The following is a 71472-nucleotide window of genomic DNA, read 5'->3' as shown; positions in this document are numbered from 1 at the left end:
GACAATTTTCCACAACACCTTGTTTCTAAGAAAAATTAAGCAGCTCCTGGCATGTTGAACAGGCCTGGGTAATCAGCCCAAGCATTCAAGTGTGTGCAAGGGAGTCCGACCCCTTCAGCCCAAGCAGCGTGGGCCCCATTTGAAGCAGGGTGAGCCTCGCAGGCTCCAGTCAGCGCTGCCTTTGGCGGAGTGGAGGTTGAACTTCGGGGAACATCAGAATTACCTGGGAGCTTATTAAGAATGCAGATTCCCGGATGCCAACCCCAGAGATCCTGACTCAGTAGGTCTGGGGTGCAGCCCCAGAATCTTCTTTTTTACAGACTCAGAAAGTGAATCCAGGCCAGGTGCTCCTTGGCCCCACTTTGGGAACCTCAACTCCACTGAGGGGCCTTTTCACGGTGGTGAATAGTGGTTTCTCTGTGAGGCAGCAGGAGAGAGATTTTGTGTCTTCCCACCACTGCCCATCCTCCAGCAACGGCACCGCTTCGCCTTTAAATAGTACAAGCTGTCATCCTCCCAAGTGTCCATTCCCACACAGACAGGCAGCTGGATTTACTGCCCAATTGTCTTTCCACGTGTGATTTCCCTGTTTCTCTTCAGACAGTGTCATATCATCACTGGCAAAGACCAAGCCCCAGCATATGGTTACAGGTTAGTGAACTGCCAGCTACAAGTTATTTGTGGTTAATGATTCATGAGGCCACATTTGTCAGATGAAGGCTTTGTTATTTTTTGAACATCTCTAAATAGGAAAGTCTAACAGACTATAATCAAAAGTGCTTATAATTGATCATTATTAAATGACTTTGGGTTTTACATATAACCCACTGTCATTTAATAATCATCAATGTACAGATTATTATTAATTTGAACAAATATTCAAATGCTAATGTAAAAAAGGTTTGAATAGGATTTGAAATATAAATTTTTAAACAATTAGCGTACTTGCAGACAGTGTAGAAATTTTTAACAGGTTTAATGTGGGCATTGAAAGACCTTTTGAAAAGGCAACACATCCTCTTTTCCTAAAATGTATATTTCTTTGTGCTAAGGAGCTACCAGCCACCTCGATGGGCATAAATGTGAGGTTTTCATGCCCCTGATCTCTACACCTTTTAGGTAAACACTCATTTTGATTAGTGCAATGACTGGTACAAAGTTGGCATTTTATCTTACTGTAATTAATGAGTATGAATATGAGTGGAATAGATTTTCCCATCCTTTGTCAAAGGCCCATACACATTGCCTTTGATTCCCCATTCGCATTCTATCTCATAGTACAGTGTAGTTTCCTACAGCATAGTGCATTAAGTATACATAGTATAGTGTTTTCAATGACTAAAGACTAAGGTCCTATGTGCTGAATTTTCACTGAGCCAGCACACTGATAAATAGAGGAGCTTTTTAGCCTTATCTGGCCATAGGCTACGAAGGCATTTTCTCTAGACATGTTCAAGAATAATAGTAATACTTCTGTGTGTCTAGAACCCTACAATTTCAAAACTTTCGCATACATTGTTTTATGTTACCCTTACAACAACCCTGAAAGGAAGGTGGGGTGAGGATGCTGTTACACCTTTTTATAGATGGAAAAACTGAGGCCCAGCATAAATGGCAGAGTTAGGCTTAAGAACCCAAGTCTTCTGTTCCTAGTCTTTGTCCAAAGACTTCCTACTTTCTGGGATCCTTTATGGTAGACGCTAGAACCTATTCTAAAATGGATCACCCTCCTTTTGCATAAACATCTCCCTTTTCTACATGCAACCCCTTCCCCCCATTCTCAACCTCATGGGCTCAGACAAGGCAATGAAGGCAACTTCGCTCGCCTTCTCCCGCAGCTTCCGCTCCTTCCGCTCCTGCACGGTGGTCAGGTAGTTGACGGCCGCGTACTCCAGCACCGAGAGGAACACGAACACGAAGCTGACCCAGAGGTAGATGTCCACGGCCTTGATGTAGGAGACGCGGGGCATGGAGGCGTTCACGCCCGTGATGATGGTGGACATGGTCAGCACCGTGGTGATACCTGCAACATCCAGCTTTTAGTTCAGCCGCTGACGAGGGTGCAGAACGGCCCCCACCTTTCACTAAGTCACCGTGTGTACATTCGCCACCTCTTAAATCCAACGAGAAATTCCCCGGACACGTTTCCACCTCGCAGAGGTGCAAGGATCTGCTCCACCAGCGGCCAGGCTGTTCTCCTGGCCAACTGGCTGCTTATCCCCTTTCACTTTAAGCCCCTGGGACACTGGGTCTCTGGGATGGGGCTGACAAGGTCAGCAGTGCTTCAGAAAGGACCTGCTCAAGTGCGGACGCTTCTAGAGGAACCTTCCCAAACCTCAGGGAATGAACATTCTCCCTCACCTAACCCACACTGATTAAGTCTGGGAAGACTGTGGGGATTCCTGGAAGTCTATCATGCTAGTTTCTTCTTCACACTGCCTTGCTGGTCAAACCCTCACATTCCTCAGGGCCCAACCTGATTTTGTCCAAATTTATAATCATCAGTTGTAAACAACCACTCTGGAATTCGGGGTCTGGGAAGGACTGAAACCACAGGTTACCAGGGAGTACAGCCCTCTCCGTCCCCGAAATCACGTCATGTGGGCCCCACCTCCTCAAACTCTCCGTCTGTCTAAACAAGGTCACCAAACAACATGTTTGTACTTACAGAGTAAGTGTTTGGCATTTGTAGAATTATCTTATTGATCAAAGTACTGAGCTCTAATACTGCCGGCGGTGGAAGTCTACACCTCCAATAGGCTCTATCTTTCTGAAATGATCTGAGCAGAGCTGTTGCTATTTTAGGTCCCTGTGGTTTTCATAATGTAGCCCAGGAAACAGAGGGCAGCCTGGGAATGGTGAAGACCAGAAACAGGAGATCTGCTCCTTTGACTTGACAGCCCATCACTTAAGAACTCTGAGTAATGGTCTTAACTTCTGCTTTACAAAGTGATCAGTTGAAAAAATAAATAAATAACCACCCCCATCACACCTTAGCAAATGCCTTTACCCAGTGACACTCTGGCAGGCACAGCTCTGCGGTCGATCCAGAAGGACACCCAGGACAGCATGACCATCAGAGTGGCAGGGAAATAAGTTTGGAGCAAGAAGAAGAAGATGTGGCGACGCAACGTGAAGTTGATGTACAGACGGTTGTACCAGCCTGGGGGACACAGGAAGAAGCCAGTGAGTTCAATCTGAGAGGCAAAAACAAAGCCCTCCCCCATGGGCTAAACGTGAATGACCAAGTGGCTTAATGTAATACATTTCCTTTCCAAAATCTAAGCCCTCTCTCCTACAAATAAATGTCTTGCCAGTATTTGTGCATTCGCTGTTTTATTCAGTATTACCCAACTTCTCTTCGCAGCAGTTTGGGGAAATGCAGAACGATAGACGTCTAGGTTAAGTTGTTGGTTTTTGTAAACCACAACCACATTTCCTGAGTGACTGGTTCTATTTTGTTGAAGCCGATACCACTGAGGCAGGAGCCAGCTGAGCTGAGCTCTTGTCACTGTCCTTATTGTGAGCCTGGGCAGCTTGGTCAATCTCTACATTCATCACAAGAAGAAATAGGTCATTCACATGATTCTGAAGCCTGACATCAGTTCTACTTCTGACACTCCATCTGCCGTGTGGAAGTCAATCCATTCGTCTTGTGCAAGTCATTTACCGTTTGCTCATTCCTCAGGAGAAAATGAGGATATAGATATTATCTGTTTCATTCTGGCAACTTGAGAATCTCTGATTAATGGTTGTAAGAAAAGGATAGAAATTTTAAGGTTTCAAATGACCCACAACATCATTACCCAACCACAGGGAACAAAGGTGGTGTTAAGGACAGTGCAAATGTGTAAAGTGAACTGAAGCTGTGTGCACCCCATCCCTCCCCCGCTCAGCCCAGCCGTATCAGAAACCAATAGAACTCAGAGGTGGCCCAGCTCTGTGCCTCAAAGCACGGGGAACACACAATGGTGTACAACAAGGTGATTTCAGGAGTACAGAGGCAGGGGCTTTTCTGTTTGTGTTCATTACAATTATTATTAAAGTCATCTTCTATTTATGGCAAGTGATACCAGTTTCCCATTGATGACAGTGATGTAAAATTCCTTTTCAAAGTGAAGTACAGGAGGGGAGTTGACTTAAAAAAATTAAGTCGATGGCAGCATAAGTAGTAGGTAAAACAAGCTTCACAATGGTGTTATGTGAATAATTGAAACCCAGATTGGATCTAACCCTCTTATCTGGAACATGAGGCTTTTCTAAGACCTCATGTCTCCAATACCCAGGCCAGGGCTCCTCACACACAACATCCCTTCAGTTCAGCAGTGGCCACCAAGGGCCTCCGCATGTGCTGTGCGGGGCCTGAAGGGAATAGAGAGAGACCTAGATCTGGGTTCCTGCCCTCAAGGATTTTCAAGGAACTGCATGAAAGTCCCCCAGGATGGAAGTGCCTAAGATATAGAACATTGCATATCTAAGTGCTAAAATGTCCTGCTGTGGGAACAGTGAGTGCTTTCAGTTTGGGAAGAGAGGCCTCAATAACTATTGACTGGAATGATTAAGAAAGATCTCATGGAGGAGATGAGTGAAAGCTGGACAAGTGGATGGGGAGAGGAGAGGCTCAGAGATGGGAGTGAAGGGTGCAGGCTGAGGAGAGTGACTCAGCCTGGCCGCAGGAGAGGAGCCCCTGGGAGCTTTACTACTCTCCAAAGCCCTGCTCTACCCCAGGGAGGGTCTGATTTAATTGGTCTGGGATGAGGCCCTAGGCATGTTCTATAAGTTTCCAGGTTCATAGCAGCACTATTCACAATAGCCAAAAGGTAAAAACAACTCAATGTCCATCAACGGATGAATGGTTAAATATAATCCACACAATGGACTATTATTCAGCCTTTAAAAAAAGAGAATGGCCCTGACCGGTTTGGCTCAGTGGATAGAGCGTCAGCCTGCGGACTGAGGGGTCCCGGGTTCGATTCCGGTCAAGGGCATGTACCTTGGTTGTGACCACATCCCCGGTGGGGAGTGTGCAGGAGGCAGCAGAATCGATGTTTCTTTCTCATCGATGTTTCTAGCTCTCTATCCCTCTCCCTTCCTCTCTGTAAAAAATCAATAAAATATATTAAAAAAATAAAAAAAGAGAATGGAATTTTTGCACATGCTTCAACATGGATGAACTTTGAAACCATTATGGTAAGTGAAACAGGCAAGTACAAAAGGACAAATACATGATTTCACTTTTATGAGGTACCTAGAACAGTCAAATTCAGAGACAGAAATAGACTAGAGGTTTCCAGGGGTTGTAGGGGAGGGCGGGGAATGGTGCTCCTCGGCCAGCAGCAAGAGTGTCACTGGGAACTAGTTAGAAATGCTGATTCTTGGGGCCCACACAGGATCCGCTGGTAAGAAGCTGTGGGGATGGGGCCTGGCAATCTGTATATACCATCTCTGGAGGGCTTGTTCCAACAGATTGCTGGGCTCCCCAGTTCCCAGGCGATCCTGAAGCTGCTGATCTGAGCACCATAGTTTGAGAACATTTGGCTAAAAGTAATGATCTTTGAACTTCGATGTGCATAAGAATCACATGTTAAATATGCAGATTCCTGGGCTCCACCACCTGAGATTCTGACTTAGTAGCTGCAATGGTGCCCAGAATTTTATAGTCACACACCCCCCTGGTGGTTTGGATGCAGGTAGACCTCAGGGTGCATCTGAGAAATGCTGCTGAGGTGACAAAAGCCATCTGGCCGGATTGGAAACTTAGCACTGAGTCAGGGAAGGGAAGGGTTGGGTCAATAGGAAAGACTGGAACAGTCGTGTGGGTCTCAACAAGTTTGACATGTGATTGTGTAGGTTTGGGGACTGTTTGAATGAGGCAAGAGTTCCTAGTGCAGTGGAGAAATAGAAGGTGATCTTCAAATGTGACGAAGCTACTAATCATTTATTCATCCCACAGCCTTTGTCCAATTTCAACAGCTTAAACTGGCATCCAGGAAGCAAACCACATTTCTTCCTAGGTTTGCAGAGCATCTTTCTGGAAGGGCTGACAGCTGCTTTTATTCCATGAGGAACTTTTCCATTATCTTTTTCTTCTAAGAAAACCAGGGAGTTGCCCTGGAGACACAAGGAGTAAGCCAGAAGCTTTGAAAATGTACACTCCGTGTTCCAAACAGCACTCTTGGGTGAGATCACAGCCCCTGTGGGATGGGATGATAAACCTTCTTGTTGGCACACAGTAAACAATGGAAGAATAAAGAAAATGCATATAATCTGGACTCCAGAAGGGCTCTAACCCTGGACAAAACTAACAAACAAGCAAGCATGCTATTCCAATGCACAAAACATCTAAGAGGAGTACACATAGTGACTAAGGCAGTTCTCCTGGCCACTGACCAGCTGTGGTAATTAACCTTAATTCATCCTCGTCTCAGCTTTCTCATCTGTAAACAAGGGATAATAACATCTATACCATAGGTTTGTTGGGTGGAAATTAGTTAATTCATATAAAGTACTCGAAACAGTGGTACATTATAAAAGTTATATAAGAAACTCTTAATGATTTTAGAAAGTTGATGTGAACTTGACAAGAATAGATGAGAAAAGAAAATTGTGTGGCAATACATACCAGAATGAAAGAGAGGAGAGGAATGAGGATGAGCACTGTGGGCATAAAGTGAATCAGGCTTGGGCTGTCTCAACACCATTACAACCTTGGCTGGGCTTGCTTTTTCCCAGTGCTTGATGCTGTGAACAGAGGAGTGTGGGTGGGGGCAGGTGAACGGGGAGATGGTAGCCATGCGGGGGCAGACAGTAGCAAGAAATATTCCCATGGAAGGGCCTGGGTTTCTCAGCATCTATCCCATAGATTTGTGGGATGAAGGACAATGAAGAGACAAGTCCTCTAGGGTCCCATAGCTACTGCAGAGCTGTCGTAGGCTAAATTGTGTCCCCGGGAAGATACATTGAAGTCCTAGCTCTCAGTACCTGTGAAGGGGGACGTGATTTTGAAATAAGGTCTTTGCACCTGTAATCAAGGGGAGATGAGTCATATTGAATTAGCATGGACCATGATCCAATGACTGATGTCCTCAGAGAAGAGGGAAATTTGGACATAGATACAAAGACAACACCACGTGAAGACAAAGAGACCCAGGGAGAATGCCATGTGACCACGGAGGTACTAGTAGAGACCGGAGTGATGCTGCAGCCACTAGAAGCTAGTGAATGACTAGGAAGGAGTCCTCCCTAGAGCCTTCAGAAGCAGCAAGCACCCAGATTGTGGTAATTAGTTATGTCAGTCCTAAGAAATTAATAAAAGAACTAATAGTGAGATTAGAAAAGAGCTGACACATGATCCTCTCAAAACTTCAAACATGGCTCAGGGTCCAAGAAAAGGTTACACAAGCATTAAAAATGAATCTATAGATCTAAATATAGGTATAAAAGCATTGCCACAGAAAGCTATCCGCCCATATCAAGTTGAATGAATCAGATTACAGATCAGCATGTAAAATATAACCCCACTTTCGTGAAATTGCATAATTAAAGCAAGATGTCTGCAAGGGTGTTTGCTAAATTGTTAGGAATGCTTACCTCTGGCTGTGGGATTTCCAAAGACAGCAACATTTTTACTCTCTGCTTTTAAGTGTTATCTGTTTAGGGGGACTATGAATTTTTTAAATAAGAAGAATCTATTTTCTTTAGGAGGGGAAAGGTTAAAGCTGAAGAAGAATTCTACTGTGTTTTCTTTCACATTTGAATCAGACCATGCAAAACTTAGCTACTGGACCACTTTGTGAAGTGTCTGATTGCCTAACCACTGTGCTGTACACCTGACACTCATACAGACTGATATTGAATGTAGACTGTAATTGAAAAATAAGCCTGGCTGGTGTGGCTCAGTAGTTGAGTGTAGACCTATGAACCAGGAGGTCACAGTTCAATTCCTAGTCAGGGCACATGCCAAGTAGCAGGTGTGCAGGAGGCAACTATTCAATGATTCTCTCATCATTGATGTTTCTATCTCTCTCTTCCATTCCCTTACTCTCTGAAATCAATAAAAGTATCTTAACAACAACAACAAAATAATAATACGTTTTTAAAAAGAAACACCAAAAAAAAGAAGTTCGCTACCAGTGCTGCTGTAGAAGGCCAGCCTGGAGGTGGTGTGAAATTTCTGAATTAGAAACTGAGACAGGGAGATCTTCTCGTCTGTTTTCAGGGATTCGTCCCCATTCTTCCAATACAGCATCAGATCTTCATCTGTATATGCATCTTGGGGGACAGGAAATAAATCAATTTGACTCCTTTGCTTCTGATACAGGGTGAAGCAACAGGGAAATCCTTCTCCAGTCTATGAGTAAACAGTTCTTAATACTGGCAGCCAGCACTCAGTCTCATAGTTATCAAAATGGCACAAATATTGGAGAGAGAATAAGGCAAAGATTTGACATTAAGCATACTGATACTTACAACTCTCCAGCTCCAAGGAACAGGTCTGGGAGTCCAGGGGAAAATGGCTGAAGTCCATATTGCACATGGCAGTGACTGTAATCCTAGACAACCCAAACACACATGTTGGCTTGTGCAGTGAGTTATTGGTTCATATACCTGCTCAGAGTAAGGAGAACATGGACCTGATGAAGAGCAGCTGCCTCCTCATGTCTATTTCAGAAGTTTGGAAATCCAGGTATCTAAGTCACAGAACCTTAACTTTTGTCTTTCTGTAGGAGATAATATTGGTGCTCTGCCTGGAACCTGGCTACTGAGCCTGTTGGCTGCTAATAGCTCACATCTGCACCTTCTATTGTCATGGCTCTCAGCCAGCCTTCCCCAGAGATACCTGGAAGATTATGCCCCCTCCCACAACCCACCCGAAGGTATTGGCATCTAATTCTGGTGAACTGTACAAGAAGGCCAGGAAGATTCGACTAAGACTGTGCAATCACTCAAGTTAGCCCAGAAGCCAACCTGCCACAGCACTCAATGAATAGTAGATGTTTTTTAAAATTTTTTATTACCAATAAACTAGCATTTATAAGCTTTCAGGGATGGATAGTACATAGAAGGTCATTGCCTCCCTCAACTCATTCAGTCCCATCTAGTGTCCCAACCCAAGCTTAAGATCCCCAATGACAGGGAAGTCACCAGCTAAGAGGGTGGCCATTTCATCGGAGAGATTTCTAATTGGCATCCGAAGGCTGTATCATCCCATGTAGCCCCCAGACCCAACCACAGTGACAAACTCTTCAGGGCCAAAGAGGCTGACCCCACATACTAGAATGGCAGGTACCTCATGCTGTATAGCACGTGCCCATCCGGGAACACCCGCAGCATGATGTTCTCCGTGGTGGTGTCGTGGGTGAACGACCTTTTGGAGTGGACAAAGAAGACGTCAGGGACCCAGATCTTCTTCACCAGCCGGCCGTCAAAGGTCATGCTCTTGTTGCTGGTGCTGGGGAAGGACAGCCTCTCGTCCTTCCAGTAATGCCGCAGGTACAGGGTCATGGTGAAGTCCTGGCGGAGCCGGGAGAGACCAGACAGAAACGGCTCAGCAAGCTTCCTTCCTTATGGGATTTCCATCTGAAAATACTCACCTCCCATTCTCCTCCGAGTGCGGGTTATCTGACGCTCGCATCACTTGAAGGGTGTGTTTAAAGTGTGAAGTGCTGGGCCTCACTCCCAGAGACTCTGAATCAGAAAGCGTAGGCAGGGCCCAGGGATCTGCACTGAACCAAGTCCCCCAGTTACTTTTACCCATGAAGCTTGAGAGCCCCTGCTTTAGATTTCACTGCACCTGGACCTACTTCCAAGTCCCAGTGTTACTCCGCCAGCTCCGGCCTGGCCCAGCCAGGCACAGCCTGCACCAGTGCAGCCCCACCAGCCACGGGCTCTCCCAGAACCTTAGCCTCGAGAACCCACACTCTAGGCTGCCCCACCAAGGGCACTGCGTACCATGTCCACCTCCGAGATACTGTCCAAGCTCTCCACCTGCACGTCCACACCCACCGGGATGGCAGGGCCTGCAGAAGAGCAAAGATCGCTGGTTAAGGCACATTTCTCTCCACCGCGGGCCTGGAGGCAGCCCAGCCCCTCCCCAGGGGAGTGTGACCGGAGCAGGGGTGAGGCAGTGGCTTGAATTCTATAGGGTTTTCTTGCTGCTTCCTGAAGTGCTGGGTACCTGAGTTTTCTCCACGAGGGCAGGGACTGCATCTGCGTTACGTGCCTTTCCTGGGCCACGGTGGGTATTTAATCCATGCTTGTTGCATGAGTCAAAGAGCTAGAATTCTACCTTCTAATCCCAGGACTGTCTCTGTAGGGTAGAGCTACTAATGTTGCTCTAGTGCTTGAGTGGAGACCCGAGTCATTGGTTCTCTTGTGACACCTAAAAAGGACAGTATGAGGCCTAAGAATGAGGCCCAAGAGCCTCTGACAAGGGTTGGGACACCTGCATGCCCAGGGCTGTATTCATCCTGTCATTCAAACTCTCCAGACAGAGTACTTACCGGTAGCTGGGGCCCCGCCCTCTAGAAGCCTTTGACATGGTGGGAGATGAGATCTCTCTGCACAGTTAGATGGCAGTGGAAGATGACACCGTACGAGGTTTTGAAATCCTTTCGGGATGTGTCAGATGAGAAGCACATGTAGTGCAGAAGCTGGGCCTCCAGTTGCATCTGGTCGGGGACAGGATTTCCAAAGACCATGTGCATCTGCAGGTTCCTGTTCTATCTCTTGGTCTGGGTGATGGTTACATTGATAGGGTCCCTTTGCGATAACTTAGTGGGCTATACACTTGCAATCTGTGCACTTTTTTTTTGTATGTATAGTGTGCTTCTATAAAAATGTTTAGATTTTAGTAATTTTTAAAAACCTAGAATGGGGCAAACAAAAAACCTGTGTCTGTCATATGCCTGAGAGAGTCAGATGGCAACTGGACTGGGCACCCTGGGAGAGGCCATTGTCAGAGGCCAGCCTGCTGCCGTGGGTCCTCTGAGCCCTGGCAAGAGAGTGCAGGACCAGAACATTCTGGCCCAGGTGGTCTGAGTGGGGAAAACCTTGGGGTGTCAGGGGGAGTCTGGTTCTCAGAGAATTGAGATGGACAGGAGAGACCGAGCCTTCGGCTGTGGGCAGAGGAAGAGGAGCAGAGATCCTGACAGCATAAGAACTAGAAGGCTCAGTCCTGTTTTGGCTCAAATGCAGGCAGGAGGTCCTCCTGGAGGTAGCCCAGGGCATTGTATGGGCTCACCAGTGCTCCCTAACCTCCCCCATAGGCTTGCTAATACTTGCCATCCTACCATTAAAGATTTTGCTTTTTGGCTGAGCTCAACAGAATGGAAGCATTTTATTTATTATTAGTGGAATTTCATGGATATTTTCTGTGGTCTTAAGCATGAAGGCAAATGTATACAATACTTTATCTTTTCACTTTTACTTTTTCCCTCTCAGCTCTTTTTATTTTTCTCTGTTCCTCAACTGATGGCGTAGGTCCGGGCCCATGAGAAATCCTTGCTCTCACAGCCACGTTCTCTTCTTATTCCAGGCTCCTTTGAAGGCACCAGAAGTGCATGCTCAGTGTGGGGAGGAGGAGCCTCCCCACTGCCGCTTGCCCCAAGCCTCCCCACTGCCGCTTGCCCCAAGCCTCCCCACTGCCGCTGGCCCAACTCCCCGGGCCCAGCTTGGTTAAATACTGGCCTGGTTAGTGAATGATTGAGGACTCGCGGTGTGTGATTAAATCAGAAGCTGAGGAGGCGCTGGGAACCGCTAGGTGCCCACCCTCGGGCGCAGAAGCAGCTGGGCCAGAGCCTGTGCTGCCCAGGGATGAAGCTGGCAGCCTGGGCTCCTCGGAGGCACCCCATGGGCAAGCCGCCCCCCTGCCTCCAGGCTGCTGTGGAATGTGTCAGCCTGTGCTTTTATTTACATAAACAAACAAAAAATGCTCCAGCTGATGAGGGACCTGGGTGAGGCAGACATCTTCAAGCTAACACCTGGCCGGCTGGTGTGGCTCAGTGGATTGAGCATCGATCTGTGAACCAAGAGGCCCCATGTTTGATTCCCAGAGCACATGCCTGTGTTGTGGGCTTGATCCCCAGTAGGGGGCGTGCAGGAGGCAGCCGATCAATGAGTCGCTCTTATCATTGCTGTTTCTATCTCTCTCTCCCTTTCCTTTCCTCTCTGAAATCCATAAAATAAATACATATATATGGCTACCATCCGGCTCATCAAAAAGTTAAAGCCTCGGTAATAGCTTGAGATTCAGGTCAGTGTTTCGCTCATCTCTGTCTCCCCTCCCCCTTATCCATGGCTTCCTCCATCCGACCCCCCTTCACCCTCTCCCTTCCCTTCTCCATGGCACCCTCCCCCTCCCTCTTCTCCATGGTACCCTCCCCCTTCTCTGTGGCACCCCCTCTCCCTCCTCCTCCGTGGCATCCTTTGAAGGCCCGTTCTGATGCCTGCTCCTCCGGAAGCCCCAGCTGTCATCACTCTCCCTGCGTCTCCAAAACGCACGTCTATACGTTTATGAAAGCATTTATTTCGCTCAGCCTTCCACAATAGTAATTAACCTGCCTGTCTCCCCCAAATGACAGATTCCCGAGGGACAGAGTTCATCACAGCGTGGCGGCGGGGACACTGGCTGAGGAGGGAGTAATTAGGGGACCCCTGAGAGTGCTCCGTCCAGGAGGTGACTGGGGTTCTCTCTGGACTGAGCTGGGAGCGGGACCTGCGGGAACAGGTGCCCGTCTCTGGGTTGACCGTGGGATGCCGTGGGCGGGCCAGGCTCCCTCTTCCTGCTTCGGGCTGTGGGGCGGCATAAGGCAGAGTGGGGCGGCTGGCTATCTGGTGGCCTGTGTTCCGGGTCCAGGTGAGGCCCAGGTGGTCGCACAGCGGGGGAGGACACCGGCAGGGCTGCCCCCCGACCAGCCCCCAAAGGGACCTGGGAACTCCGCCCCCCCCCGCAGGCCACGCCCACCTCTTTGTGACTGTGCGGGGCACAGTCACTCCCACTGGCAAGTGTTCCTGGGTTGGGAGAAGGAAGATAAAACAACCTCAAATATTTTCAATTGAGGGGTTATTTTAAAGCAAATAGATGAACCTGGTAAAAGGGAGAAAGAGAGTGAGGAGAGAGTGTGGGAAAGAGAGGCTTTGTAATGACTTCCATGTGAAGACAGTCTGGGACCCCTTTCTCCAACCTCATCTCCTTCCATCCTTTCTTTCACTTTATGTTTGGAACACATCATAATTCCCCAACTTGTACACTATTTCAAGCCTCTGGGGTCTTATTTGGACTGCTCTGTGTCCATGTAGAGTTCTTTTTCCCTCCTTTTGGTACAGATTCAAAACCCTCTGCCTTCCTCCTTTCCTTCTTCTAGGGAAAAAGAAGAGAGAAGAGCCCTGAGTGCTTTGGCTCAGTGGACAGAGCAATGGCCTGTGGACTCAAGGGTCCAGATTCCATTCTGGTCAAGGGCATGTACTCTAGGAGAGTCTTTCTAATACCTTTTCCTGTCTGTGCCAGGTCCTCTCCCCGGGGGCCCAGTGCTATCCTGTGCTTATCTCTGTCATGGTCCTAGTCACATTGGACGGAAATAACCACTCTGGTCCTCTTTTCTGATTACAGTGCTTCTCAACCTTCCTAATGCCGGCACCTTTAATACCGTTCCTCATGTGTGCTGACCCCCAACCATAACATTCTTTTCCTTGCTACTTCATAACTATATTTTTGCTACTGTTAGGAATCGTAATGTAAATATCTGATGTGCAGAATGTATTTTCATTCTTTGCGACCCACAGCTTGAGAACCGCTGGTCAATAGAGGATCCAGAAATTGACCCAAGCCATTGTACTCAATTAATATTTGACAAAGGAGGCAAAAGCATACAATGGAGTCAAAACAGCCTCTTTAATAAATGGTGCTTGGAAATTTGGTTAGATACATGCAAAAAAATGAAACTAGATCACCGACTTACACCATACACAAAAGCAAACTCAAAATGGCTAAAGGACTTGAATGTAAGACCGGAATCCATAAAAACCCTACAAGACTCCATAGGCAGCAAAATTGCAGACATATGTCGTAGCAATATCTTTACAAACACAGATCATAGGGCAAGAGAGACTAAGGAGAAAATAAACAAATGGGACTACATCAAAATAAAAAGCTTCTGCACAGCAAAAGAAACCATCAACAAAACAACAAGAAAGCCCAATGCATGGGAGAACATATTTGCCAATGTTATCTTCAATAAGGGTTTAACCTCCAACATTTGCAGGGAACTCATACAACTTGACAAAAGAAAGATAAACAACCCAATCAAAAAATGGGCAAAAGACCTAGATACACATTTTTCGAAAGAGGACATTCAGAAAGCCAAGAGACACATGAAAACATGCTCAAAGTCACTAATCATCCGAGAGATGCAAATCAAAACAACAATGAGGTACCACCTCACACCTGTCAGAATGACTGTCATCAACAAATCAACAAACAACAAGTGCTGGCAAGGATGTGGAGAAAAAGGAACCCTCCTTCACTGCTGGTGGGAAGGCAGACTGGTGCAGCCACTGTGGAAGACAGTATGGAGTTTCCTCAAAAAGTTAAAAATGGAACTCCCATTTGACCCAGTAATACCACTTCTAGGAATATATCCCAAGAAACCAGAAACACCAATCAGAAAGGATACATGTTCATATATCCTTTGTTCATAGCACCCCTATGTTCATAGCAGCACAATTCACCATAGCTAAGATGTGGAAACAGCCTAAGTGCCCATCAGCAGATGAGTGGATTAGAAAACTATGGTACATCTACACAATGGAATACTACGCTGCTATAAAAAAAGGAATTCTTACCATTTGCAGCAGAATGGATGGAACTGGACAGCATTATGCTAAGTGAAATAAGCCAGGCAATGAAAGAAAAATACTACATGATTTCACTCATTTATGGATAATAAATAACATTATAAGTTAATGAACAAAAAGATAGATACAGAGGCAGAGAAGCATCGAACAAACTGTCAAATTACAGCGGGAAGGCTGGGGAGTTTTGCGGGGGGGGCGGGGGAGTAAGATATCAATCACAGGACTTACATGCATGCATATAAGCATAACCAATGGACACATAACCAATGGACTACCAATATATGTATATATAATCCTCTAAAATCATCTTTTTTAATCCATTCACCTTTTAGAGGACACTTCTTTCAAATCTTTCTTTTTTTACCTCCATCTTTCTCCAATCCCTTCCTCCTACCCAGTCATGTCTTCTGTTATATTATGAACTCTTTTTGTATTTCTATATACAACAATACAATTCCAAATTAATTTTCTGCCCCTCCATTAATAACCAATAATCTCTAATATGTATCAGGCACTCTTCTAAGCACTCCATACACATTATCTAATTTATCCCTGGGCTCTGACCTTGTAGCTGGTATTATTGGCCTCATTTTATGTATGTATGTGGAAACTGAGTTAAGGACCTTGCTCAATGCTAGGTAGCTAATCAATGAGAGCTGAAAAAGCTCAGATGTCTAATTGAACAACCCTTACTTGATGCTGTTCTCTCCTACTTAGATCTTTCCACACTAGAGAGGTATATCTTGCTTGTTTGTCTTGAAAGGCAAGAGCTTTTTCTCCCGGTAACTTATATTGGCTCCTCACACATGTGAGTCCCTATGGCAATGAGTAAAATAAAACACACACTCCTAAATTAAAACCAAGGTTATCATTGCATTACAATATAATAAGTATTGTTCATAATGATTATGGGACATCAAGGAAAGGATAAAATATGTTGACCATATCATAGTTCTGATAGATAGGACCGTCTATAATACAGTGGAAGTATTCTTTATGGTTTAAGATACCAGAGTTTAAAAGGAGCAAATCACCCACTATCTTGAAAACACCCTATTTAATAAGAAATTTTCCATATAGATAGATGATTAAAAAAAAAAACAGAGGAGAACCAAGATGGCGGCATAGGTTAACACCGGAGTTTGCTGCTTTGAACAACTACTTCAAAAGTGAAACCAAAAAATGGAAGGGATATCACCCAGAACCACAGGAACGCTGGCTGAGTGGAAGTCCTACAACTAGGAGGAAAGAGAAACGCATACGGACACTCAGAGGAGGCGCAGTGCTGAAGTCAAATTCTGAGGTGTGGAGTGCATGGAGCCGGCTGGCGGCGGAGGGCGCGGTTGGCGTTTTCAATCGGGAGGGAGTCGCAGACTCTGAGCTCCAGATACGGGCGAGTCTTTAGGGACCCAGACTCAAACGGGAGAAGCGGGACTGTCTGGCTTCGGTCAGAGCGAGTGCAGCTTTCTCTCTGAGCTTTGCAGCGGGTGCTGGGACTCAGAGAGGCAGAGCCCCTGGGGACAGGACTGAGAGCCGCCATAACTGCTCTCTCCGGCCCACCCTGTTGATCCTGTGCGACCCGCCCCGCCCAAGCCCTGCACAGAGGCTTTTGCCGGATAGCCTCAGGCAAACGCCAGATTAGCACCTCCCTAGAGGACAGAAGTTCTCTCACTGCAGACACAGCTGATTCTCATAGCCACTTGGCCTGGAGGTCAAACCCTCCCTGGAATTAGCTACAACAATCAAGATTTAACTATAAGACTGCGCACAAAGACCACTAGGGGGTGCACCAAGGAAGCATAACAAAATGCGGAGACAAAGAAACAGGACAAAATTGTCAATGGAAGATATAGAGATCAGAACCACACTTTTAAGGTCTCTCAAGAACTGTTTAGAAGCCGCCGATAAACTTAATGAGATCTACAAGAAAACTAATGAGACCCTCGATCTTATATTGGGGAACCAACTAGAAATTAAGCATACACGGACTGAAATAACGAATATTATACAGACTCCCAACAGCAGACCAGAGGAGCGCAAGAATCAAGTCAATGATTTGAAATGCGAGGAAGCAAAAAACACCCAACCGGAAAAGCAAAATGAAAAAAGAATCCAAAAATGCGAGGATAGTGTAAGGAGCCTCTGGGACAGCTTCAAGTGTACCAACATCAGAATTATAGGGGTGCCAGAAGATGAGAGAGACCAAGATATTGAAAACCTATTTGAAGAAATAATGACAGAAAACTTCCCCCACCTGGTGAAAGAAATGGACTTACAGGTCCAAGAAGCGCGGAGAACCCCAAACAAAAGGAATCCAAAGAGGACCACACCAAGACACATCATCATTAAAATGCCAAGAGCAAAAGATAAAGAGAGAATCTTAAAAGCAGCAAGAGAAAGAAACTCAGTTACCTACAAGGGAATACCCACACGACTGTCAGCTGATTTCTCAACAGAAACTTTGCAGGCCAGAAGGGAGTGGCAAGAAATATTCAAAGTGATGAATACCAAGAACCTACAACCAAGATTACTTTATCCAGAAAAGCTATCATTCAGAATTGAAGGTCAGATAAAGAGCTTCACAGATAAGGAAAAGCTAAAGGAGTTCATCACCACCAAACCAGGATTATATGAAATGCTGAAAGGTATCCTTTAAGAAGAGGAAGAGGAAGAGAAAGGTAAAGATACAAATTATGAACAACAAATATGCATCTATCAACAAGTGAATCTAAGAATCAAGTGAATAAATAATCTGATGAACAGAATGAACTGTTGATTATAATAGAATCAGGGACATAGAAAGGGAATGGACTGACTATTCCTGGGGGGGAAAGGGGTGTGGGAGATGCGGGAAGAGACTGGACAAAAATCGTGCACCTTTGGATGAGGACAGTGGGTGGGGAGTGAGGGCGGAGGGTGGGGCGGGAACTGGGAGGAGGGGAGTTATGGGGGGGAAAAAAATAAATAAATAAAGTAGGGTTAGAACTAAAAAAAAATAAAAAATAAAAAATAAATAAATAAATAAAAATAAAAATAAAAATAAAAAAAAACAAACTAATGCCCTTTGAATTCTGGATGACAGTTTTATTATATTCAGCTCATCTAACTTAGGTATCAGCTATATATATCATTGATCCTTCTTGCCATTCCTGTTGGAATAGTAATAAAATATAACACTAAGATGAGTTACTTGATGAAGTGATTTAAAATTGCAATGTGTTTCCAATGCAGCTGTAACATCCTTGGTCATCTGATGGTTGGAGATTAATGTCAAAATTAATATGTGGATGTTTGCTATACCAGCCTCCTGGGTTTGGAGCACTTGTAAATTGCTATGGGCTCACATGGCTTTTTGTTGTCATAGCTCCTAAAGATAACATAAATAGACATCTGCTAGACCTCTGCTGGGATGAGGTTTAGAAATTGGCTTTTCATGGAATAAGACTTAATTTAGATTAAAAATGGTAATAGAATTTCTAAGTGAAAATATTTTTATCAGCAGGTAACTATCACAACAAATTTTGTAGACTGTTATATGATCACCAGAAAGTCAAATTGTGCACATTCACCTTTCACGGTGTGAGTTTAATAGATTGCAAACTGGTTGTAATTTGGTCTGGTTATTATTATTTGTGAGGAAAAATTTGTCTCTTGAAATCTCTTTAAAAATTGAAACGGATGCTAGTTATATTTTTAGAATTGAAACAAACACACTGAGAGATAGCACACAAACAGTAGAAATTTATTGAATCTTTCTTAAAAGTTTTTATTCAACTTTTTATTGAAGAGGTCCCATAAAAATTATTTACAACACTCCAACGATTGGGCTTAAATTTGTGAGTTCAAGAAAGACTAAATAACTGGAATGCGTTAGTTTATGAAACACTTATTAAACTACATTTAGCAAAGGTGTTTTAGGTCTTCCTGAAGCATAAGATGGTGTAGAAGATTGTATTTAGCACCTTGACTCTATGCTTTACAGCCAGAAGACAAAACGTAGCATGTAGAGTCAATAGAATTTGCTGAGCAATTTAAGATGGGAAACATAACAAAAGAATGGTAAAACCTATGGTCTGGATTGAACAACTGAAAGAGATCATGGGAGATGGCATAGATGTGGTGTGTTTAATTTTACAAACTCATTAAATCATGAGTTTATTTTTGAAAACGTTTATTTGTCTATGTTTCAAGAGGCACTTAAGATTACATATATAATTGGAGATTAGAAGAATGATCTTGCCTAGGGAAAAAAAATGAAAGGACTTAAGATTTCTGATAGAGAATAGGTAAAGTAATAAGAGAAGATGATCTATAGAAGTATTTTTAGTACAACTAACATTTATGAAATGATCAGAGGAGTTTGGTGGGAAGAAGCCAGAGAGAAAGAAGAAAAATCAGGGAAATATGGCATTATAGAAGCCAAGAAAAAAGAAACTTTCTAGAAGGAATCGGTAAACAATCATTGGTTCATTTGTTCATTAATTCACAAATGTTCATTAGTTTCCTACTTGGCATTAAGTGCAACTGTGGAAAGCCCACATATGGACTCTGCACTAAGGGAGCTTACAATAAAGTAAAAAAATAAATGTAAATCAAGCAATAGCACATAAATATTTTTTGTAAATTTTAAGTTGAAAAGAGTAGAATTGTGATAGTGAGCTCTAACAGTAGGAAGCTGGTGAACTTCTATTCTGTGAATTCTGGGACCTCTGTCTCAAGAACTGACTCAGACTTAAGGTTTGAAGAATAAGGAACTCTTAAGGCATGCATTGCAGAGGGCAGTTCTGGCAATGAAGCACCACATGGACGACCTGCTATCTGAGGGACAGGGCCACATGCCCTGAGCACTACGACTTATCCTGAAACTTTATTTTAGCAGGAGAATGATCTCAGCTTCCAGAAGTTTTTTAAAAAGTAAAACTAGGGAGAACCAAGATGGTGGCATAAGGTACAGACCTGTGCGTGCTGCCTCCCACAACAACATCGAGACTACCAACTATAAAACAAACAGTTATCATTCAGAACCATGGGAAAGCTGGACCCGTCCTGGTGATTCACCAAGAACAGAGGGGCGGAGTCGCGCGCCAGGCTGGCTGCAACTGGATGTGCGGGTTTTTTCAATCAGAAGGGGATGCATACTCTCAAATCCACTGAGCTTGTTTGGGGTGGGATCCTGAGGTCCCAGACCCCTACGGGGAGAGGCAGGACGGCCTTGCAACGGGCTGGAGAGCGAAAGTGGCTGTCTCGCGGAGCTGGTCCTGGCACTCGGGTACGCGAGACGCAGAGTCGAGGAGAGGCAAGGAGTTGTGGAGGCGCCATTGCCCCTTGCTCTGCCCTGGTGATTCCCGGGGACCCCGCCCTACTCAATTTACATCCCAACCCAAGCTGTGCTAGTGGCACAAAGAGAACCACCAGCGCTTTTGCAGCACAGCCCAGCAGAATGCAGATTTCAACCCCTCGCATACATAAGGGACACACTCAAGAAGCAGAATCAGGTTTGGAGGAAGCCAGAGCCGGACCCGGCTGGGCCCGTGACGTGGAACCACTGTACCAGCAAATGCACAGGCAGGTTCACCAGATGCAGTCTCACTTGGGACACTGGGAGATGGCAGACAGGCAGTCTGCGCACTTGGTAGAAAACAAAATCCAAGCTAGCATACCAGATGTTCAGCCACCAGGAATGCCTGGAGATTTTGTCCAGCAAGGAGCCGCCCAACAAAGGACAGAATGCCAAACTTCGTGTTGCTGACACGGCCCCCGTGAGGCCAAGACGGCCCCGAGAGGCTGGGACAGCCCCGGTGAGGCTGAGGCAGCCCTGGTGAGGCTGAAGCGGCACCTGTGGGGGTGGGACAGCCCTGGTGGGGTTGAGATGGCCACAGTGAGGTTGAAACAGCCCTGGTGAGGTTGTAATCAGCCCCAGTGAGGTTGAATCGGGCCCAGTGAGGCTGAAACGGGCTCAGTGAGGCTGAGACTGCCCCGATGAGGCTGAGACGGCCCCGGTGAGGTTGAATCGGTTCCAGTGAGGTTGAGATGGCCCTGGTGAGGTTGAGACGGCCCCGGTGAGGTTGAATCGGCCCCGGTGAGGTTGAATCGGCCCATGTGAGGTTGAGACGGCCCATGTGAAGTTGAGACGGCCCCTGTGAGGTTGAGACGGCCCCTGTGAGGCTGCGGTGAGGCTGAGACGGCCCCGGTGAGGTCGAGACGGCCCCAGTGAGGTTGAATTGGCCCCAGTGAGGTTGTAACGGCCCCGGTGAGGTTGAGCCAGCCCGTGTGAGGTTGAGACGGCCCCTGTGAGGCTGAGATGGCCCCTGGGAAGCTGAGAAAAATACCACATGAACTCACTCATTTATGGATAATAAGGACCATTATAGACTGATGAACAAAAATGGATACAGAGGCAGAGCAGCATTGAGCATAATGTCAAACTACAGTGGGAACCCTGGGGAGGGTTGGGGGGCGGGATAGGAGATCAACCGAGGACTTATATGCATGCATATGAGAATAACTAATGGACACAAGACACTGGGGGGTGGGGGAAGCTGGGGGAATGTCAAGGGGGGGGAAGGAGACATGTGTAATACTCTTTGTAATACTTTAAGAAATAAAACAAAAAGTTAAACTAAATAATTACTTTTACTTTTAAGCTGCCAACCGTGCAGAGATGGTGGTCCTAGAGAGATGGGTATTTGAATCTGGAATATTTGTTTCAGACTGAGAATAATTATGAGGACTATGCATTGTTTATTAATTTATTAAATATTTATTAATTCTTTTACATATGTGAGATACAAGGGAGAATGAGTGACAAATTATTCTTTAAAAAATTATCTTTAGCATTATAATAATGATGATTTAAGAGGTAATTTATGCATTCACTTATTTTAAGTATATAATTAAATGTTTGGTAAGTTTACCAAGTTGTCACCAATGTTATTCTTTGATAAAATTTTTATACATTAACCAATGAATTATCCCTCCCTTGGATGGCAAGGGATGATCTATGCTCCAGGGTGAACAATGAATTGTTGTCCTTGCAAAGCCTGTAGGAGGGACAGTGTTAAATTCTAGATGCTTCTTCCTAGGAACAAATCACACTTGGTAACCCTCAATTTGAAACTGAAAAGAAGAGGAAATCACAATTTTTAAAAATAATATATTTTATTGATTTTTTACAGAGCAGAAGGGAGAGGGATAGAGAGTTAGAAACATCCATGAGAGAGAAACATCCATCAGCTGCCTCCTGCACACCCGCTACTGGGGATGTGCCCGCAACCAAAGTACATGCCCTTGACTGGAATCAATCCTGGGAGTCTGCAGATTCACAATGAATCACCTGATGAGTAATATGCCGTTGGAATCTGTGAATTTAATGAAGTCTTCTCTTCATGGTGGGTTGGAATACAAGTGTCCAGATACTTACACTAATGTCTGATAGCAAAACAGTGTGGCTATTGCTTAGCAGTACTTCCCTCACCCAGGCTGGCCAGGCACCGCAGGGGGAAACCCCACTCTGGCCTCAGCCTCCGGAAATTGTTTCTTTGTTATGGGTTGGGGCCACAACATTAGTAACCAAGAAACAGAATTTCCGGAGGATGAGGCCCAGAAATCAGGATTTTAAAAAGATTCCCAGGTGATTCTAATGTGCAGCCAAGGTTGAGAGCCACTGATCTATAGCTATAGTATTTCCAAAGGTAGCTTCAATAATAGATCCATTACAAATCATTTCACTTCCACGCTCCACTCCGAGGGCGGGTTCCTGCCTGAAACCTCACCCTCCAGGAAACAGCTGGGGGAGGGCACAGCCGTTTTCAAGAGGACCCCTGCAGGACTGACTTCCTTCCAGTTGGTCGCACTTCTGGCCATGATGCCACACCCAGGGTTTTTATATAAGTAGAAGTAGATAGAATTTAAGTATGTTAAACATGTTTAATTACTTGGTTTTTGTTGTTAATCCTCACCTGAGGATTTTTTTTCATTAATTTTTAGAGTGGAAGGGAGTGGGGGAGAGAGAGGAAGAGGGAAACATCAATGTGAGAGAGACACATTGATTGGTTGCCTCCTGCATGCTCCTTAACCAGAGCTGGGAATCGAGCCTGCAACCCAGGTAATTCCCTTGACTGAAATTGAGCCTGCACCCAGGTATATGCCTTTGACCAGAATCGAACTTAGGAGTCTTCATTCTGCTGGCCAAAGCTCTATCCACTGGGCCAAACCAACCAGGACTAGTCCTGATGACTTTTAAAACTTTTTTCATAAAGATAGAGATTAAATTTTTGAGGTATTTCAGGGCCCATTGGAATAAAGTAGTCATGTTTCTTTTTTGTTTGTTTGTTTTTTAAATATATTTTATAGATTTTTTACAGAGAGGAAGGGAGAGAGATAGAGAGTTAGAAACATCGATGAGAGAGAAACATCCATCAGCTGCCTCCTGCACATCTCCTACTGGGGATGTGCCCGCAACCAAGGTACATGCCCTTGACCGGAATCGAACCTGGGACCCTTCAGTCCGCAGGCCGACACTCTATCCACTGAGCCAAACCAGTTTCGGCAAAGTAGTCATGTTTTGGGCAATTATAATGTTTCTTTTTTTTTTTTTAATTCTTTATTAGTTAAGGTATTACAAATGTGTCCTCATCTCCCCCATTAAATCCCCTCCCCCCCCCCCCCACTCATGCTTTCATTATAATGTTTCTTAAAATTTAAACTTTGGAAAGGTTGTAAACTAAAATTAATTAAATATTATGACATAAATTTTGTGAAAACTGGGTAAGACATCAGTTAGCATTAAAATAGTGTATTAAATATTTGTACAGGCTACAAGATTTTGTTTAATTTACAAGTATTTCATTTTTAGGCCAATAAATTATTACATTCTAATAATGCCATATGGAGCACATAATACAAACATGTATATGTATCATACAAATACCATATATTTACAGGCCATATGCATAATTCAAGAGTAACTCACCTTTTTTTCATAAATATGTAGTTTTACATTTTTTTAATCCTTACCAGGAGAGAGAATATTTTTTGCATTGATTTTTAGAGAGTGGAAGGGAAGAGGGAGAGAGGGGGGAGAGAGAGAGAAAGAGGCAGGAGAGAGGGAAACATCGATGTGACAGAGACACATTTATTGGTTGCCTCCCACACGTGCCCTGACTGGGGATGGGATCGGACCTGTAACACAGGTAAGTGCCCTTGACCATGAATCAAATCCACAACCCTCTGTTGGATATAATGATGCTGTAACCATTGAGCATGCCAGCCAGGGATGTATGTCCATATTTTATATATTTTTTATTTAAAGTAATGTAATGTATGAGAATTTTTAGTGTTTGGAAGTCTAAATTTTCAATGATAATGCAATATTAAGCAACCATTATTGCCTACATGGACTTGTATTAATATGTTTTTATTTTATTTTATTTTTTATTAGTTAAATCTTTATTGTTCAGATTATTACATTTGTTCCTCTTTTTCCCCCCCCATAACTCCCCTCCACCCAGTTCCCACCCCACCCTCCTCCCTCACTCCCCACCCACTGTTCTCATCCATAGGTGCACGATTTTTGTCCAGTCTCTTCCTGCATCCCCTTCACCCCTTTCCCCCCCACAAGAATAGTCAGTCCACTCCCTTTCTATGCCCCTGATTCTATTATAATCACCAGTTCATTCTGTTCATCAGATTATTCACTTGATTTTCAGATTCACTTGTTGATAGATGTGTATTTGTTGTTCATAATTTGTATCTTTACCTTTTTCTTCTTCTTTCTCTTCTTAAAGGATACCTTTCAGCATTTCATATAATACTGGTTTGGTGGTGATGAACTCCTTTAGCTTTTCCTTATCTGTGAAGCTCTTTATCTGACCTTCAGTTCTGAATGATAGCTTTGCTGGATGAAGTAATCTTGGTTGTAGGTTCTTGGTATTCATCACTTTGACTTTGAATATTTCTTGCCACTCCCTTCTGGCCTGCAAAGTTTCTGTTGAGAAATCAGCTGACAGTCGTATGAGTACTCCCTTGTAGGTAACTGACTTTCTTTCTCTTGCTGCTTTTAAGATTCTCTCTTTATCTTTTGCTCTTGGCATTTTAATGATGATGTGTCTTGGTGTGGTCCTCTTTGGATTCCTTTTGTTTGGGGTTCTCTGCACTTCCTGGACTTGTAAGTCTATTTCTTTCACCAGGTAGGGGAAGTTTTCTGTCATGATTTCTTCAAATAGGTTTTCAATATCTTGCTCTCTCTCTACTTCTGGCACCCCTATAATTTGGATGTTGGTACGCTTGAAGCTGTCCCAGAGGCTCCTTACACTATCTTCGTATTTTTGGATTCTTTTTTCATTTGGCTTTTCCGGTTGGGTGTTTTTTGCTTCTTCGTATTTCAAATCGTTGAGTTGATTCTTGTGATCCTCTAGTCTGCTGTTCAGAGTCTGTATAATATTCTTTATTTCAGTCAGTGTATGCTTAATTTCTAGTTGGTCCTTTATCACAACCTTGAGGGTCTCATTAGATTTCTTGTAGGTCTCAATAAGTTTATCGGCAGTTTCTAGAAAACTCTTGAAAAACCTTAAAAGTGTGGTTTTGAACTCTATATCCAGTAGTTTGCTTTCCTCCATTTCTGTCATTTATGTCCTTTTTCTTTGTCTCCGCATTTTTTATGCTTCCCTGTGTTGATAAAGTGGTTTTCTATGCTAAGTGTCCTCTAGGGCCCAGTGGTTTAGCCTCCCCAATTACCTGGGGTGGACACTCTTGGTGCACCCCCTGTGGGCTTTGTGCACAGTCTTGTTGTAGTTAAGCCTTGATTGTTGTAGGTATCACTGGGAGGAATTGACCTCCAGGCCAATTGGCTGTGAGAATCAGCTGTGTCTGCAGTGGGAGAACTTCTGTGCTGGAGACACCCCTCTGAGGCAAGACTTGCTTCAATGGGGCTTTGATGCTCACTGAGTCTGCCCCCTGAGTGTGTCCTTTATGGTTCCATGGAGCTGCAAACTGGATGGTCCCACTCTGACTTCTGGGTACATTGGCTCCTGGATCTCTAGGGAGGTGCTAATCTAGCCTCTGCCTTAGGCTATCCAGCAAAAGCCTCCCTGCAGGGCTTGGGCAGGGTGGGTCCCACGGGATCAACAGGGCGGGGCTAGCAGTTATGGCTGCTCTCAGAGGCCCCGCTTCTCAGTATCTCAGCAATCGCTGCAAGCCCCTCCGAGAGAAAGCGATGCCAGACAGTTCCACTTCTGTATGAGTCTGGGTCCCCAGAGACTAGCCCGGAACTTGAGCTCAGAGCCTGAGACTCCCTCCCGATTGAAAACAACAACCGCGCCCTTAGCCGCCAGCCCGCTCCACGTGTACCTCCGTACCTTAGTATTTTACTTCCGCACTGCGCCTCCTCTGAGTCTCGGTATGCTTTTCTCTTTTCTTCTAGTTGTAGAATTTCCACTCAGCCAGCCTTCCTGTTGTTCTGGATGATGTCCGTTCCGTCTTTTAGTTGTATTTTTGAAGTGGTTGTTCGAGGCAGCAAACTCCGGTGTTTACCTATGCTGCCATCTTGGTTTCCCATGTTTTTATTTTAAATTTAGGCACCCAAAGACTCCTGCATTATGGCCATTTTTAGATGAGATTTCTAGTGACAGTGCTTGCCAGTAATAGGATTCCTATCAGGAGTATTATTGAGGGCTGGGGTCTGGGAGTTTCTGGCCATGGAGGCACAATTTACCATGTAAATTGTAGCGGCTTTTTTTTTTTTTTTTTTTTTAACACTGGCAGTATGAGCAAATTCTCTAGGGAGACTATGTAATGGGTCAAAGTGTGCTGCTTATGGGTTGAGCTCTTCGAGGCTCTCAGCCCTTGAGTGGCATTCAGCCCTCTTATGTGCCTCGGTTTCTCTCCCTGGATGTCTAATACAGCCCTGAGGACTCGCGCGCTAGGTGACCAATCTTTATATGCCTGTCCCCGGATGAGTCAATTCCTTAATTAAAGTTGAGTTGGAGGTTCCCTGTGGGGCCCCTACAAGTCGTGAGGAATGACCTCTGACACCTCCACAACGATTTTTAGTCGCCTAAGGCACTAGAGATTCAGGCTGGAGGGAGGATGTGACCCTTATCTTCGGAGCTGAACTAGTTCAGCTCTCGTTTATACAGCAAAGGCATTGGGTCAGACTCTCAGAAAGCAATTCAAATTGGAAAACCAAATTGAAAAACCAGCCACACATTTTTCCTCCTGTCTCACCTTATAGCCTGGGTTCTGTCAACCCTTAACCTTGACAGGTTAGCATGTGGCCTGTTTTCATCCACAGAGAGAAACAGAGGAAGGAATTAAAATAGAAGAGACAAGATCAAGGGGCCCTTGGAGACAGATTCAGGGAGCTAGCCCGGATGAGGTGCTGCTGCCCACTGCTCCCTGGTTGCAAGTCTCACAGGGACAGGGACCTTTAGAGCTTAGGAGAAACAAAGATAGGAAATGAGAGAAAGGAACATACAGGTGTGAGGAACAACACACACCTTTGTCTTAAGGGTTTTACCTGTTTTATTTATTTGGGTTTTTAAATACGTTTTTATTGATTTCAGAGAGAGAAGAAAACAGGAAAAAAGGGAGAAACATCGATGTGAGAAGTACATCAATCAGTTGATTTGCAATAAATGTGACTCTTTAATTCGACTTCTTGAGGCGTCCTTGTGTGATTCGCGGGGTACATTACAACAGTGGTACTGCTTCTTGTAGAAGGAGTGCTCTGCTCGACCCACTGGCCGTGTGACCTGCCACATGCAGTGTTTCAGAAGCCAAAGGGAAGAAACGATATAGCCATCACCCTCTTTGGGCTCACTTCCCAGTGGCCTGGTTTTCAGATAAAACACACTGTGTTTAACCAGGAGCTGGTTTTGGCAAAGGACATTTTACAGATAAAATATATCAGCTTGCTTGATACCTGTCACTGTGTCTCTCTGTTCTCAGGGCCTGCCTTGGCCTCCACAGTGCCAGCAGCGCCAGCCACCTCCTAAGAGAAATTGGATAAAGCCTGGAGGGTGGTGTTGGTGTTCTGCAGGTATGGCTGCGAGGGAGTGCAGGTCAGGTCAACAGGGAACCTGGGTTGTTGGAGGTAAACAAACTGTGTATTCGGGAGGCTCCAGAGCTGCATACCTGGGACTCACACCTCCAGCTTGAACAGAACCAACTGCCCTGCCCTCCTTGGTCTCAGCACAATGGAGTTGACCTTGGCCTTTGACCTGCCAAAGCAAGACACTCCCAGGCTCTCCTGAGTGCTCCATTTTGTGGCCTTTCCCAACCTGGTTTTGGGAGAAATTCTTCCAAATTACTGATTTCTTCTGTGAGCAATGTTAGGTCTTGAGCAGAACTGAGTCCCATCAGGTGTTAGAAATCATATAGCCTTGTTAGGCTAACGGGGCCTTCATGCTTTGGCTCCTTAACATAGCTGTGGGGTTTTCTGCTTTAAGAGAGGGATCTGGTGAGCCATATGGAAGTCACTGGTGAGGTGACTGATTCAAGGCAGCAGAAGGGAAATACATGTTTAGCCAAGGACTTTGCTTGGTTCCTAATTCTTTCTGCTGTTATTCGCCTCACGTGGTCCTGGAAAACATATCAGGGGTTTATCCAATTTTTAAATTAAGATAAATGTCATTTTTCCCCCCACTGACACTTCAAGATTGAATGTGAGATAGAATTTTCAGACAAGCCAAAATTGAAAGAACTTGCCAGCAAGCATCCTGCCCTAAATGAAGATGTTTTTCAAGCAGAAGGAACGTGATCTCAGAAGGAAAGCTGGGCATGCAAGAACAAATAAACAACAAAAATGGTAAATACATGCATGGTTCTAAGTGAACATTGACTGCATAGGACAATACTAATAATGTATTGTGGGGTTGAAAAAACCAAAACACACATGGGAGAAACAACATTTAAGTAGGGAGGGGAGTAAATGGAGTAAAAGTGTTCTGAGGTCTTTGTATTGTCTGGAGAACAATAAAAGTCACTAATTAACACAATAGTGTGATAAGCCAAGAGTTCATGTTGTTTTCTGGGGAACCACCAAAATATAATAAGAATATGCATTTTCAAAACAAAAATAGGAAAGCCAAACTAGGAATAAGCAAAAGTAATAAGTCCAAAAGAAAGCAACAAAGAAGGAGAAATACAATAGGTTGGACAATAAAAACAACATAGTAGGATGATACGTTAAAAACCACTAGATAGCCCTAGCTGGTTTGGCTCAGTGGATAGAGCATCGTCCTGTGGACTGAAGGGTCCCAGGTTTAATTCCGGTCAAGGGCATATGCCCAGGTTTCAGGCTTGATCCCCAGTAGGGGGTGTGCAGGAGGCAGCCAATCAATGATTCTCTCTCATTGATGTTTCTATCTCTCTCCCTCTTCCTTCCTCTCTGAGATCAATAAAAATTTATTTTTTAAAAAGGAGCATGAATTTTTAAAAAACACTAGATATATTATACCATAAATGTAAATGGACTAAATGCTCCAATTAACAAATGAATATTGTCCAACTTGATAATTCAGAAATGCTGACAGTTTAAGCATTTGGTTTTCAACAGAAATACTAGTGTAAATGACTTAGCGCAAATTCACCATGCACCAAGGACAGGATATTGGGCAATGGGGCAGGGTTGTTTTTCAATATGAAATTTAAGAAATTGGTTGGCTATCCAGTGGGGACCTCTTTTAGATTTTAACAACAGCTAGGCAATTAGAGTTTGGGTCCGAGATTGGGCTCCAGAGGGAGACTGAGTGTCACCAGCAGCAGAGAGCTGGCTATGGAAGGGGCGGAGTGTCTTCCCGGAGGAGAAGGGACCCAAGGACCTCGGAGAAGGAGCCAAGGAAGAGCTGCATCAGAGACGACAGAGGAGAATGGCCATGGGAGAGAGGTCAGAGAGGCCGAGGCCCAGGAAAAGACTCCTCCACTGGGCAAGTGCAGGGGGGTGGAGACAGTGTTAGGCAGGGAGTGGAGAGCTGGTGGAGGCGGGAGAGTGGAAGGGTTTGACAGCAAAAGGGCAGGCAACCTCATAAAATCTCACTTCTGGAGTCACCCAGTGTTTCTCCAACTTGCCTGTTAATCAACATCAAAGCAAGGCTTGTGAAAACCCACCTGCCGGGGCCCCACCCCCAGAGTCTCTGGTTCAGGAGGCCTGGGGTGGGACTGGAGAATTGAATCTCTAACAAGTGATGCTCAAAGAAGCACACAAGCCAATGTTCCTGCCTTGTCTCTTAAATCGGCCTTTTGCTATTTAAATTTATCCCAGGAAAGGTTCTCTTGCTAGAAGCTGGTATGGGGAAGGCACTACAGGCCCAGCCAGTGCCCTGGTCACAGGCTGGGTCCCATCCCCAGCCTTCCCTGACTCACTCAATGCCCATCGGTCCAATGCTGACCTCTGGGTTTGCCTCTCCAGACCCACCCCCACCCCCACCCCCCGCTCTGCTCCGCCCTGGTCTGTGATGGGGAGCTGAGCTCTGTGGGCAGCACTCGCAGGCCCACCCCCGCCAAGAGCACAATCTGGGAAAGATACTGCTTCTTCCCCTTATAATGCAGGCCTCCACCTGCTAATGGCTCCACACTTTTCCATCCCTTGGGGCCTCCCCGTAACTCATTGGTTTCCCTGAACCTTGCCCACACTCTTGCAGGCAGGCCTTCACCAAACTCTCTTCCCTCGCCCCTTGGAGTAGGACGACTGTTACCATGTCTTTTTTCCAGTTGCTTTCCAGGTGCTCCATCTCCATGAATGGTCTCCCAAGGTCAGACACTTAGGGTCCCAGGTTCCTCTGATTCCATCAGAGGCAATCTTCCTCCTTACATCTCACAGATCCCTGCCTCCCCACCCCACCCCACCCTCTGCTTCCTTTATGGCCTTAGCTTCCTCCCTCGTTAATTGCAGTCTGGACCATGGCCGAACTGGTCAGCTATTGTCCAGCATTCATTCTCAACTATGGCAGCGCCCTCCCCACAGGCCCACAGGGAACGTTCTACAGCTCATGTCTTGCCCTGTCATCCCCCAGCCTTCCCCATATCAGCTTCTAGCAAGAGAACCTTTCCTGGGATCAATTTAAATAGCCATGTTAGCTGCTTCGATGCTAACAGTCCAAATGCAGCACAACCTTCCCAGATCTGCCCCAGCCCATGTGCCAGCCTTATCTCTCTGTGTCCCCTCCCTGTCTACACACATATGCACTCACATACTCACACACACATTCACACACTCACACATGACATAGCGCAGCGACACGGAGCTGCTCACAGTTCCCTGATATGCTTCACCCTCATCCGTGAGCTCCCTGCTCCCGGCTTGTCCTCCTTTCTCCACCAGATGGGCTCGCCCACTGCACGTCTTCCCAGACTCATTGTGACCACCGCCTCCTGAACAAAAGTTTCTCTGATCCTCTCTGGGCAGAACTGACTCCTCCCTCAGTTTCCCCACTCCATCAGTAGAGCATCCTGCATTGCTCTGTGACACTTGATTGCACTTAACCATTTATCTGTCCTTGGCAGACTCCTTGAGAATAATATTGTTTCAGGGACAGTAACGGAATGTAAAGGACTCCCATCGCATGAGCGTCCAGGCTAGCGAGGCTCCTTGGTGTTTCTTTGTCTTCCTTGGCTCCTTGGGGCAGCTGTTCAGACCCTGCTGTGCCAACCCCACAGCTCCTGGCTTTTCCTTCCCAGCAGCTCTCACCATTTGACATCTTGACGTGAGGATTTCATTAACACTGGTCTCCCCCACTAGAGCATAAAGGCTCCAAGAACTGGCTGTCTTGCTCACCACTGAGTTCCTAACTGTCGTAGACCAGTTAACAGTTCAAAAACCCCACATATTTGCCTTATAAACAATAGTATTTTGGTTGGACAACGTAACCTGCTTTGTTGCCACCATTCTTCCTGACCATCCTGACGAACTCCTTGGATAAAATTCAAAAGAATCTATGACGACACCACGTCCCCCCTTTAACCTCTCATCTGCACGGTTTGAATTAAAAAATCAGCGTTGTGCTGGTGAGAATGTAGAACGGTAAAGCTGCTGTAGAAGACAGTGTGTCAGGTCCTCAAAAAATTATACATACAACTACCATATGGTCCAGCATTCCACTCCGGAGCTTCTACCCCAAAAGAATTGACAGCAGGGTCTCAAACAGATATTTATACGCACATGTTCAAGGCAGCATTATTCGCAGCAGTCAAAAGGTGGAAACAAACCAAATGCCCATTCACAGATGAGGGCACAGAGAAAGTGTGATATATTCATACCGTGACTATTACGTGGCCTTAAAAAGGAAGAAAATGCTGTCACGTGCTACAACGTGGACGAATTTTGAAGACCTTATGTTAACTAAATAAGCCAGTTACAAAAGCCAGTCAGAAAGTGTATGAATGCCACTTATATGAGGTGAAATCATAGAAATAGAAAGTAGAAGGGTAGTTACCGGGGCCTGGGGGAAGAGGGCAGTGGGCAGCTATTGTTTGATGGTTTGAGTTTCAGTCTGGGAAGATGAAAAGTTCTGGAGATGGAAGGTGGTGATGGTGGCACGATGTGAACATGCTTAATGCCACTGAGGTATATACTTAAAAACAGTTAAAACAGTAAATGTTATGTTATATATTACCACAATTAGAAAAATAAATTTAAATGCTAAAAAATCAGCATTACAATATTTCTCCTAACAAATGGAAGAGCCCTGGGTCTCTGGGGGTCCCTCTAACAGGGACACACAAGGCAGCTGGGGCTTAGACAAAGTATTTGCATGTCAACTGATCCCTGGGATTATTAGGAAGCGGCTAGATTTTTAAGCTTTTCTCTTTCCACACTGAAAAGGTCATCCAAGGGGTACCTAGTCTTAGATAAATGTCTCTCTGTCAAATACTTTTCAATAGCAACCCACACGAAAGTCCCTTGAGGGAAATAAAATAGGAAAAGGTAGAAATGAGAAGACAAACCCCACAGCCGCTGCAGGACATCTTTATTCCAATGAGCTGCTTGGTGTGTGTGAGAGCTAAGGGGAGGCGGGTGCTAGGCTGGGCCCGCACCAGGGCAGGAAGGCCCCAGGCTCTGCTTCCTGGGCACCTGGCACAGGCTACCCACCCCGCCCCCACCCCCCAGGAAGGAGTGTCTTCTGTTATTTGCAGAGTCCCCTGTGTGCTGCCTGCAGCCTCCTCCTCACCACCCACCACCCCAGCCCATGTGCCTGCCCAGGAATGAGGTGCATCCACAGCGAAGGCTTCTTGTATCTAAGCCATCCCCAGAGGCTCCCAGGGATTAAAGATGGTACCAGTCATTGGAACTGCAGGCGATGGGAAGGCCCTTCTGTGATGGCCCCATCCTGCCTGCTTGGCCAGGACTACAGGAGTCATAGCACTTCTTGTGGCTTGGCGAAGGGGGGCAGGGGGAGGCTCTGTCTCCTCACTATGTGCTCCCCTTCCCCTCTTCTTGAGTCAGGGCCTTGTCAGGACTTTCTAGGGCCCCTAGGCATTTTTGCCTTCATGGGCCTCTTATTCCATAAAATATATTAAAAATCATATTTTATAACTGTATTGGCATAAAAATGAATATATTAAAAACATTTTCTTCTACCCAAAATGTCTCTTTTTCTTCCAATTTTAAAATAAAATATTTTCAGGGGCCCCAAGAGTATTGTTTGTGAGCCCTCAGATCTTATGGCTCTTCTGTGTGATGGATATGTCAGCTCCGCACTGAAGGACATACTGGTAGAGGGAACAAGAAAGAGGCCAGGCGAGGAGGGAGGGTCTAACCTGAGCAGCCGTGCGGCCTGGTCAGTCACTTCACCTCCCCGTGCCTCAGTTTCCCCATCTAAGGATAATAACAGTATCTACTTCACAGAGTAGCTGTGAGGACCAAAATAAGATCGTGTGTGTCCCTTGGTTCAAATGGTGCCTGACACAGAGGAGTCACTAACACAGTGTTTGTTCTCATTAATGCCATTGTTTATTGCTCTTCTAGCCACTTAGCTCACCCTCTGCACCTTCACTGACGCTCTCCAAGAAAGCAAGACGGAGCCCTGGCTGGTGCGGTCAGCTGTTCAGAACACCGTCCCGTAAATAAAAGGTGGCGGGTTTGATTCCAGGTCAGGGCAAGTGCTCAGGCAACCAAGCGATACTTGCTGTTTCTCACATCACATCAATGTTTTTTCCCTTCCTTTCTCTAAAAATCATTTTTTAATAAAGGAAAGAATATATATATATTTTTAATTTGTCTTTTTAAAAATTTGTAAAAAGGCAAGGTGGAGTTTCCTGCTTACGGGGACATCCTGCTTGGACCTCCCGGAGCAGAAACGGCTATTTGAGAACTGCTTGTTCAGGGACACTTCATTTTTATGAAACTCCTCGGCAGTATTACTCATGCAGGCTCCCAGGGAACCAGACTCCCAGGGAGAGGGTGCCCCTGCCCTGACCCAGCTGGTGGTGAGCAGCCTCCTGGGCAGGAAGAAGGGGCAGAGGCCGCGATCTGCCGCCTTTCCTCCTTTGCTCCCCAGGTGTCAGAGTGGGCGGCTTTGAGGCCTTTTAAAGTGCAGGGGCCTCTGGGATCAATTCGTGTCTTAATCCCTTATCAGACCACAAGAGGAAAGCCTGACAGCTGGGCTTTCCTAAGGGGGCGTGAACGGGGCTGTGCTAGGGGCTTCACATGCATTATCTTGTTTAATCCTGACAACCCCAGACGTAGGGGTCACTGTCCCCTTCTACAAACCAGCAAACAGAGGCTCAGAGAGGGCCGCTGACTTGCCCGCAGGCCACCCCTCCTCCTTCCTGCTGCCCCAAGAGAATACTGGGACTTAAGAGAAGTTCACGCGTGAAGATAAAGGGAAATGGAAGCCAGCCTGCCAGGGGCTGCTGTGGCCAGGGCCCATCACTGAAATGCCCCGGGCCTCAGTTTCCCCACCTGCACAAGGCGGGGCGTTGGCACTGCGCCATACCTGCTGTTGCTCTCCCTGCCTGGTGGGACAGAGCTGACGTCTGGCGCCTTTCCCAGCCCTCCTGGGCATTTCTCCAGTTCCTGAAGGGACAGCCACCGGCCGTGCCACTCCTCCCTGACCCCCAGAGCAGGGAAGCTCCTTGGGGACAAGTTTGCAGAGGGGCTTTGTCATGGGGCTTTTGCTAAATTATTGCTGCTGCATTGAAAAGCAGGTGGTCCCCTCAAACCCCCAAATTTCCATCTGGGCACAGGGTGCCTGAGGCGGGGGCCACTTTGTGTCCAGACCCTCCTGGCCAGCTCTTACTTTTCTAGAAGAGCTGTCCTTTCTGAACGTAAACAGCTCTGTCACATCAGCTCCTCTGCAGTCAACAGCCCTCTCCACTCCCTTCCTCCCAGCTCTTTCCTTCCAGGGAAACTTAGTGACTCTGGAAGCCAAGTCGGGCTGATCTGACTCAGTGAGGACCAGGCAGGGAGGAGGTGCAGGGCTGGAGGCAAGGCCCGAGAGAAGGGATAGAGCATGGACAGCAGCCTGGGGGCCGAGCCCCACCAGGCCAAGGGAAGGACACAGTCCTACCTCCAAAGGCCGGCCTCATGGTGAAATCGTGGTCCTCCACCCTGAGGAGCGGCTGAGCCTCCCCTTTCCGCGTTTTGGTCCCGTCGAGGTTCTTCTTGGAAAGGTGACTGCAGAGACAAGGAGACACGCTGCTCCGTGGCCCACCAGGCACTGAGTGAGGCCAACTGGAGAGGTTACTTTTGGCAAGAACTACCATTGGGCACATGTTCTCCATGGGGCTCAACAACACCTTCCCACCCCTCCTACCCCTCTGCCCCAGGCCCTCACAGGCCGGGAGGACCAGACCCCTCCAGAGCCTTGCAAAAGGAAACACCTCCCGGCAGGGCACCATTCCACCTGACCAGCTCTTAATTGTCAAAAGTTATGACTAGAGGACAGTAGTTGGGTTGAATGGTGGAGGAATTAAAATGTGGGTTTTTATTCTTTTTAAACATTTCTCTTATGTTGTCATAATGTTGGTTTTGTGATAAACAAACATCTGAGACCCCAAGCTGACATCAGTCCAGCTGGCAGCTGCCTGTGCAACCCACCCTGGCGCAGAGCCTCTGTCCATAGCCAGCAGGGATCAAGGCCAAGCTGGATGTGCAGTGGCTCCTGCCGTCCACCCGGGTGGAAGCTGGAGCTGGAGGACCCTGTTTCACGCCCTTCCCTCTAACCCAGGTGACAAAGGAGTAATTCTCTCTTCTCTCTCATTCACACTCACTCTTTCCAGATTTTTTTTCTCGCCACCACCATACATAATCTAAAGCAGTCAAGTCCAAAATGTTCTCAAGCAATATTCTACTGACAGGAGTATAAAAGGAAAAGGCGGGGAAGGAGAAAGAGAGAGAGAGAGAGAGAGAGAGAGAGAGAAGGGGAGGGAGAGAGAGAAACAAAAGGGGAGAAGGGAGAGAGGGAGGGAGGGTCACCCTGAGCTACAAAGCAGCTCTGCCTGAGACACACAAAGATGTTTCACCTATTAAGGTTTCAACTACCTGCCTCAAATCAAAATGCTCTGGCCGAACACAGACATCCGAATGGGGGCTCGGCCCAGCCTGGCTCTGCGCTCACTGCGGGTGACAAGGGAGTGCTCCTGCCCTCCCTCCCCGCTCACCCACTTTACCTTGGCTGGGGCATTGCCAGCTGCCCTGTCCCTCTCTTCCTCCTGGGCTTTCCGCTGTCCACAAGAACCATCAGGCAAAACAAGAACCAAGTGAGTTTTGTAAGATAAGGCATTCTGTGAATGTCTGCGATGCCGCAAGCTGCTTTCCAGTGGCCTGCGGCGGGGCCAATCCCCCGGCTTAACCATTGATACGGTTGCTGCCTCGTGACAGCGTGGGCATGGCCGGCCAGGCTGATTCTCCCAAATTAATATTTGATACGGATGCTTGTCCCGCCCCACCCCCCATGCCCCAGGACCTGACACAACTCGAGGCTTTGCCCTCCCTGCTGCTTAGTGATTGGTCATCAGTCAACCAGTTTGTCCTCCTGTGGAACCCTGCCTCCGCTGAGCTCGAGGACAGCTTTGGCTAAAACTGTTATAAAAAAATTAAATCTCTTGAACATGCCAGCTTTTTGCTGAAACCGTTAATCCGTCTCTCTGGCTACATAAAACCAATCTGTCACATGTACCAGGGAGTCAGCTTGGACTCTGCGTGGATTTGCAGGAAGACTTCGTGGACATGGAGATGAGTGAATGAAGGTGCTCAGGGAATGCCGAGTAAGCACACCCAGGACCTGTTGCACGAGGCTGCTTTATTTCATTTTTTTAATATATTTTTATCAATTTCAAATAAGAAGGGAGAGGGAGAGAGAGATAGAAACATCAATGATGAGAGAAAATCATTGGTCGGCTGCCTCCTGTATGCCTCCTACTGGGGATTGAGCCCACAACCCGGGCATGTGCCCTGGAATCGAACTGTGACCACCTGGTTCATAGGTCAATGCTCAACCACTGAACCACGCAGGCCAGACGGTTGCTTTTTTTCTTGATCTAAGAGATTGTGCTTTGCCAATGACCAAAGAGGCTTGCTTTTCCCCCATACACACATCAATTTCTCCAATGAAAACACATCTTATCAAAATATAAGATACATTTTCATTTTAAAAGAAAGCGTAAACCAAAGACTTCAGGATAATATAAGCTGTTCTTCCTATCATGAATATTAGATTAACTTTGGTCCTTAATCCTAAAATGTATGTCAAACATCATAAATTAGGCTTGATGCCTATTCTAAGATATGGAACTATGAACATCAGAAGTCTAAAGATACATGTGGTTATGTTTAACCTACCGACGGAATAAAATGTTTTACTAGTAAAACTACTTGTTGCCTGCCTGCTGCTTCTGGGGATGGAGATAACGCCAGTGTAGTAGATACTTAGGGAGATGAGGATGGAGGTCAGGAGGAGCAAGAGCCAAAAGTGAAACCAAATTGGGCTTTTCTTAAGGACGAAAGAATCAAAGGGAGCTCTTTTGATTCCTTAGCAAAGTGGAATGACATGATTTGCTTTATTTTTTCAGAAATTTCTAACTAGAATCAGTTGAATCAGGGAAGTTACAGTATTAAAAGAGGATGAGGTCCTGCCCTAGAAGGGGGAGGGATGAAGAAGCGAGGACATAGTCAAGTTATTACTGAAGTAGAATATATTTGGTGACTGAATGGAGTAGGAGGCAAGAGAAGTCAACAATGACATCTAGGTTCTGGTTTGGAGGAAGGTCTGGTGATGGTACAGACCAGATGTTACTTGATGTTCCTTAGAGGTGGGCAAGTTCAGTGGGGAGATGAGATAAATTTTGACTTGTGCCATGGGACTTCCAGATGCCCCGTAGGCAGCTGGACTATGAGCCTGGAGCTCAAGAGAAAGGTCTGGCCCGGAGAAACGGATTTGGTGCCATCAGTGCATGGTGATAATTTAATCACAGGAAAGGGTGAGATCTTCCAGGGCCCATGTCCACGCACAGAAGCCTCGAGAAGCGATACTTTTAAAGGATGGATGGGCTGTCAGAACAAAACCACAGAACTAGCAAAAGAGGTTGAGTATGAAAACTGAAGGAAAGTTTCAAGAAGGAGGGTAATCAACAGTCAGTGGTGCGAAGTGAGGGCGAAAAACGGGTTGCTGGATCAGGCACCCAGAAAGATCATCGTGCCTAGCTTCAGTTAACTGTGGTTTCAGTTATGAGATGTGGCAGGAAGCCCAATTACAGTGAGTGAATAGAAATTTGGGAGTGGGAGTAATTCTGTATGGGAACGAACTCAGTAGTTTCCAAACCTGGCCACTCCTCAGAATTATCCAGGCAATTTGTTAAGAAACCCCACTCCTGCCAAAGATTTAGTGGGTTAGGGGAGAGACCTATTAAAGTTCTTTTCCATCGATTTTGTTCAAAAGAGCTCTCTTCCTTTCTTCCATTTGGAACACAAGTCTATAAAGGACTGGCTGGAACCCCTGAGTTGTGCCGGATGTTGGTTTTCAAGAAATATTTGTCTCGCTGCATTCGAGATGCAACTTTAGGTCCTACCAATTTTCAAAAACTATTTTCAGTAGTTCAATTATGTAATTACAGTAGGAAGAAAACCACAGTTGGAAATGGTGTAACTTTTTTTATAGCAGCTTTACTGAAATATCATTCACATACCATAAATTCACCTCTTTAAAGTGTGGTTTTTAGTATATTCTAAAGTTGTTGCGCAATTATCACCACTATCTAATTTTAGGACATTTTCATCTCTCCAAAAGAAACCTCACTCAGTAGCAGTCACCCTTCCCTTCAGTCCTGGCAATCAGCAATCTACTTTGCCTCTCTGGATTTGCCGATGCTGGACATCTATCTATGTAAAAGCCTAAGCGACCGGAACACCAGAACAACTGGAATGACCAGAATGACTGGTCGCTATGACATGCACTGGCCACCAGGGAGCAGAGGCGCAATGCAGGAGCTGCCCTCTGGTGGCCAGTGCACTCCCACATCCAACCTCTCGTGGCCAGCTAACCTCCCCTGGTCCCTTCCTGTGGCAGGCCAACCTCCAGCGGTCCCTTCCCCCGTCTGGCAGGCCCCAATCGGCCCTGATCACCGGCCACACCTAAGGACCCTACCCATGCATGAATTTCGTGCACCAGGCCTCTAGTTTTATATAAATGGAATCATACAATATGTAGCCATTTGTGGCTGGCTTCACACACTTAGCATAACGTTTTCAAGATTTATCCATGTTGTAACATATATATGACTTCATTTTTATCACCAAATAATATTCCACTGTATAGATATAACACATTGTTTATCCATTCATCAGTTGATGGGCATTTGAGTTTCCAGTTTGGGGCTCTTAATGCTATGAAAATTAACATACAAGTTTGTGAGATGTTTTCATTTCTCCTGTATATTAGAATTGCTGTGTTAATGGTAACTCTATGTTTAACTTTTTGAGGAATTGTAGCTGTACCACTTTACATTCCTATCAACAATATGTGAGCTCCAGCCTCACCAACACCCTTTTTGATTCTACCCATCACAGTGAGTGTGAAGTGCTAGCTCACTGTGGTTTTGATGTGTATTTCCCTAGTGACTAATGAGCATCTCTTCACGTAGTTCTGACATGTGTGCATCTTCTTTGTACAACTGTCTATTCAAATATTTTGCAATTTTAAAATCAGATTGAGTTATGAGTTCTTTAAATATTCTAGATACAAGTCCCTTATCAGATATATTATCTGAAAATATTTTCTCCCACTCTGTTTTCACTTTCTAAATAATTTTTAAAACAGAAAAGTTCTATTTTGATAAAATATAATTTACCTCTTTTCCTTTGGTTGTATGTGCTTTCAATCTAAGAAACCATTGCCTAACCCATGGTCACAAAGATATAGTTTTCACTCTGATATTAAGGCCTCAGATTCATTTTGAGTTAATTTGTGTATGTGGTGTGAGGCGGTGGCTACAGAGCTTTGTTCATTTCTCTCAGGACAGAGGGCTGACCCGTGGCTCAGGCTCAGAACTGTGGGGCAGCCCCATTAGCATTTGCTGAGTTAGATTAGGCCACAGAGCTAGGTGGGCCTCTGGCCACACATAGCCTTTTGTCCTACAAAGGAAGGGTTTGAGCCTGTAAGAGCAATGGAGATGGGACAGAGTCAGGTCTGTGTACTGGCTGCAGTGTCAGGAATGGGGCAAGAGTGGAGACCTGTTAGAAGTTACTGCACTGATTCAGAGATGATGGCTAATTAGGGAAAGCAGTGAGCATGAGGTGAAAAGATGGGAGAAAATATTCAAGGACATAAAATGGACAGAAGACCAGATGATATAAAGAATACAACCTTTGGTCAAACAAGGTATGAATAAAGTCACTGGTTTTATTGAGCAGTTCAAACTAGTTCTGAAGGGCAACTGTTAAAGAGTTCCAAACAGTTTTTGAGCAACGTACAGCCTCCCACAGGCTTTCATAGTATACGTTAATGTACACATTATTGCTAAGTCAGGTTCACTAAATGCATTTGCCTTTCATATACTTATTTGCATATAATAAAACAATATAGACTTTTCAGTACTTCAGCCTAGGTTTCTGCTCAAGTAAGTCTAAATGTGTGAGGTTTGCTTATTTACTGACTAGAGGCCCGGTGCACGACATTCATGCACTCCGGGTAGTGGGGGGAGAGGAGTTCCTCAGCTCAGCCTGTGCCATTCCGCAGTCTGGGAGCCCTTGGGGGATGTCTGACAGCTTAGGGAGCTGGCCTAAGCTGCAGTTGGACATCCTTAGTGCTGCTGCGGAGGTGGGAGAGGCTCCTGCCACCGCCACGTTCACCAGCCGTCGGGTGGCTTCTGGCTGAGCAGCACTCGCCCTGTGGGAGTGCACTGACCACCAGGGAGCAGCTCCTGTGTTGAGTGTCTGCCCCCGTTTGTCAGTATGCGTCATAGCAACCTGTCATTCCACCATTCTGTCGATTTGCATATTGCCCTTTTATTATATAGGATTCTGGTCTATAAAATGGGAGGTCTCAAGATGCCAGAAAGTTTATTCATAGCTTAAAATAACAAGATTTCTTATTCTCCTGAAATAGAAATTGTATATTTCCATAGTCAAAATAATGAAATTTTAAAGGATTTTAAAAAAATAGTCGAGAATTTTGATGAAATTCATTTATTTCAGAATAAAAACAATCAGCAGCATGAAAATGTAAAGTGCTACATAAAAGCCCCACAATACATAAAATCTGAAAGTTTTCATTTGTTTAAACAGTTACAGGTGAAACAGACATTATATATCTCTTCAAGCATGCTAATTTGAACTACCTTAGCATATAGGCATGTGATATGTTGGCCAAAGAAAAAGTCACTGAGTTACATAAATCTGAAGACTGGGGAAAGAATGAGTCCCAAGCCTTTACCTGCCAGATCATGCATCTGGTTATGCTGTAAGTAAAGGGTTAAAGTGCGGCTTTAAAAATAAGTTTATAGAAGAAGCCCATCAGTGGAGTGTGAATTAAAATGGCCCCAAAGATCAATTTTGCTCATGAACTCCATAATGGAGGTCAGACTGACAACTTAAGGATTTTTAAGTTACATATTTAAGCTGAAAGGAAAGGAGCATAAAGGATGTCACGTTTAGATACGTGTGTCAGGTGTTAAAAATAAATCCGAACACAAAGAAGGTGGTCTGCCATTTGACACGAAGGAAGAGAAGCTAATCGGACACAAAAGGATCTGCACAATGTAAAATTTCTTGGCTTAGTCAATTTGAAAGTATAGGTACTTCCTATATCCCATGGAAACATGCAAGAAGATCACATAGCTCCGGAGGCTGGCTCAAGGAATGACTGAGAGGAAACGGAGGGAAGACTGTTTCTAGCATATGATTCATCCCCACATAGGCTGAGAGCGCAGGGATTTCCTCCTCTGGTGATAACATTACCTGGCTTTCCAGGGTCAGTGACCTGTTAGGAGACCACTGATAACTGAACCAATATTTTTAATATCGTATGTTCTAAACCAAGACTTCAGAATGCATTTTTTTCGTGGCAATAAAGTTCTAAAATGGTAACCTATAGTTTTCCTAACATATGAGGTCTTCATAAAGTCCTTGGGCTTTTTAGACTTTACCACCTTCATTGTAGATATAACAGAAACTATCTGTAAACACTGTTAAAATTATTAAAGTTTAATACCATTATGTATTATACCACAGTATACTCTTATTTTAAATGCAGACCTAAAGGAAAAATGGCTATTAAGAGAGACACAGAAATTGTGTGACACTTATAGAACCAAAGTCCCATAGCAGAAGTGAAAATTAAATTTGCCTTTAAAATCATTTTACAAATTGTTTCTATCATGCCCATAATTTCAGTTAGTTAAAACCACATAAGGACTTTATGGATACCATCCCTCAAATTATTCAAGATACATTATGGACTAGCTTTTTGTGTGGACTGGTCTAGAACCTAAACACACTTACAACATTGAAGTGTAAAAAAAATTAACTTATAAATGCATCTTTAGAGCATAACCTATTTGAAAGCTGGGGACTGCCTGTATTTAAAAATTAAATCTTCACTAATAATGCTCTCAAGAGTGCCTTCAATGCTGCTACTGAACATGCTGAATGAGGGCAATGTTTCTCTGTAATGATGTTTTCGCTAGGCACTACGATGGTCAAAGTGTCTACTAGAGTCTGTGGAGCTAACTAGCACTATGTTATATATTGATTTTGCACGGAAAATTACTTCTTGGGCTTTGTGTAGGTGTACAATTCCAAGTAAAGGTTTTTCTAATTTCTATCACTATTGCTTCGGCCCTGAGCTCTTCTATTAATATGGTACAAGAAATAGTATAACATTATGCATATTCCAGAATAATTAAATTTATAGTGATTACAAAGCTAGGCATATATACATCTCAAAAGATATACAATTCAAAGCAGATTAAACATTCAAATCTTAAGATACTCTCACTTAACTTCTAGAATAAAACCAAGTGATTTCCTGGCTTGAACCTTCCCTTCCTTCCATCCTTCCTTCCTCCCTTCCTTCCTTCCTTCCAACAAAGATCTATGGAGGGTTGTTTTCTTTCTTTCTTTTAAATCTTAGGTGCTCTTTGGAGAGAATGGAATAACAACATATCAAAGTGGTTACAAAGCATTATTCCCTCTTCAAGTAAAATCCAGTAACCAAGATGTAACCTCATTTCCTCATAAATGTTTGACTGAAATAGTAACTTTCATTGACAATGTTTAGGACATAAAGTGGATCACAGAATGGGTAATCCCAATGTTTCCCATGAAGTAAGCTTTTGGAGGGGCTTTACTTTGCCTTTTTAACTCTTATCCCTCTATCATTCTACATAAGTAGAAACAGAGTACTGAATAAATGATATTAACTACTAATACTCATTGGAACTTAAAAACACCATCTTTGACCCAAAAATTTAAAAGGGCTATACAGAAACTATCACAAATTTACATAAAAACAAGCTGAAGCATGAGAAATAACATATTATTTCCCTGTAAAGCAGGCTATATATAATGAGACAAGGGACTTCACTTCCAGTCCCTTAAACTAAGCAGGACACAGTCTGAATGACTAGCTATAGTTTTACTGAGTTTATAAGGATTAAAAAAAAAAGGAATGCAGGGTAAATACAAAATAAATTTTTTGTAAACAATTCTTAGACTATACCCAATGAAGAATGTTTAATGAAGCAGTGAGTCACAGCTCTTAAGACACAAAACAGTATTACAACTCAAAATCAAATATGTACTCATTGGCTAGATATATTCGTCGGAATATAAGCGCTGCCAGTGCCAAAGTCAAGATGACAATCAGTACAGCAGATCCGCCATGATCAGTGTGGTTGTCTCTGGGCTGCAGGCCCTGGATGACATCTGGTGAACTGGACGACCTTCTTTGACTCTGCTGCTGGGCCCTGCGCTGTCGAGGACTCATGGAGGTATTCTTAGCTACAGGTGGGGCAGGTGGTTGAAGGGATTCTCCTGAGGGGTTCTGGACTGCATACTAGAAAATTTTAAGAAATTTTATTTGAAATTGGCAAAGAATATTTATACATTACCTATTGTCTATTCAAGAGTATAAAGAATCATAGAGCACTAAACACGATTGAGGGCGAAACTACCAAGAATTATCTAATTGTTGAGACTATTACCCTTTTGAGTAAGCCAGCAATATTACATATTCCAAGTACTCAACAAATGGAAGAGGAATTTACTAGAAAAAATAAGACAAGGACAGAGTTTACCCATATTCTCCATAGACAGCTTTCTATACTCCCTCAGCTGTAACTCCAACAGAATTTGCTAGGCATTTGTAACCTCCCTTCTTTAGGAGAGTCAAGGAGAGAAGCAATTTGACTTCCACTTTCTGCTTGAAAATTTGCCATTCTAAATGGCAAAAAAGACAACCCTCAACAGAGTGCCTCTTTAAATATTATCTGACTATGTCAACATGCTTCCATCAACAATCATAGAACATGGAAAATAATTTCAAACTATATGTTCTTCACAGCAATATCGTTGTAAAAATTAGGTGTGGTTTTCCAACCAGGCTTATCCTTTCTCACAATTCTTGTCAAATGAATTGAACACATGTCTAGAAGAACCCTTTACTGCATGTTTGAATTGTGTTACTTTATGTGATATCAAGAGTTCCTTAGGTATGTGCTGAGAAAAAGGTAGTTGTGGGAGATTCGATGTACCCTGTACTTTGGTACACTAGCTGCGCCTCATAAAGTACTGGATGTCAAATGCTTTCTATCCTTTACTGACTGCTCCATCAAAGCATAACCACAATGTGGTACCAACTTAGTCAAAATCTTAATTATAGCTTATAGACAAGAAAGCTCTTTAATATGAATTCCATTTTATTTCTATAGATACTTTAACTCTACCTGTAACAACCCAGTGTCCTTTAATTCTCTTATTGAAAACAAGTATATACTAATTATATTAGTGTCCATACACATTCTTTCAAATAAAAAATGCATATTTTATTCAGAATAACTTTAAAAACTGAGCAAATATAAAATATTTTAAATACTTTCCATCAGAGAAAAACTTAATATTTAGAAGAAAAAAGAACTGAATAATGTAATTCAAATACTTTTTTAGAAAGGTACAAGGATGGCAACAGCTATAAACATTAAGGGGGGAAAATTGCTCATCTCAGTTACCTGCAGAAGAAATTACATTTTAAATCTGACATTCATCTCAGCATTAAAAGGCTTAAATAATCTGTATTTCTTAAAACTATCCTTTGGAAGCACTCAAATGTAGTGACGCATAACACAGCAGTAGAAAAGAACTACTGAATTTGAGTTAAAAATATGTTAGTACTAATAGTGAATTAAACTGCATGAACTTGGACTTCCATACTCCAGGACTCCCAGATATAATCTGCTCAATGAAGAGAGCAGATACACCAGTGATGGCAAACCTATGACATGCGTGTCAGAGGTGACACACAAACTCATTTTTTTGGTTGATATTTCTTTGTTAAATGGCATTTAAATATATAAAATAAATATCAAAAATATGCCTTTGTTTTACTATGGTTGCAAATATCAAAAAATTTCTGTATGTGACACGGCACCAGAGTTAAGTTAGGGTTTTTCAAAATGGTGACACGTCGAGCTCAAAAGGTTCACCATCACTGAGATACACAAAGCTGCAGCATTTTATGAGGTCTTACATTGTCCTAGGCGTCATGTAGTGACTTAATAATACTCAGTGAGTTGATCTGAGTTACAGTTGCCAATAAAACATTCTATTTGAAATCTGCCATTCTTTCAATTGCTCAGGCAAGATAAAAGTATCTGATAGAAAAAAAAAAAAAAAAGTATCTGATAGAGCAAAAGTACTAAAGCGGCGGTTCTCAACCTGTGGGTCGCGACCCCTTTGGGGGTCGAACGACCCTTTCACAGGGGTCGCCTAAGACCATCGGAAAACATATATAATTACATATTGTTTTTGTGATTAATCACTATGCTTTAATTATGTTCAATTTGTAACAATGAAAATACATCCTGCATATCAGATATTTACATTATGATTCATAACAGTAGCAAAATTACAGTTATGAAGTAGCAACAAAAATAATTTTATGGTTGGAGGTCACCACAACATGAGGAACTGTATTAAAGGGTCGTGGCATTAGGAAGGTTGAGAACCACTGCACTAAAGGCTTATAAAGGAAGATGGGTTGTTAAGGAAAATAAAAAACATGAGGTCCTATCAATCCGGAAAGTAGCACAAGAGATTGACTCAGCTTAAAGCTTTTATTTTATACTAGAGGCCTGGTGCGTGAATTTGTGCACCAGAGGGGTCCCTCGGCCTGGCTTCCAGGATCAGCCAAAACTGGCTCTCTGACATCCCCCAAGGGGTCCCGGATTGCGAGAGGGCACAGGCCAGGCGGGGGGACCCCACTGGTGCACTATTGGGGCTAGGGAGGGACGCAGGAGGTTGGCCAGCCAGGAAGGACTGCAGGAAGGCTCCAAGGTGTGTCTGGCCTGTCTCGCTCAATCCTGATCAGCCAGACCCCAGCAGTAAGCTAACCTACTGGTCAGAGTGTCTGCCTCCTGGTAGTCAGTACACGTCATAGTGAGTGGTTGAGCGGCCTTAGCATATCATTAGCACATTACACTTTGGTTGAACGGATGATCGAACGACTGGACACTTAGCATATTAGGCTTTTATTATATAGACATGTTATTATTTTCCATTAGTTTGAGGGGAAAACATTTTACCTGACTAAAATAGACATGGGCATTGTACCTGCCCATATACCTGACTAAATAGAAAACCTTATCATTATTAGGAAAGCTCTACCACTTTGTAAACATGTGACCCTAAACAAGTCATTTAATCTCAGCTCCCACATCTGTGCAATGAGGCTAATATCCAATTCAGTAATTGTGAGGATTAAACAGGATAATGATATAAAGTGCTTAGGATAAACAATTGCTTAGTAAATATTAGTTATTATTAACATCATTACTATTAATATATTCCTTTGGAGATACCAGATTTAGGCTTAAAAAAAGAATTGGACTTAGAATAGCTGTTTGGGCCTTTATACATATAATTAATATAGTTAGAACAACAACCCTGCCAGGAGCCGGTCCATGCTTGCTGTTTCAAGGGACCTGGCATATATGGCATACTGTTCTTAATATGTTTGCTCACCTTCTTGGCACTATGTGTTTTAACCAAGGTCTCTGAGAAAGGGTGTTTCCCCAGTAGGGATTTTCCCCTGAAGTTAGGGAGGGAATAAAACCTCTTAACTAAGTGCCAGGCGGGTAATTAATCACTTTAACTATGAACAATCATGCTTAAGCTACATAATCTTTACTCCCTGGAATGGAGATAAGAAACGCCCTAACCTTTGTAATAGAGATTGATAGGATTGAATCAACTGGTATAAATACAGATGTAATAAGACAGCAAGACTCAGAACTTAGAATACAGAGCTTAGAACACAGAACTAAGAAGACAGAACTAAGAAGACAGAACTAAGAAGACAGAACCTACACAGAACCTACAGACAGAAGAACTTCGCTGGAGACAACATGGCAAAAGATCCTGGGCTGAACCTGACTACAGAAATTGGCAAGAGAACCTGACTAGAACCTGGTGACTGAACCTGGCTGGAGAACCTGGACAGACCTGGCTGAAGAACCTAGCGAGGGAGCATGGCTACAGAACCTGGCTGGAGAACCTGAAGAACCTAGCAAGAGAGCATGGACACAGAACCTGGCTGGAGATCCAAAGCAGAACCTCTCTGGAGATCCAGACCAGAACTTGGCTGGAGATCCTGGCTAGAGATCCTGGTTAGGCTGCTGATCAACTGAACTCCGTCTCCGTGTCATTCCTTCTTCGCCGACTCCATCCACACCTTTGGGGATCCCTGGACCTGCTGGGGTTGGACTCCGGCACAACCCCTTAAAACATTGACTTTAGGTGATATTTTAGTACATGTACTTAATGATATTTCCTCTACGGATCTCCTTTTCCTATTGCAAATAATGACAATGGTATAGATATATACATATGTAAAAGACAAGAACCATACCGATGTACTGGCTGTAGCACCCTGGAATGTGGTAGGTATATTGTCCTGTAAATCATTTAGTGAAAAGGGGTGGCTTAAGTCCGACTCAGCAATAGTCTTTCCAGATGAATTGACTTCTGCCTATAAAAAAGGTAACACCCAAGAGCTGTATTATAAAAGGGAATATACAAACTAACCCACAACCTACCTAAATTCCCTTTCTTAGATTTATTTTAATTGGTACTTTAATATCAATATCAATCAGTTAAGTGTTGAGAACTCATGTGTCCAACACTATGCTAGATATTACAGAAAGACCCACAGACATTCCCTGTTCAAGGAGATGTTACTTGGTGAGAGACAAAACTAACACCCACGGTTCATAATCCACAATTTCAAAAATCTCTAAACACTGAAGTATTTTGTAATTTTCAGGCAAAGCCTGACATGTGAGGCTATTAACAGTCTTTATTCCACCTTGGTGTAGATATTCCCAGGTTTGCTGATGAAATATTTATGAATTTGATTATGGGGTACTGCCCCAGGTCTCAATGAGTGTTAATATATGGTATATGTTTGATATTTTCTAAAATCTGAAATTCTGAAGTAGAAAACACATCTGGCCCTAAGATTTTCAGAGAAGCAATTTTATATACAATAGGAATCTTCAGAAGGAAGAATATAACCAACACTTATTAAGCACCTCCTCTTTCAGGCACAATAAAACAGAAAGAAAAATTTCTCCAAAAACTGGACCTTGGAAGGACAGACAGGATGTAGAGAGGCAGAGAAGAGGGGCAGGTAACATGTTGCTTAATGCAGGCTGCCATTATTTTATGGAGCTAATTAAACTATAGAAGTGTTTATATGTTTGGGTAAAATATATGTGGGAAAAAAGGTTATAAGGGAGATATGCCAAAATAATAGCAGCACTTATTTTGGGGGGCTGGGATTATATAACTGTTATTTTCTAAGTGCTTATCTATATTTTCTATAATAATAGCTAACACTTATTAAGCACCAGGGACAGTTCTAAATGCAAGACATTAAAGTAAGTATTAACTCACTTAATCCTCCTAAGAATCCCACAAGATAATTACCATACTGTTAATATTTACAGGTGAGTAAAAGGCATGAAGTGGCTAAGTAATGTGTCTGATGTCCTACTACTACTAAGCAGCAAAGCTGGGATCTGAACCCTGGCATTGTATACTAGAGTCCAAACTTTTTTTTTTTTTTATTGTCTACAGTTTTACATGTCTCCTTTTTCCCCAATTGACAGCCCCCCCACAGAGTCCAAACTTTTAACCACTAATTATAATGCCTTTGTGAATGTGTTAGTTTTGTGATAAAATTATTTGTAAAAATATTATTGCACTAGAACTAAATTACTTTATTTCTGAAAGCAAATAAAAGGGCTGCAAAATTTAAATTTATTTGTCAATTTAGAGTACCTTAAAACTGATTTGTCTAGCCAGTTCCTTGGCTTCTTGGTCAGCCTTGCTTGAATCACTTCCAGATTTTAAAGGCAACAGGACATCCTTCATGGTGCAGCCACATGCCTCACAACAGAACTCTTGTGATCTGGTAAGAAATAATTTTTTTGATGAGTACAAATCAAATAGTGAATATTAATTCAAGACATTAAAACAATGAGTGATTAAATTTAAAAGAACACCAGATAATTCCATATCACATTTATCTACATGTAAAATAGACAATTATAGTTATGAGACATACACGCAAGTTAGGTTGGTATAAAAATTTCACGTCAATTATATCTCAATATTTTAAAAATCTAACATTAAACTACGGACTTAGATTTCATTATTTTCCTAATATACTCTCTAAAGAAAACTAAGCTATAGATTTATATGACAAAAAATATAAACTGTTTAACTACCTGTCCTCAAAATCACATATAACAAGCCTATGTTAAGCCTGTGAAAAAGTCCACTAAAAAGCTCAAATTATTTTTAGCAGAAACATATATAAAGAAGCCAATTAAAAATAGAATTTATAGCCCAGCCGGTGTAGCTCAGTAGTTGAGCATTGACCTATGAACTGAGAGGTCATGGTTGGATTCCCAGCCAGGGCACATGCCTGGGTTGCGGGCTCAATCCCCAGTAGGGGGCGTGCAGGAGGCAGCCGATCAATGATTCTCTCTCATCATTGATGTTTCTATCTCTCCCTTCCTCTCTGAAATCAATAAAAATATATTAAAAAAAAAAAAAAAAGAATTTACAGGAACTTCCAGGGGAATAAAAACCCCACAAATCCTAGTAATTTAAATAGCAGTACAACTTGAAAAGCAAAAAAAACTCGTGGAAAATCCAGACTGAAATTTAAAACTGATTATATTTGGTAGATACTCAATCTGTTAACTAGACTTTCCTAAGATTTCTTTGTTTTTCTATGTTTTCATTTCCTCCTCTGTATTCCAGATATAGCCAAAAAGTGCCTAAAACTCACAAGAGTGCTGAGGATTTATATGACCAGAAATAAGTATGTTATGTATATTATATAAAAATATGTATTATTACATTGCTGAACTTCCTTTTAAAAACTGTATTACTATAGTCCGAATGGTGTGGCTCAATGGTTGAGTGTCAACCCAGGAACCAAAAGGTCACCAGTTGGATTCCTGCTCAGGGCACATGCCCAGGATGCGAACTAGATTCCTAGTAGGGGGCACGAAGGAGGCAGCCAAGCGATGATATTTGTCTCTCATCGATGTTTCTATCCCTATTTCTCTCCCTTCTTCTCTCTAAAAATCAATAAGGCCATATTTTTAAAAAACTGTTTTACTGTACATCTAGGTCAATGTAATAAAATCCTTAGGTCTTGAACAACATGGTACTTAAATTTACTGAACAGCTTCATGAAAATAAAATATATGTCAAAGTACTATTAATATAGTATTTATTGATGAATATATATTTTTTTGTTTCACCAGAAGCGGCACTGCTATCCATATCCTTTAGAGCAGCAATCGCCAACCTTTCAGACCTCACAGACCAACAGTTGGCAACTGCTGCTTTAGAGAATCAATTATATCCAAAAATCTGCCTTAAAATGTGTCCACTTTTATTTATTTATATTTTTTAATTGATTTCAGAGAGGAAAGTACAAAAAGAAAGAAACACAAATGATGAGAATCACTCATCAGCTGCCTCGTGCACGCCTTCTCCTGGGGATTGAACCTGAAAGCCAGGCATGGGACTTGACTGGGAATGGAACCATGACCTCCTGGTTTACAGGTTGATGCTCAACTACTAAGCCACATCAGCCAGGCAAAATGTGTCCACTTTAAAAAATATATATTTTTTAATTGATTTCAGAGAAAGGAAAAGGGAGAGAGAGAGAAACATCAATGATGAGAGAGAATCATTGATCGGCTGCCTCCTATGCACCCCACACTGGGGATCAAGCCCACAACCTGGGCATATGCCCTGACCGGGAATCAAACCATGACCTCCAGGTTCATAGGTCGATGGTCAACCACACTGGCTGGGCATAAACTGTGTCCACTTTTAACTGAGAAGTCAGATGAAAATTAAAGGAAAATATTTATTTTGAATATATTAGTCTATCCACAAAAATAGTAATTTACCATGGTTAAATGCAAAATCTGGTTTTTAAAAAGCCTCTAATACAGACTAAGAACCTAGAATATAAACACTGACAAGTCTAGAACACAAAAAACTAATTCTTTTTTTATCTGTACATGAACTAGATAAAAGTATCAAGACAGAAAGCCAATATAAAAAAAATCAAACAAATGTCATGTATTCAAAGTCCATATTATAATTTGTGAATAGTAGCTGCAAGTAAGGTATATGCCCAGAACTTGAGAATAAGATTTAAAAAGATACCAAGGAGTCTTCCAAATCTTCCAAACACTAAAATCTCTTTGATTTAACAAACATGTGTAGAGGGCCTATTCCAGGCTGTACCAGAGTAAGATATACTATAGGTGGGCAAAAGTAGGTTTATAGTTGTTCGTATAAAAAAATAATACAATAATTAATAAATAGTAATACAAAAGCAAACTTCCACATCCTTACAACTGTAGACCTACTTTTTCCCATCCCTGTATAATTTAATTCATAAAATATGTTTGAAGAGTTATAGGCAGCCAAGTCCAGAACAAGAAAATGATCAAGACTGGCCAGCATGGTTCAGTGATTGAACCAGGAGGTTACGGTTCAATTCCCAGTCAAGGCACATGCCCAGGTTTCGGGCATGATCCCCAGTAGGGGGCATACAGGAGGCAGCAATCAATGATTCTCTCTCATCATTGATGTTTCTATCTCTCCCTCTTCCTTCCTCTCTGAAATAAATATATATTTAAAAAAAGAAAATGATCAAAATCTAGAATTAGTCTTAGCACTACTCTAAGAAGAGAATACTCTAAATCTAATAACTAATCTAGGTTATATAGACAGAATGTACCTGGGAAAAACAGAAAGCAATACCAATGGGAAATGACAACTTAATAAAATCTCATTTTCTTTATTCCAGATCATTTATTGAGCCACTTGCTATGGGCCAGGTACTATAGATACAAACGTGGAAAAGTGGATTTCCTTCAGCTCTCAAGAAGTTTTTAATCTTGTGAAAAGCTACATAATAAAATGGCTCTTGTTCTTTTCCATAAAAAAATGGCTCTAGTTCTTTTCCATCTTTATTACTGTCTAAGTGGAGATGAATGACCTGTCCTATTTTATAAAGATATCTCCCACTGTAGGTTGATATTAACTACTTTCTATAATCAATTCTTTAGACTCCGGTGAACACTGAGTAAACTGGTACAACTGAATTTCTAAAATAGAAAAACTAAGGCTAGAACTTATAGCAAAAACTCACAAGGTAAGAGGCAGAGCCTATTTCCTAATAGCCATTTTCCAGAATAATATTTGGGTCTTAACAAAGAATGAAATGCAAAACTTACTTTTTGGCAAGTGCTCTTCTTTCCTCAGGTGTGTAATCTAGAGAACCTATGGCTCCTTCTCCTTTTGTTGGCATAAACCCAATGATGGCTAACAATGCTGTTCTTACTGAAATAAAAAGTAAACATCAATCTAAATTGCTTTGTAAAAGAAACCGGGTTTACTCTGAAAAGAGAAAAAAAAGAGTCTTTCACTAAAGAGGTACAGGTAGGAGGGTTGTAGTAAAATGATGGCCAAAATCTAGACAAGGAAAAGCATTTTTATTATTTATTAAATAATAAAATTATCAAAAACAGCTTCAATCTCAAGAAGGTATTATACTTTATAATTATGAATTGACTACAGTTATATAAGATATATTCACTTTAAACTAGTACTCACTACTCCATGAAGGCTGCCAAGTTTCAGGATGATGTCCTGAGATGCTCAAACAGATTTTCTTGCCCACTTCAAATCGTCCATTAGCCTTAGGAATAAATAAGGCATTTAAAATTTTTAGATGTGTTTAATGTTTTAGACTTTATAAGTATAAATATTTTACATATAAATAAATTTTAAAGATAATTTTTAAAAAATGTAATCTCTAAGGGGATACAGATTTTTGTCCTCTAATTGACACTCCACAAATATTTGTTGGATTCTAAGTGAATAATATAAACTGTTTTTAGAAGTTGAAGCACTTTTTTGAAATTGAATTATACAACTGAAATCTAAATAACTGATAAAGATGTCCTGATGTCCTCCTATGTGCCTAGTATTCTAGGCTCTGTGAAGAATCTAAAATAGAAGACGTACAGAGACTGGGATAAAACCTTCTAGATATTGGTGAGGAAGGCTCTGAGGTGGGAGTGATTTTCAGAATGATGATACAATTTCATAAGAGAGGAACACAAAGTAGAAAGATCAGAGATAATAATTTCAGCTTTGGACATGAATCTATTTTCTTGGGAGAAGAGCTATTGATGTCCAGCAGGCAGGTAGAATTATAGACATGGTGATTGCAGAAGAGAATATACATCTTTGGTACCTGACTTTAGAGAGGTTATTACTAAAGCCATTTCATAGAAAATCAAAACAGTTGAAGTCTGAACTTGTAGAATATCCATACTTAGGGAAAGGGGAAGGAGAAGAGGCATGAATTAGAATATATGTTTCATATGGTCAGAGAATTTGACTTATTCTCTGTCCCACCCACAGAGTGAATGACATGTGTTCAATGATTATTTGTTGAATGAAGGTTGGAAAAGAGAGGAACATTTTCAAAAGAGAGGAAGTGAACCAGAAAAAGCAAATATTGAAAACCAGGAGGATACAACTGATTCTCAGCCACTGTGCTAAATATGAACGATACCATTGGTTAACTCTTGAAATATTTCAATATTTCTGTACCTACTGGTGAAAAGCTGCTACTCCAACTACCCACCCCCACCAGTTTCCCCATGCACCAGCCCCTCCCTATAGACCACTTGGCTCTCACCATGATCTAGCAAATAAAAGTGACTCCTAACACATTGGGCCCCTCCAAGACCCTGCTTCAACCCTACTGCCAGCATTACTGATTCTAAATATCATCTAATATTTGTTAAGCAACTTCTATATATGAGGAACTTTATAAAGTGTGATTATATTTACCATACACAATCCTTTTGACAGATGAGAAAACTAAATTTCAAAGAGACTATGTAACCTGCCTGTGGTGTAACAGAAATAGCACTGGTCAGAATCCAGGTCTACTGGCTCTAAACTAATGCTCTTTTCATTACACCAAATATAGGTAAAAAGCAGCATTAACTTGGTATTTATTAATTAGTACCTTTTCTTTCACTATTTGCTACCCCGTGAGTGTCAGGTTTAACTTAGATGGAATAGGATAAAGACTGAGAAGAGACAGTGGGATTTCTCAAACTGGTCTTTGAGATTAGTGCTGTGAGCGTGTGTGGAAACCAGACTGCAGCAAGCCAAGCTAGAGTAAAGATGCCTTGAAGGATAGCAAAGAAAAAACAGAACAACACATAGAGTAGTGAGCAGAGATAAAGAAAGGTGTTTATGTTTAGTTTTTGCTTTTTTTTCAAGGTTGGGGGTAATTAAACACACTTGTAAATAAAAGGAAATGAGGGAATGAAAGCTTAACAATTAAGAGAGGAATTTACTGTTGAAACATGTCTCAGGAAAAAGAAGAAAAAATTAATCATTTTGTTTCACATGGAGATAAAATATGTGGATGTAGAAATTCTAAGGTATAAGTAATAATATAGCAATCATTTATTGAGGACTCTATCACTTCTATTTTAAGAGCTACACATGAAAAATGAGAGTTTAAATAGAGATGATGTGATTAAGAGGTACAATAACTAACAATCCTTTACTGAGTACTTACCATGTGCCAGATACTGTGCCTAGCACTTTGCATACATTAATTCACTGAATTCTAACAACCATGCTATGGTAATTATACATTCATTAGCATTAAGAATTCCTATAACCCTGGCCCGGTTGCTCAGTTGGTTACAGCATCATCCCAATATGCAAAGGTTGGTGTTCAATTCTCTGTCAGGGCACATATAAGAATAAACCAATGAATGCATAAATAAGTGGAACAATAACCTTTTCTCCCCCTCTCTCTCTCAACAATAAATAAAAATAAATAATTCCTATAAATTAAATTTTTTTTTGGGGGGGGGGCGGTGATTATAGTACCAAGTCCTGGTTCCCAAAAGCAGCCACTTTACTTCTTTTTAAAAACCTTTTTTTAAAATAATATTTTTGGAGAGAGGGAGAGAGAGAAACATTGATGTGAGAGCAAAACATCAATCCGCTGCCTCCTGCACGCCCCCTACCAGGGATAGAGCCCACAACCCGGGCATGTGCCCTGACTGGGAATCGAACTGGTAAGCTTTCAGTGCACAGGACAATGACCAACCAACTGAGCCACACTGGCCAGGGCCTACTTTATTTCTTAATATAAATGAGTATGTTGACCATATTTTGCAGCCACCATGAAGAGTTAAACCACAAGCATTTCAAAAAGCCAAAAATCCTTACCGTTAGAAGAATAATGCTTGGTGGTTTCATAGGATACTCTGGTGGTAGTACTATTCGTCCATGATAAACTCCTCCATCAAAATCAGAATCTGGGGGCCCTCTAACTGTGAAGTGCCATTCAAAAAGATTATCCTGAAAAAAAAAACAATAACCAACAAGACATCAGTAATATTAAAGTTTGACCGTTAATTAAATGACTATTAGAAATATTATTGGGTGAGAAAAAGGGTCAACTGTATAATCAAATAATTAATAAAAATTTGGATTATTTTAACAATCTTTAAAAATTAACCCTTAAAGATACCTAAAAACTTATTTATAAGGTTAATAATATTAATACATATGCTAACAACATCTTAGTTACCAAGTACGTTACATTTTGCAAACTATGCATACATTATTACATTTTATTCTCACTATAACCATGGAAACCAGACTAAGCATATTTAAAAACCCTCCTTTTACAGATAAGAAGACTAAGAGAGATAGAGATGTTTATACAAAAAGCCCAGACTAGCTGCAGAGATCCCTCAAGGGGCCAGGTCTTCCAAACTGTAAAAAGTATTGAGTTCTTTCCACTTCCCCTCCCTCATATTCAAGACCTAAAACCAATTTAGCATCTGAGACCCATTCTATAGAGGCCAGAAATCTGCTTCTTGTAAAATGTCTGATTCTGAATGGCTAATGGGAAATTAGCCATTCAGGAACTACTCTGAGTAAAATATACTAATAAACCACATCAAACACATCTGTAATGAATCAAAGCAATGAAAAAACAATTTTAAGGAATTTGTTTAAAATATTAAAAGCCATATGTAGAAGATGGAGACAGAAACTAACCTCCAAAGGTTGTGCATGATAATGATCTGTTGGATCTTTCAATTCTGCCGCTTCTTTCATTAAACGTTTAACAGCTAAAATAAAATTCATAAGATAAAGACATTTAAAATATACTTTACCAAGTGATTAAGTCAGTTACAATCTAATGAAAAAGTTTCTACTTTAACAAAACATGTATAGAGAGGATTGGCTCCACTAAGTGTATGATAAAGGTTTAATTAGGATAATAGTAATCAGGAGGAGGAGAGGAAATGGTAGGTAGGCATTAGGAGAGTTATGTACTAAATATACAGGTAGGTCTGAAAGAGACACTTCTTATTTAATAAGTACTTATATATACTTCCTATGTGATAGCACTCAAACAATCCTCAAAACATTGCTATGAGATAGAAAATCCCTATTTTCCAGACTAAGAAACTTGTCCACGGTCACACAACTAGTAAATGACAGCTGAAATTCCAACACAGACAATACAACTCTACCATACTAAAATGTCTATATTAAAAAATGTGCCCTCTGGAACTCATGCTCATGAACAGTAACCCCTCCCCCCCATTTTTTTTAACCTCTTGGGACTTTCCACCCAGTATCTTGTATTAACTTAATGGGACTGTCTCCAGAGGTCACTTTATTTCATAGCCCTAATTGATTTCCTTTTTTGAAATGATTCTTCACTTCAATTAAAACTTATAACTAATATCTGAAAGAAAGATAATAGGAATTAGGCAAGTGGGTATGAATAGACAGAGGAAACAATAAAAGTAAAATGTGTGGAGGCACTGGATGGAAAGTTATCAGAAGAGATTAAGAATCAACTCCCATACAATATTATAATGCAGTTTGTATCATGTCTTTTGTATAAAATTTCATTTTAGCCCTGGCCTTTGTGGCTCATTTGGTTGGAGCATCATCCTGTGCACCAAAGGGTCATGGATTTGATTCCCAGTCAGGGCAGATACCCAGGTTGTGAGTTCGATCCTTGGTCGGGGTATACCTGGGAGGCAACTGATTGATGTTTCTCACATCAATATTTCTCTCTCTCTCTCCTCCTCCCTCACCTTTCTTCTCCCTTTGAAAACAATAAAAACATGTCCTTGGGTAAGGATTAAAAAAACAAAGTTCTTAAGTCACTATCTTATTCCATAATAATAATTACTTATTTTTTGTATTTATTTTTAGTTTTTGTTTGTTAATCCTCACCCAGGGATATTTTTCCACTGATTTTTTAGAGAGTGTGGAAGGAAGGGGAAGAGACATTCACATGACCAGATGGGCCTGGGGATTGTGCACCAAGGGACGTTCCCTTGACCGGGAAATGAACCTGAGATCCTTCAGCCCAAAGGCTGATTGATACTCTAACCACTGAGAATGTGGCTAAGGTCCATAATAACATTCTTTTCCATCCCCTACTCTGAACTAGGCCCCTGTGGGAAGAGACTTTGTTCACTTGATCATCAAATTACTAAACTCATACTAGATGCTATATCTACAACCAAAATAAAATAACTTCTGTTATCAAGGAGCTTATAGTCTGGGGTGGAATACAAAACAGCATAATAAATGCTGTATTAGAAACATGTACATATTGAAACACTCTTCCCGGAAGTTCTAGACACCCCACTTCTCTCTACTCCAGACTTTCCTACATACTGGTTCCTCAACTTGCAATGCTGCTCCCACCCCTATCCTCCACCTCATCATCTAAACTGGTTCCCACCAAACCTTTAAGTAACTTCCTCAGGGAGGTGTCTGTGACACCTTCCCTTGTCCACCCATGTGGCCAGATAAACAATCCCTGAGGAGTTCTGGGAATTATCAAGCTATTACCAAGTTAATTAGTTTGGCTGCTGTAAACAATCAAAGATGCCAAGGAGACCGTTTTTTTCCTTCATTCCTTATCAGCTAGCTGAATAATGGCTAAATTGACAAGGTCAGATTTTATGTCATTTCAGTTAGAGAGAAGATAATAAACACCCAATAGTACCTGGATATTAGGAGAGATATATGAAAGGATCAGAAATGCTACAACAACGCATTTAAAGGATCAATCATTCGCTTAATAACTAAACATGTTGCTTTTATTAGTTCATAGGCCACATAGGCACATACCATGTGCAAGCTAAAGCCACACAGTCAAATAGAAAGTGAGGTTAGTCTAGTGTTTTCATAATCTATTTTTTTCTGAAATAGCATATATTATCAATGCCTTAGTGAAAAAGAGCATCGACTCTGGAATTAGAACTGGATTAAAATACTGGCTCTGATTCCTTAGGCCTTAATCATTGGACAAGTCAATCTTATTCTGTTTCAATGTTTACATCTGTCAAATGGGAGTCAACAATTTCTTCACATATTTCTTCTTGCCTTTTCACCCATCCCTTTTCCCCAGATCACAAGTTATTAAGGTCAGAAATAAATTGGAATATAAGGTGCTCTCAATTCTGTTTCAAAATCAGGCCTTGAGCATATGTAGTTGGCCACATGACATGGCTACCTGGCTCCCAAGGAGAAATGTCACTGCTATAGAATAGTCAAGATTCAAAGTACTGACTGGCAACTAAGGCTAGAGCATAGTCTGTCACTCCTGATACTCCATCTCTTGTCACCTCTTGGCTACAGAGAAAAGTTTTCCCCCATCTGCTCCTCTCTTATCTCTTTGCAAGATTATTCAATTCTCCTATGATGGTGAGATAAGATGTTCCAGAAAAGTGTGGACGAAAGGGGCCACACGCTGACCTGACAAGCTCAGGGAAGGCCTGCGTGGCAGCCTAGCAGACTCAGAGACCTAAAATAACCACAAAGGATGGTCTGAAATTAGACTTTAACTAAAAGCAGTTATGGTGGGCAGTTATGTTCTAAGCCAGTATCTTCACTGACAAGATCAACTTTGATCCTTACTGAGTCCATTTGCCTTTTTGCCTCTAAGATAACATTCCCTTGAAATGTCTGGGTAACTTGTAACTTCCCTTTTTCTGGAGCCCCTGGGGCACAACCAAATGTTCTGGGAGCCAGGGCAGATACTACAAATTCCTTCATTATCATGTTGATTGATCCTGCACTCACCTAAGTATGTGTCCATCATTTTACTTTTTATCCTATCACAGAGGCCCTCCTCCCCCCCCCCCCCCCCCCCCCCCCCCGCTTCGCTTAATCCCACCTCCTTAAATCTCTCACCAATGAATTTCATGTATAAATACGGATGTAACCCTGCCATTCTCCAGAGCACTATCTCAATTCGTTGAGGTTCTGCTTCCCGGCGTATGTCAACAGTTTGGCTCAAATAAACTCACAAAAATTCTCTACAGGTTTCAATGGGTTTTTTTACGTTAACAAAAGGGAAGGGGGATGGCTTGGCTGTTTTTGTTCTTTCTTTTCATGGAGGCCACATGATCACTCTGGATCCAAGTTCTAGGCTCCATAGGCCTAGGCAGTTCTAGGCTCCATAGGCCTAGGCATTTGCATTCTGCACATGCCCAGGCTAACTTGCTGGGTTTATTTTGTGGTTTGGAGACAAAGCTCCAGCTAAGGGAATCTTTTACAGGTTACTGTCTCTGATGCATCTATTTATTTTAGAAAGCAAATATCCTGATATCATCAATCTCCAAAGCATGGGTAAAATGGAAAAGAGGCACGTGTATTGAGGACGTAAACCCAATGTCATGCTCCCCAACCGCCTCTTCCTGTTCCCATATGAAGGCACGTAGCAAATATTTAAGGACTAATGTTTCTGCCCAGAAAGACCCTATAAATGTATCCATTCAATAAACATTTAACGAATAAATATCTGAGCAATGGAAAAAGAAGAATGGCCAGGACTTGCTTCTTGCCTTCAAAGAGTTCACAGTGAGAAAGACATGAAAACAATTACAAACACTGACCAAGTATACAAATATAGGGACCACCTTAGACTGCCTACAGGAGCTGGACAAGACTGAACCTTAAAGAAGCCTAAATAATTACTAGAACTTTCACACAGATTAAAGGGAGGATATTCCAAGCAGAGGTTCCAACAGGGACCAAGGCATATAGGTGAGAAGAGCTGTTCTATCTGGAGACACTCGGGCAAATGGATAGATGGTGAAAATGCAAAGGAGCATAGGAGTGGTAGCAGTTCAGGCTGGTGAGAAAAGCAAACATCAAATCATGAGCAGCCCTGTAGGCCAAGCAAAACAATTTACTTTGAATTGTATCCACAACTATCAGTAAGCTACTGAAAACTTCTCAATTTGAATAGTGATCTAATCAGGTTTTATTATGTTTTGTTTTAATTGATCTGGTGGCAATAGTGACTGGTTAGATATATGTGTGTTTGGATGTATTGGCACCCATGCTCAAATGCCTGTGTGTGAGAGAGTTTTAGGGTAGGGGGTAGAGTAAAGAAGTAGACCATGAGATCAAATCACTCCCCTGGACACTTGGGTGCTGTCAATCCCTGGGATAAGGAATATTAAGGTGAGGTGCAAGTTTGGGGGAGGAGAGAAAACTGGAAAGTTTGGTGTTTATACTATTAGATATTTTTTGGTCTGTGGGAAATGTGAATGAAGATATTAAATCACCAGTAAGTTGTATTTATCTGCAGCCGAGGAGAAGGATCTGAACTGAACAGTAAAGCTTGAGAATGATCAGCATGGAGGTGCAGTTGACACCAAGGGCACCGACAGGATAACGCCTAGGTTTCTGATAGAGAGGCCGTACCAGTCTCTTATACATACATCAGTCACCTGCTGAACATGCCTGTCAGCCCCTACTGAAGAAAGCTGCCACAGGAGGTTCTTTACACATAGGTCTCCCTATTTTGTACTCTGACACCTTACTACCTTAGCCAGAGCAGACCCAAAAAAGAATCAGGGAGTTTGATCCAGGGGCAACAACTGATAGGCTAGTCAGAGGACTTAGGAGGTGGCCCCACACAAGTCCATTCATAAAGAAATGTTTTCCCACCTATAAAATGAACAAACTTACTATCCACAAGCTAGCACACTGGCCTTAACCAGTTATCTATATTGTCTCAATTGTCCTATCATACTTCTAAGACAACTAACTCCACGTGAGAGAGAAAAAGGATTATATCTATTGCAGTGTTTTTAACAACTTCCTTTCACATAGGCATTACTCTAAAAATATCCCAGGACTGAGAATAAAACAAAGGAAGGACGTACTTCCATTAAGCCTCCTAGCATTTTCAATAAGTCCCCTATCGCAGTAAATTCACCTTCTCCATGAACTCTAAATGATCCACACAGTAAGAACAACAAAAAGATGTTTGTTTTTAAAAAATCCTGTCTAGAACAGTAACATCACCGTTGAGAAAATGAAACAAAAAAGAGGAAGCAGTTTATTACACAGCTAGAAGCATGCTGGGCCGAAACCCAAGCCTGCTGGCAATAGGTCCTATTCTCTGGAAATGTACAAAATTCTGGAGAGTATTAAATGCTTACCATCATCTCAGGTACGATGACCTATACAACTGGGCAATGTCTTCTGACAACAACCTCCATCCCAAACTGCACTGTTGTCTCTGGACATTTCACCAAGCACCCCCCCTCCCCCCAGCCCCCAGCCCCCACCCCCACCCCCCCGCGCCCTGAGGAGCCTGGTACCATGTGACCAAGGAGTCACCAGACGTTTTTACCCCTCCCCCCGTTTTATATAAATCCACCACAGTCTACTCTAGAGAACTTAACCATCTAACCTTAACATGAAGCTTTCTTTCCCTCTCCCTTGGACCTTCCTTCCCCCCCTCCTGACATCCTTACGAGGCGGGTGGAGCAGGGAAGCTGTCAACCCGCTCAAATGGGATTGCGTCAATTTTTTCTCGGAGCGCCACAGCCTGCATCAGGCTTTCCGAGGGCTCTGTGCCCCGCCCCCACGTGTTACGGCCCATTCTGCTTACGTATTTGCTCACCTAAGAACATCTCTTCGCTTGGCAGCACCCAATTTACCAAAGCTCTGTTCAATCACTATCCTCACCCTTTTCTGGAGTCTTTGCAAATCCTTAAGTATTTTTGGAAGAAAAAAAAACGAAACAAAATAGAAAGCAGTAAGGGTTGGTCAAACAAACCATTCCTGATATTGTTAAGATGATCATTTAGATCATCCGAACTGATCATTTAGATAATCTGAATTTTCTCCCTCCTGACAAAATTATCACGGTACGGCCCTGTCCGGTTTGACTCAGCGGACAGAGCGTCAGCCTGCGGACTCAAGGGTCCCAGGTTCGATTCCGGTCAAGGGCACATCCCCAGTGGGGGGTGTGCAGGGGGCAGCTGATCGATGTTTCTCTCTCATTGATGTTTCTGACTTTCTATCCCTCTCCCTTCCTCTCTGTAAAAAATCAATAAAATATATTTTTTAAAAATTATCACGGTACAGACAGAATAAATACTATTTATTGGGACTCATTTCAAAGGCGAGAGAGCCGGGCGGCTAATAACAGTCCGGCGGCAGGGCCGCCATCACCCACGGGCATCATCCTTGCACCTGCTCCTGGGGGTGTGTACAACCCAGCTCCCCGCCACGCAGACAGGGCAGGGGGAGTCGGGGTGCCCGTGCCCGCCGGCCTCCCCGCCCCGCGGCCTGCACCAGCCCGGCGGGCGGCGGACTCGCGTAGAGCGCGACACCGCGAGTGGAGCCGCGAATGGCGGCGGACGCGCGGGGGCCGCAGAGCCGGACCCCGGAGCCCAGGGTCAGTCGGGCCCACCCCGCCAGCGCCGCCCCCGGCCCCCGCCCCGCTCACCCGGACTCTTCAGGTTGTAGCGAGCCTCCATGACTGGTCGCTGCCGGCTCCGGCCTCCTCTCTGCGGCGCGGCTGCTGGGTCTCGGCGCGGCGCGGCCACCGGGGCCAGGCGCAGGCAGGGATTCCGCAGACACCGCCCAGCGCCACCGGCCTGCGGGGGGAGCTGAGGGTGCGGGCGGGGCGCCGAGGGTGCGGCGAGCGCAGGCTCCGCAGCGGCGCCGCCTTCCCCGCTGTCCCCGCCTCCCTGTGGGCGGGGTAGGCGCCGGCCGGGCGTCCCTGAAGCGGCGCCGGGGCTGGAGGTTAGCGTCCGGGATTGGCCGCGGGCCCGCCCCGCCGCGCCGCCCCTGCGTCGCCGCCCCTGCGTCACCGCCCGCCGCGTTTGTGAAGCTGCCCTGACGTGGCAGTGGCTTCGTGGCGGCTGGTCCGTGCGGCCGTCGGTCACTCCGCCGCCGCCGCCGCCCCCCGCCCCGCGAAAGCCGCTCTGGGGTCTGCAAGAGCGGGCGACGCCCTCGTCTTCCTGTCGCCTCTGCTCCCCGGAGGCCGACTTCCGCCGGGCCCATCCGGGGACCCCAGGCGCTCGCGGGTTCGACGGGGAGCCGCGCCGCCGGAAGCAGCCCGGCCGGCCCGCCGCCGTGGGTCCCGACCGGCTGCAACGTGCCCCGCAGCCGGCCACCCGCGCCGCCCACAAAGTGCTTGGTTTTTAGGTCCAGTAGCTGTTTGCGGTGAAAGCAGTGAAGTAGGGAATTCCAGTGATAAAGGATTTTTATAACAGTTTATTTTCAGAGAATGCGCTTAGGTGCCGGACACTTTTAAAAAATGAATTAAAACCTGTCAAAAAATAAAACTAAGGTAATTACATTGAATTTGGGTGAGTGCATCCAAATAAGAAAGGCTTAACCTCGGAGGACACCCTTCATGGTTTATTGTGGAAAGAATGGGATGGAGAAGAGGAGGACTGGGCTCTGAAGACTGAAAAGAGGAGCAAGCATTGAAGACAAGAGGGAGAGGGGTTGGGAGGGTGGAGAGGAGGAGGGGGAGGAACGAATTCTAGGTGGGGTGAAGAGGGTTAATCAGGTTGGGCACGTTTTATTGTCAAAGGTAGAAAACTTTCTTTTTGAGGGGTAGCAGAATATGCCTCAAAATAATGCCTCTTTGGCGTAAGGATTATTTTGATTTTTTTTTCTAGGTGGAAGTTTTTTATTAAACACTAGAGCCCCAGTGCACAAAATTCATGTATGGGTAGGGTCCCTAGGTCTGGGCCAATCTGTGGGGCAACTGGCAGGGCGATGGGGGGGGGGGGCACCCGCCTTGGCCAGCCTGGCACTGCCCGCTCACTGCCCCCCCACCCCACCCCCACTGTTGCCACCACCACTGCCAGTCGCCTCCCTCTGCAGGGCTAGTGGCAGCCTGGGGCCTGCAAGCTGGGGGTAGCTCCTGTGATGAGCATCTGCCCCCTGGTGGTCAGTGTGCATCATAGTGACCGGTCCTTCAGCTGTTTGGTCTATTTGCATATTATGCTTATATTATATAGGACTAGGGGCCCAGTGCACGAATTCATGCACCTTGAAAGGAACTGTGGGCCGTGAGGCTGTGGTAGGCACAGGGTCAGGTCTCAGCCCATCCTCCGCATCCCTGCCTGGCCCCTCCCACTGCAGCCCCCAGTCCCCTGTCTGCTGGCAGCCCCACTCCTGCCACCGCCATCCCACACACTGATGGCGCCAGCCCTGCTCACACTCACTGACGGCACAGTGTAATTGGGACCGGCAGCAGCAGCGGGTGTGAGCGGGGCCGGCACTGTGGCTGCTGCCGCCATCGCCCCTCAGGAGCAGGGGGAGGTGGAGAAGCCCTCAGGGGCGATCAGGACTGGCACCAGGCATCAGCAGCAGGTATGAGCAGCGGCTCCGGTGCCAGCTGCGGGTGCCAGTGGGGCCGGTGCTGGCAGTGGGTGCAGGCGCCGGCAGCAGGTGCGAGTGCCGGGCGGGACTGCAGCTTGCGGGAGCAAAAAATTTTCATAACCACCAGAGGCTCACCCCGATGACAGCGACTGGCACCCTGCCTTGCTCTGGCGCCCCTGCTCACCTGCTCCACCATCCCGCCGCAGCTGACACCGGCCATGCTCCGTGCACGCCCCCTGGTGGTCAGTGCATGTCATAGTGGCTGGTTGTTCGGTTGTTCCAGTTGTTCTGCCATTCAGTCTATTTGCATATTAGCCTTTTATTATTATTATATAGGCTAGGCAAGGAGGGTGGGGATAGGGTGGTCCTCAGCTTTTGATGCTGGTGGGATGACTACTGACATGGCTTGTCCTTGTCCCTCCTTTCTAGGTAACAATTTCTCTTTTGGTCCTGCCCATAATAAAAGATTATTAGTGAAAGCCTAAAAGTTTGACCCACCAAACTTTTATTTACTAACCATCTGTTGTTCTTATCATCCTGCAATGACACCTTGAAGCCCCCAATTACCTCATCCATAGCTCAGACTGTCTTATATACCTAGATCCCCTCCTTCTATCTCTGAACCTCTCGTGAATTTGGGATCTGTGACTCTGCCATGTATGCGGAGTTCCAGTACATATTAAATTTGGTTATTTTTCTCTTGCTAATCTGTCTGATGTCTACTTGATTATTAAACCAGCTGAAAGAAACTTGAGGGTAGAGGAAAATTTTCCTCCCCAACACATACATCAACTCACTTATTCTTCACAACAGCCTTGGCAGCATCACAGATTATTGTTAACAAAATTCCAAAAGAAATTAAGAGTTTATTCATATACTAGAGGCCCAGTGCAGGAATTCGTGCATGGGTGGGATCCAGCCAACCCACCCCGATTGGGGCCATCAGGCTGGGCCGGCTTGGGGGAGGAGCTGCAGGTGGTTGGCCAGCTGGCTTTGCTCCCTGGTTGAACTCCCGGTTGAACTCCCAGTAGAGGGGGAAATTTGCATATTAGCCTTTTATTATATAGGCTGATTTGTAAATCAGAGAACATAGCCCTTGGTATGAACCAAAGATTCCTTCAGAGTTTAGGGCGCTGGAAGAGAACAGGGTTTTTAAAAGGAGAGAGGTACTAGGAAAACATCATTCATTTTCTGATTGGTGGGGGTAACTGAACTTTTAATGATAAAAACAATGGGTATCAGCCCTAGCTGGTTTGGCTCAATGGATAGAGCGTCAGCCTGCGGACTGAAGGGTCCCAGGTTTGATTCTGGCCAAGGGCACATGCCTGGGTTGAGGGCTCAATCCCCAGTAGGGGCGTGCAGGAGGCAGCCAATCAATGATTCTCTTTTATCATTGATGTTTCTCTCTCCCCCTCTGCTTTCCTCTCTAAAATCAATAAAATATATTTTAAAAAACCAGTGGGTATCATATAATTAAGCATTTATTAATGTCCTAATTTCAGTTCAGACTCATAGAACAAAGGCTTTTGGTTAAGCAGTTCCAGGGGGTGTTGCTTACCAACCACATAGAAGGTACAATTATCAAATAGTGCAATCAGCACAGGAGGGCTGCTTGCTCTGCAGGCAGTTTCAGAGCCCAAAAGGATAAAATTGTACCTCATAAGCAGCTTCAGAGTTCAAGCTGCAAAAATCCAATGTTGGGCCATAAGTTGTGGTATTAAAGTTCTTATCAGTCCTCATGAATTATACCCATTTTACAGATGAAGACAATTGACATCTCAGAAAACTCAAGCAATTTACTTAAATTCTCAGTTTTTTTTAACTACAAGTTCTTATCCTTCTGGCATATTATTTTATCAAATTGATGAAACTTTTCTAGGTTCTCATTTATGTCTTGATTTGAATACTTTGAAATTTATTTTACAGAGGTTCTTCAGGTTTCATTGACTTATTCAAAGTTGTTTATAATCCTGACTGAAAAAGTCCAGGTCTTCCAACTCTGAAATCTGGATTGTTCTTGCTATGGGAAAAAGGAATCAGGATGTCTGTGTCATGCAAGACCTTTTTTTTTATACCACCATTTGAAAACAGGGAAATGTTTCTTAGAAACTCAGAGCTATTCTTGGACCACATAGTTTAAGATATGTATTCTTCATCATTTAAAAGTTTTCTTATTTTTCAATTTTTTTTCCCTTGGTGACAAAAATAATACATGATTGTGTTCAATATTTGGAATATGAACAAAATGCAAATCTCCCATAATCCCCTACTCAGAAATAGCCATGATGAACATTTTAGTGTATTTACCTTGAGCCTTTATTTATAAAGCATAGGTATTTGAACAGAGTTAAAATTCCATTGTAAATACTTTTTTATACTAAAAAATATCTGCCATCAGCTAACCGGTGTAAACCAAGAAAGAGGCTTAAACTAAAAGAAAACAAAGAAAGGCAGGGCTTATAAAGGCTCCTTCTCAATCTGGTCCTCTTAATGTAAATGAAGGATTCTGGTTAGGTTAACTGGGATTGGTTGAGTTTAATACAAAAACCATTGGCAAAATGATTGGTTCCTTTCAAAGTAAAGAACGTAGATGATCTATGATCTATTTGTGGTGGCGAGGAAGAGATAAAGCCCAGGCATTGTTGAGTTTAAACGTTTTAGGAGAGCTCTTTCTGCCATCTTGGAGCCGGTGGAGACCTGCTGGGAACAGGACTTGTCTAATGACAAATATGTGTGGAAGGCTGTGGTCCAAAGCCATTTTTACTGGCTGTAAGCAAGGTCTCTGGAACCAGAGGGAGCACACATCTCTTTTTAAAATTGAAAGTGTTTATGCCTGAGATGAAACTGAATTTGATCTGGGCAAGAGATGTGTTTATGTGTGCAAAGCAAAGAATAACACACTGACTCCTGGTGGCAAATCAAACAAAACCATAGTCATCTGGGAAAGGTAACTCGTGCTCATGGAAACAGTGGTATAGCTCATGCCAAATTCCAAAGCCACCTTCCAGCTAAGGCTTCCTGTTAAATCCATGTAATGCTGTATCCGTGTAATAAGGATTTAAACAGTGAAAAGTAAATAAAAGTGGGAGAAATGTTTATGGAGAAACATGCTGGGTGGAACATGTGCAAGACAAACTTCTTCAAGGCCTCCAACTCCATATATTTCCCCTGACACAAATGGCTCCCCCGTGGCAGTCTCTGTTCACACTGGAGGACTTGTTCTGCAAGTAGCAGTGCTGTTATCACTTAGACTGATAGCATGAATTAACTAACTTTACACCAATGCCTTCCCAATGTATAATTAGAAATGCAAACAGCTTGGAAAGCCGAAGGTGAACTTTCTCATGTACTTTTATTAATTCCTCTGAATATTTGTAGTAGAGTTTTGTTTCGTTTTTTAATGAAATTAAATTACTGGCCATAGTTTTTTCTTTTGTTTCCCCCCTCAGGATTTCCCCTTTGGTAGGTTAAGAAAAATGGGACTAATTTTCCCAGGGCAATGTAGTTGGTATTAAGGTTAGGAGAGGTTGGTCCTTATCAGCGACACAAGTTTTAACTCTGGTTACCTTAACAAAAAGTCAGACAGAAAAAAAAGAAGAAAAAAAAAAAGTCAGACAGGAAGGAGTTCTTTGTTCAATGTGTCCCCCCTTGCAACATGGCAGGTCTAATAGCTATGCTTTTGCTTACCGACTGGTGGCCCCCGGCTGAGAGAGCCAGTAGAGAAAATGACTTCATGTTTTCCTTTTCAGGTTCAATGTTTAAGATATGACTTATCTGCTTGTTCTATTTTAACACTTTCTAAAACTGTATTCCAGTGATGGGGCAGAGGCCATTTGCTCAGACTTGCGCCTGGCCAATCGGCAGGGTCACAGCCAGCTCCCCTCCCCTCACTATGAAAGCCCGGATTTTCACATGGGTCGCACTCGGTTTTCGGTCGCTGCGTCGACTGGAGGTCCGGGTCGGGTTAGCTAACTCAATAAAGGACCTCCTGCTTTTGCATCGGACTGACTCCCTGGCATGGTTTCTTGGGGATCTTGAATTCTGGGCATAACATTTTGGGGGCTCGCCGGGATCCCCAACACCATGAGGAGGGACCCCCAGTCCGGAGGGCCTGACTGACCGCGGTAGGTCTATGTTTTGTTTGTGTCGTGTGTTTTGTTTTGTATCTATCCGGTGTGAGCTCACTTCTGAAATCTGTAAATGCCTGTAAATGCCTGTTATAATGATCTGAGTGGATGCACAGGATCAATAGGCGGGAGGAGCCGGGGGACGCCCTGGTCCTCCATCTGAAGGGGTATAGCTTTGCTTCCGCGGAGTCGGAAGGTCTGTAGGAAACCCCTTAATCTGAGACAGGCAGGAGGAGAGTCGGGGGGCGCCCCCCCATCCTCCATCTGAAGAGGGGAAAATTTGCTTCTGCGGAGTCGGAAGGTCTGTAGGAACCCCTCAATCTGAGAAAAGGCGGGTCGCTCCTGCTGGTTGGCGCGCAGCCATCGTCTAGCTTTCGGTTTTTGCTTCCATGGAGTTGGAAGGCTGTACTTTTTTGGGCCCTTTAGTTGTTTGTGTTTCCGTTTTATTTTGTGGACTTGCTGGATTAATAATTTCAAGGAGATTGGGGGAGGCTTTAGAGCTCCCTCAGGAATGGGGAAGTTGTTAGGAATTGAATGGATTGTTTAAACTCTGAATAAATGTCTGGTGAAAGTGTGTGAGTGTGGAGGGAGGGGGACTGCCCTCCCCCCTCCTTTGTGTGGCGGTAGGGCGGCCGCCTGAGTGAGGGTCTGTGTAAACAGGTCACCCCCTCCCCAAGTAAATGCGTCTGGGATTTCTATGCACGTGTAAGGAGAAAAGCTGGCTTAAAACTAATGTGCGCACCGTCCGATTTTGGATAGGGTTTTGGGCTAGCGTCTCCTTTCAAATGTGCAGGATAAATCCCAAGCCTAACCCATAATAAAGAACAGTTTTTCCAAAGAGGGGAAAAAAAAAAAAAAAACACAAAAACTGGTCCTTTGTTAATTAAGAAAGCTTTTCTTAATGGAGGGAGGAGATAGTCGCCTCCTGCCTGCAGGAAAATCTTAAAGAATGTCGTCAATTTACATCTGAAAAGACCAGGGAGGCCAAAAACCTGTCTTGCAAGGCTCGAATGTGGTTCTCCAGAGCCGCTTGAAAGTAAAAAGTAATTTGCCTCATGAAAAATCTAGAAGACAGAATTAAATCTGTTGGTTAAGTATTGAGAAATGAAATCCAGAAAACCCTGCTTCCCTTAAACTAAGGACAATTAAAGGTTATGTCAAAGTCTTTAAAAGGATTTCAGGTAGAAACTGTGGTTTCATACTGATCTTAAAGGGCTCCAGTTACCTTGCCAACTCAGTGTTTGGGAGACCCAGGATATGCCTAAGTTTAACCTAGGTTCTAGATAATGTGTTTACTTAAATATGTATCTTTGTTGTTTAAAATTGTTTAACTAGTGCTAATAAGGCTAAAAGTTCTAGCTACCTGGAAAGCATGGCCTTGGTGTGATAGGAGGAAAAAGAAATGTTAAATGGATGGTAGACCAGTGAGCTGGGACTGGTCACTAATGGTGAATTGTGAGAAGGGCTGAACGTGGCCTAACTTCTCTTTCCTTG

The 71472-nt window shown here is 43.5% G+C and overlaps 3 protein-coding genes across 6 annotated transcripts in view; 1 reads left to right on the top strand and 2 right to left on the bottom strand.

Moving 5' to 3' along the window:
• Positions 1–3319, top strand: part of PM20D2 (peptidase M20 domain containing 2) — a 58955-nt gene extending 55636 nt beyond the window's left edge. For both annotated transcript variants that reach the window (XR_004968662.1, XM_036315969.1), the window contains one exon: positions 1839–3319. The gene's annotated coding sequence lies outside the window, so the exon portion shown is untranslated. The remainder of the gene's footprint in view (positions 1–1838) is intronic.
• The window catches only part of GABRR2 (gamma-aminobutyric acid type A receptor subunit rho2), a 38441-nt gene extending 1815 nt beyond the window's left edge, over positions 1–36626 (bottom strand). Inside the window, exons 1-8 of the mRNA XM_036315972.1 lie at positions 36460–36626; positions 35358–35464; positions 9952–10019; positions 9290–9513; positions 8470–8552; positions 8131–8271; positions 3011–3163; positions 1827–2023 (exon numbers count right to left, since the gene is read on the bottom strand). Of these exons, the coding sequence (XP_036171865.1) occupies positions 1827–2023; positions 3011–3163; positions 8131–8271; positions 8470–8552; positions 9290–9513; positions 9952–10019; positions 35358–35464; positions 36460–36572 (1086 nt within the window). The 5' untranslated portion in view covers positions 36573–36626. The remainder of the gene's footprint in view (positions 1–1826; positions 2024–3010; positions 3164–8130; positions 8272–8469; positions 8553–9289; positions 9514–9951; positions 10020–35357; positions 35465–36459) is intronic.
• A 4828-nt stretch (positions 36627–41454) lies between these two features.
• UBE2J1 (ubiquitin conjugating enzyme E2 J1) lies at positions 41455–64143 on the bottom strand. Of its 3 annotated transcripts, XM_036316809.1 has the most exons (9): positions 63957–64090; positions 63126–63214; positions 57221–57294; positions 56381–56512; positions 53720–53804; positions 53341–53446; positions 49841–49970; positions 48408–48527; positions 41455–44339 (listed from the first exon to the last, which is right to left on the bottom strand). In XM_036316809.1, the coding sequence occupies exons 2-9, from the start codon at positions 63133–63135 to the stop codon at positions 44061–44063; spliced, it is 936 nt and encodes a 311-aa protein (XP_036172702.1). In that variant the 5' UTR covers positions 63136–63214; positions 63957–64090; the 3' UTR covers positions 41455–44060. The 3 variants fall into 3 exon arrangements, with proteins under 3 accessions (XP_036172702.1, XP_036172703.1, XP_036172704.1); XM_036316810.1 differs by lacking the exon at positions 63126–63214 and having other exon boundaries at positions 63957–64143; XM_036316811.1 differs by lacking the exons at positions 48408–48527; positions 63126–63214 and having other exon boundaries at positions 63957–64120.
• Positions 64144–71472: the final 7329 nt, after the last annotated feature.

This window comes from Myotis myotis, unplaced genomic scaffold (genome assembly GCF_014108235.1).
Source record: "Myotis myotis isolate mMyoMyo1 unplaced genomic scaffold, mMyoMyo1.p scaffold_m19_p_7, whole genome shotgun sequence".
NCBI classification, from domain to species: Eukaryota; Metazoa; Chordata; class Mammalia; order Chiroptera; family Vespertilionidae; genus Myotis; species Myotis myotis.
Note: the sequence above shows the minus strand (reverse complement) of the source record. Positions and strands in the feature narration are given on the sequence as shown.

Coding starts and splice junctions, on each gene's coding strand:
- UBE2J1 (XM_036316810.1), bottom strand. CDS start 63,987: ATGGAGGCTCGCTACAACCTGAAGAGTCCGG. Junction 48,528..49,840: donor CTAGACAAATCAGTTTTAAG/GTACTCTAAATT, acceptor CCTTTTTTATAG/GCAGAAGTCAATTCATCTGG. Junction 44,340..48,407: donor GTGCTACAGCCAGTACATCG/GTATGGTTCTTG, acceptor AAAATTTTCTAG/TATGCAGTCCAGAACCCCTC.